The following is a 72089-nucleotide window of genomic DNA, read 5'->3' as shown; positions in this document are numbered from 1 at the left end:
CTTACATGTGGTTGCAAGGCAACAAATGGCACTGCAATGTGACAACCAACAAGGAAGATAGAAGCAAGAGAAGGAGAGCGCCATAAGCTCACGCCGTGTATTTCATTATCCAAAACTTAATAAAAACTTTACAAAGTTGGCTTTTATACCTTAGCCAAGGTTTCTTAGGTCAAAAACTAATCATCTGGGAGCTCTAACTAAGGATTAACTAATATAATTTGGAAGCTTATAGCTCCGACTCATAGATTACAATATCCACTCGTCAAATACGAGTTACAATATTCCCAATTTATCAAAAGAATAAGTGTTTTTACAATGAAGCTCCTGAAAAATGTTACATGGGTTAGCTTACTGCTAACATTCCCCCCTCTCGTCGATAGTGTCGTCCCTTTACACAGTTTCATGGAATGAAGTAGTCTTTGGGTTGACTGTTGAGTGGGCTTCCAAACCTCACTCTTATCTTATTTAGACATAGGGAGAACACGAACATAATTATCAATCCATGGGACGAAGTTGACGCGACTAGTGCATGGAGGCTACAAGAGGGTGTCAATCTCTTGGAAAACAATAGACAACTTCCATCTAACTCAAAGTTACACTCAAATGACCTAAGTCATCAAAAGCTAGTCGCTAATCGGCAAACAAACCATGATCATTACAGCCTCAAGCGACATCCAAATGCTATAAAACTTCTAGAATAAATATATAAGACCTAAGCACACATGCTTATGGTCTCAAATATCACTTTCAATGAGTGGAAAAAAATGTGATTATTAACAATAGTGAGATTTTGACCTAGTCGTTTCTGACCCCGAATGCATCTAAATGCTTAACAATGATGCCCCGATACCCTACCTATACTTACTTTGTGTTTTCCTAGCTTAAATTCTTACTTATGATGAAATTTAGGCCGTGGGTCGGTGACGTCAAATGCTACGATTTATCATGATATGCTTACGTCAATGAGTAGAGCTCTTACCTGTGGTTGCAACGCAATAGACGACACTACAATGTGACAACCAACAAGGGTGATAGAAGCAGGAGAAGGAGAGAGGAGAGCGTTGTAAGCTCACACTGTGTATTTAATTATCCAAAACTTAATAGAAACTTTACAAAGTTGGCTTTTATACCTTAGCCAAGGTTTCTTAGGTAAAAAACTAATCATCTGGGAGCTCTAACCAAGGATTAACTGATACAATCTGGAAGCTTATAACTCCGGCTCATAGATTACAATATCCACTCGTTAAATAGAAGTTCCAGCATTCCCAATTTACCAAAAGAATAAGTGTTTTTACAATGAAGCTCCTGAAAAATGTTACATGGGTTAGCTTGCTCCTAATATCCCCCCCCCCTCTCCCCCTTGACTGTGTCGTCCCTTGACACAGTTTCACGGAATGAAGTAGTCTTTGGGTTGACGGCTGTTGAGGCGGTCTTTAAGTGCTTGAAAAGCTTTTTGATATATCGTATGTGCCTTAAGTGTCAGGGACTTGCAAAAATTGAGTAGTAACTCTATTATGTAGTTCCATGGCTGAATATCCAACGAACCTTGTAGTTAAATTGTTGATCACCAATTCAAAATTTTTTGTACGCCATGTGAAGAGCCCGGTGTAAAAGGATTCTTTGAATGCCAACATATTGCTTGATGGCAAGAACATTCATTTGGCATAGAAGCTGTAAATAACTTTGTCATAAAATCTAATATCTAACCAAACCAAATGATTTTCTCATATTAAACTGATCATTTAATGTGGGAGAATAAACGTGAACAAGGGTTAGGATATAGACATGTGCTTACAGATCTATCTCAACACGGGGCCAATGATAAAGGGGCACAAATGAGAGATGGTCTATCAAAGAGCAAGGCTAACCAATGACGCTTAAGACCTTCGGTTACCTTCATTAAAGACCTCAGTGTTAAAAGCCCTTTGACCTTAGGTAACCTAGGGTTGTGCTTGAGGTGGAAATCCAACCCAAGCTTGAGGTGCTTATCGTGCCTGATGACTGAGATGCTTTAAGTGCTTGATAATTGAGATGCTTGAGGTGTTTGTCATGCTTGAGATGCTAGGGTTGTACTTGAGGTGGGGACCCAGCCCAAGCTTGAGGGGCTTAAGGGCCGAGCTTGTGGTGAGAACTGGGCCGAAGGAGGAGGACTTGAGGTGTCACAAAAGTCAAATCTTATCCCTACAAAGAGGGGGCGAGCCATGCAAGTAGGGGGGGGAGGTTGGTTGACCACTCTCTCTCCCAAAGGGCACCCCTTGGTCAAGAGGCAAGTGGGAAACATGTCAAGCCCCTAGCTAGGTTACCCTCATGGTGTGTCTAAAGCCTATTGGTTGGCCTTCCAAGGGGTCCAATGATAATTTAGTGGATTTAATTGATTGTTTTAGCACTTATCAAGTCCTCTCTCTCAAAGGGAAAATGGGGACACTTGTCCCAAGGCTACCCTTGTTGCTTGATATGCTCCTGCCTATGATTGGCCACAGGCCTGGAGAGGTCCAATGATCTTCAATCATGAGCTACAAGTGGGGGTCGACCAAAACAAGCTAGGGGGTTGCTTGAGGGGTATACTCTCCCACACACACTCTCATTTTGTGAAGTGAAAAGTGCAAGAGCTCCATCTCCTTCTCCAAGAAAGTAGAGAAGCTGAGAGCCTACACCAACACTCTTGGCTATGGAATGCAAATCCAACCAAGAGCCATGCTTCAATGCTTAAGCTTGCCATCTTCCCAACTCGTCTAGATGGCGGTCTAGATGATTGCCAACTTGTCCCAAGAGGAAACATTTAACCCACATTCCTTCTCCTTCTCACTCTAAAAGGGAAGAGAGGAAACAAAGGAAGAAAAGGGCAAGAAAGAGGTCACCCTCTTCTCCTTCTTCTTCACCTTCCTCCTCTTCCGACGAAAGCTATGGCTATTCTCCTAGAGAATACAAGAGAGGTGGACATTGCAAATCATACCTTGCATGGCAAAGGTCTCAAAACCTCAACAAGTTCAAAGAGGGAGGAAAGAGTATCTCTTTTCTCACCTATGATGGCAGCTTTGGTGCCACTGATCATAGAGTATTGGCCTTCATTCAGCAATTTGATGCAGCCTTTGGAGACGAGGGCTTCACAAAGTCCTCCAAGCTATGCAATGTAGCTATGCACTTCCAAAAATCAGCTCGTCAATGGTGGGCTAGCCTTCGTGGCAATAGAGAAGCCCCAAAGACATGGAAAAGTCTTCGAGTTTCCATCATGAAGAAATTCCTTGCAAGCGATGCAAAGGACAAAGTGCTCACCGAATGGTGCAGTTTGAAGCTTCTCTCCCATGAGTCTATTCACAAATATGTGGACAAGTTTTGGGACTTACATCTCAAGGCTACTATCTTCCAAAAGATAGACTTTGTCGAGCAAAGCAATGGTTTTGTGTGGGATTACCTAAAGAGATGGCCGAGTATATCAACTCCCAATGGCCTGGTTCTATTACTGAAGTAATCCACCACACCATGGTTTCTTTGTGCATCAATTTCCAACAAGGGGCTAGAGGAAATGTCAAGCCCATGGAAAATAAAGACAAAAATGATGCAAAGGGGAAAACCAATGCCCAAAATTCTTCCCAAGGAAATTCCAACAACAACAACAACAACAATCGGTCCAAGGAGAAGGGAGTTTACAAAGGCAAAGCCAAACTCTCTCCTGAAGAGCTTGAAGCTTTTTGCAAGGACCATAAGTGTTTTAAGTGTGGGGAGCAAGGGCATGGCTATTGTTCTTGCCCCAAGAAAAAATACTTGAGACTCCTAGGGCTTCCACCATCGAAGCTCCAAAAGAGGATGCTCATTGCAAAGGTGCACCTCTCTCCTATGCTTGGAGAAAGGTAAGGGAGCATGATGCCTTCATCTTGTTTGACCCTAGCTTGACCCTAGCTCTACCACAACTTGATATCAATGAAGTTGGCCACCAAGTTGGGCATTCAAGCTTTCGAGATGGGAGCTGTTGTAACGGTCGACACTGCTTTGAAGGGACAACGAGCCTCCGTTACTCCCTTGATTGGGAAGTTTTTGGAAAGGTCTCTTTGAAAATAAAGGTACCAGATTGAATTTCTCTTTGGCCTATCATCCACAAACGGATGGCCAAAGTGAGATAGCCAATCTTACAATACTTGATCTACTAAAGACTTATGTTACAAAAGTAGATCAATGCTCACCTCTTGTAGAGTATGCCTACAATAATACTGTACATACTTTTACGAAAAAAGCACCTTTTGAAATAATTGAGGGAAGACCTAAAAGTCCTTTGCTACTTAAAGTACATGGAAAGATCTTTGCTGCCGATGAGTATAGCCGTGACCTACAAGAATCATTTCAAAAGATTAAGGAGGCTATATCCATCTCTCAACACAGGAAAAAAGCTACCGTTGACAAGCATAGAAGGGCCTTAAAGTTCAAAGAAAATGATTGGGTCTTACTTAAATTTCCCAAGGCTCGATTGAGGCAAACGACGGGCAAAAATCCTATGGGCCATCAAAAGTATTATGCTAAGTTATCAAAAAGATACTATGGTCCTTTGCAAATTTTGAAGCCCATCAATGAGATGGCTTATCAACTCAAGTTGCCCAACCATTGGCTCATACACAATGCCTTTCATGTGAGCCTACTTAATCCCTACAAAATAGAGCCAACAAGTGAACCAATTATTGAAGACCCTCACAAAATTGAAGACCAAGAAGAGGTGCTACAACCCGAAGCTATCCTTTGGTATGAAGACAAGGTACTACGACATGTTAAGATTATCTGACGATAATCTTATTAAGTTCAAAAATTGTCCTTTTGAAGATGCTAGATGGATGCAAGGAATACAGCTTAAGGATAGTATGAACCTTGTCAATGCTTACAATGCCACATTAGAGCAAGCAAATATACAAATTTATTTTAAATGACCAATGTTTTTGTCTTATAAGACTAGTTCTCTTTTCATTGTGCACATATTTAATAGTATGCATGCTTAGAATCATGTTTGTGATGAAGAAGTCTCTCAAACACCAAGTAGAATTTGTCACTCTACTTGGGAGAATGAAAAGGACTAACGATTAGACATGCTTGCGGTAGCTATTCTCCCAAGCACCAACTAGATTAGTCATCCATCTTGGAAAGATGTCGTAGGGTAAAAAGGGATCCTCTACCCGCTAAGAAAAATTGACTAATGACTAAGGCTTTATCTCTTCTACCTAACAGTCGAGGACGACTATGTTTTCAAGAGAGAGGTAGTGTCATAAAATCTAATATCTAACAAACCCAAAGATTTTCTCATATTAAACTGATCATTTACTGTGGGAGAATAAACGGGAACACGGGTTAGGATATAGAAATGTGCTTATAGATCTATCTCAACACGAGTCCAATGCTAAAGGGGCCCAAATGAGAGATGGTCTGTCAAAGAGCAAGGCTAACCAATGAAGCTTAAAAACCTTAGGGTTAGCTTCATTGAAGACCTCCAATAGCTAGTGTTAAAAGTCCTTTGACCTTAGATAGGCTAGGGCTGTGCTTGAGGTGGGAACCCGGCCCAAGCTTGAGGTGCTTGTTGTGACTAATGACTGAGATGCTTGAAGTGCTTGATGATTGAGATGCTTGAGGTGCTTGTCATGGTGGAGATGTGAGGGTTGTCGTTGAGGTGGGAGCCCCAACCCAAGCTTGAGGGGCTTAAGGGCTGAGCTTGTGGTGAGAACTGGGCCCAAGGAGGAGGGGTTTGAGGTGTCACAAAAGTCAAATATTATCCCTACAAAGATGGGGCAAGCCATGCAAGTAAGGGGGGTGGGTGGTTGACCACTCTCTCTCCCAAAGGGCACCCCTTGGTCAAGAGGCAAGTGGGACACATGTCAAGCCCCTAGCTAGGTTACCCTCATGGTGTGCCTAAAGCCTATTGGTTGGCCTTCCAAGGGATCCAATGATAGTTTATTGGATTTAATTAATTGTTTTAGCATTTATCAAGTCCTCTCTTTTAAAGGGGAAAGGGGGACACTTGTCCCAAGGCTACCCTTGTTGCTTGATATGCCCCTGCATGTGATTGGCTAGGCCTGGAGAGGTCAAATGATCTTCAATCATGAGCTACAAGCGGGGGTCGACCAAAGCAAGCTAGGGGGTTGCTTGAGGGGTATACTCTCCCACACACACTCACACACACTCACACACACTCTCATTGTGTGAAGTGCAAAGTGCAAGAGCTCCATCTCCTTCTCCAAGCAAGTAGAGAAGTTGAGATCCTACACCAACACTCTTGGCTATGGAATGCAAATCCAACCAAGAGCCATGCTTCAATGCTTAAGCTTGCCATCTTCTCCATCTTCATTACTATGCTATTATGTATGCTAGCAAGAAGAGTGATGATAAGTGAGGAACTAATTCTTTCTTCTATGAAATGTTTCTTTTTCCTGTTCCCTCTACCTTCATTCCTTGCTAGCTCTCTCCACCTTCAAAGGTGTTTGAGGTCTTGGGACTGAGGCTTGGGATAGTTAATGATTTCCACAAAATTTACACACGGCAGCTCTCTCTCTCACATAGTAGAATAGGCTATGAGCCAGATGGGAACGAGTTCTTCCATCAAAAGTTCAAGAGAACTGGTTACAGCAGGATGATCAGGTTAGACACATTTAACTCTTGTTTGTTTTTCCATGTTTACACCTTTGCTTGGAAACGACTGTTTTTGTGCAAAGCAAAGTGCTTTGACAGTTTTACACGAAGCAAGGCTTCTCACTTGTGCCAAGGTACTACCATTGACTTCAAATCAAGGGCATTGGTCTATACATTTTGGGAACTGGTACAATACGGATATTTGCTCCCATTTTATGTGTGGCACCATTAAGTTAGGATGTCTCCCTAGCAGTACAGGCAACTGTGCACGACACTTTTGGTTTTGGGCTCTCACGTTTGAGGCCATCTCTCTCAGCGGCAAGGGCTTACAATTCTGCATGCAAGGCATGCTGGTTAGGTGGATTCAATTCTATCGCTTCATGAATTACGCTCCCACTATCACACTAGTAACTCTTTCATGAACAAGATAAATGATGTATTGTTCAACGTGCTTTTTGGTTGCTGTCAACACACACCAACATTAACAGGAACTTAACTTTAGGACATAATTCATAGGAAAAGTACCATATGTAATCTCTCCTTGTCCCCTACAGAGTAAGAGAGTCCTGACTTGATTTCAGTTACCTCTCTCGATGAGAGCGTCATCAAGGTAGATTGTTGCATGCTTATAGGGACGCTAGGTATAAGATGCACACAAGCATGGGCACCAACTATACGCATCATACCAGTTTACGGAAAGTTCCTCAGCCCTACATGCTCTCCTTCTCTCTCTTATTTCTCTCAAGGAATAATGAATATGTTTTGCTTGTGAGTCAGCCTGAGCCAAGGTGCTCTAACTCTTAGCTAGCAAATGGCCAAGACGCCATCCAAATTAGTCTTTGTCGATTGAACACTAATTGACATAAGGGCTATAAGCCACACAGGCTGGCTAAGAGCCATTGTCAGATCTAGGGTAAGCCGAACTGTGGGCATTCCTTGGGTGATTGTTCTCCAACTTGAACAGATCTACCCAGTGGACTCCCCATAGATGTTCATGGCCAAGCAAGAGTCTTGCCATTACATATGTTTTTGGGTATTTTGTAAGCACTCCATGTTTTGGTGCGATGATTGAGTTGATTTTTTGATGAACTTACACTCGCATAGGCTGATATATAACACGACGTATAGATGCAACAAGCATTTTTGATAGCATGGCTATCCATAAGAGCTAGGGGTTCCACCTGCGTGGATCTCCCGTTTTCTCTATAACACTAGGTGTGCATATAGGAGCACAGTTTTGTGGTATGACCACATATCAATATACGTGCATTTTTGGAACACCTTCACACTTTGTTTTTACAAAAACACTATCTGCTAACCTGCAAGCCAATGGGGTTGGTTTTGCAAGTATACCCAGGGGTTTGGATTGCCACGGCACCACCAAGGGTTCCAAGTTCAATTTATTTATCTTCATTAATCTCTAATTCTAGTGATTAGTAGGTCACAAAAATTTTCCTATGGTACGCTTATAGGTTGAGGGCTGTACGTGACTTCTGGGTAAGTATCGGGTAATTCCCACCTCCTGGTTAGTACATGTTTTTTTTTAAATTTTCTTTTCCAACTAAGTTTGTTTGTGTTATGTAACCGGGATGTTTGAGATAGACGGCTTTCATCCAGCTTGCTCTTTAGCCAAGTGACAAGGTCATGGACGAGCATAGCATTTTGAGAAAATATTGTAATTTTCTCTCTTCCCTGTTCCTCAAGATACTGTGATGGGTTTGATTCTTGTTGAAACAGTTACAGACCTACATGGTATGGTTCTGTACAACATGGTCTAGGAACTCAAGGAGTTTGGTTTAGCCAGTGTGGGACAATGATAATGAGGGTCCCTCTCACTCACGTCGCCGAGTGTTTACAGCTACCTCCACACACAAGTACATCTCGTGCTTGATGTATGTCACTTTTTTTGACGTACTTCTTTGAGACATATTCCAGAAGTGGAGAATATGAGTCTTTCGGACTGGCACTGTCGCCTAATTCCTAATGATGTGTCGCGACGAAGTCCCTACACGATGGTCGCATCCGTTTATTAGACCATTTCACTACAAGAGGTTGTGTGCTCTTGTGACGCTGTTAGCGACGGAAATACACTGGGTTTTTATAACCCCCGGCATCGCTAAAACCGTCGCTAATAGCGTCTCTACGAGAGCGTCGCTATATGCGTCACTATATAGCGACGGTTATAGCGATGTTTACACAGAAGTCTATAGCGACGCTCATAGCGACGCTTTAGAGCCATAAATAGCGACGGTTATAGTGACGCCCGAGAGAATTTTTTTTTGGTGACAGGGCATTGAATGCCCTGCCACCCATCAACCATATTGTACTTGATTCACTTTTTAAAAAAAGTGCAAGGGTAGATAATAGACCCAAAATAGTCACCCACAAGACGCATTGTTTGCAAAATTGACAAGCGTAAAATTGACAATTGTACACATCATAGGCAAAATGAATTGATTGGCAAATGTAATGATGACAATTGTACAACATCATAGGCATAAAGAATTGATTGGCAAAATGAACTGCGGTGACAAATGTAATAATATACATGGTTCAAAAAGACGTATAAAATCCGTCTCATGATACATAAGCTATGAGAAACCCTAAACTAATGCTATCTAGCTACGGCTAAATTGACGTCGTCTAGTCAGACGTCTCATCGCGTCTAAGCGGCGTATCTGTCGGATTCTGCAATAAAAGACAATAAGACAGCTTTCAGTAAGTATAAACATATAACGACATTTATAAAACAATACAAAAAATAGAAAAGAGTAAACCCTAATACTAACCATGCCGCCGCGAGAACTGAGAATGTCCATCAGGGCGTTTAACCCCTTCCTGCCTGCATACTCGCGCTCGTACGGTGTGGGATCACGTCCTGTCATCGACCACTGTCAAAACATACAAAGATTTCATTATGTTAGAATTAAAAAACTCATAAACCCTAAACTATCGAACATAAAGAGCAATGCGAAAACACTTACAAAATCGGCCTCAAATGATGCCCATCCACCGCTCCCCAAGTGGTGCGAGCTCCCTGCCTCTACTCGCGCTCTGGCTGCATCCTTTTGTTGCTTCCACTTGTCGGGATTCTCGCGCGCTGCTTTCTTCGCATTCTTCCAATCTTCTTTGGCCAGCCAATCTGGCCTGTTCCACCCATGCTTGATTGCTTTTTGCACTTCGAAACGCTTGTGTTTGCAGTATTCGCGCATTCGAATTTTCAGCAGGTCTTCATTGAAGCGCTGATCCCGTGTTGGAACGGGAAACTCATCATGAAGTATACTGATGACTCTGGCTTTTAAATCACTTGGTACTTCACTCCATTTGTTTAGTATGTAGTGTCTAAACAGCTGAGAGCAAAGACCACGCATGCGCGAGATCACCTTCTTGCCGTCATCATCCATGATGATGCCGCCGATGAAGTCGACGGAGTAAGGCAAGCCCTCTTGGCGGTGACGCGTGAACCTGGGTGTCCCGGCAGGGGTCTCTAGCGGCGTGTCGATGGGGGTACGGACGTCAGGTGTCTCCACCGGCGTCTGGGCCCCGAAGCGAGGAGTGTCAAGTGGGGTGGCTCCTGGCGGAGTAGGTAGAGGTGTGTAGCTGCTAGGAACAGTCAGCCGCGCGAAACCTAGCGTAGATGGTGATGCTGTGGCTGGTGTGGGGGCGGGCAAAGAAGGGGAGGGTAAAGAGCCTCGTTGAACACGAGGCGGTGTGGAGGCATCGGCGGCGGAATCCCCACAACAACCGCCACCGCCACCACTAGAGCGCCGGTGTCTAGACGAGTGTGAAGATCGTCTCGTCGACACCGAAGCTTCGGAGCGCGCGGAATGCTCCGAAAGAGAGGGAGATGCGGATGGAGTAGGAACGCGCGATGATGCGCCAGAGCGATGACGCTCCACGTACCACTGTCTCTGCTGCGGTGACAAAGAAGAAAGAAACTCCTCATCATCCATACCTGCATTAAACACACGAATATTTAAACTTAATATTGAATGAATAGAGTAGACAATGACGCAAAGACCATTAAATACAATGACGTAATGACGCATATAAATACAATGACGCAATGAATTGAGTGATAGAAGAGGCAAGTCGAAAACTCAGAATTTTCAATCAAAAGATGTGAGCGCGAGTAGAAAAGAGCGTTATACACCATGGAAGGTACTTAGAGAGCTAGAGCTTTTACAACACGGAGCAAACTTGTTCAAATACAATATTTGTGGCTTTAAGAGATCTCTCTCTCATCCTCGCATAACTCAGCATAACTTCCTATATCTATATAGAGCTCTCCGTTTAAACACATATCCTCTGTTTCATTTTGTAGCTCCTCTGCATGCACCCCATATAGAGTAGTAGCATCTTGATGCTCGTCTGGCACCACCGCAGCGGCTTCTGATTGAGCATCTTCTCTGATCTCCTCCATTGATGCCGTTGTGATTGGCACATGGAGCCTTTATACGTCCTTGCACTACGAGGGGCTACCTCTATGACGTACCACCAGTTTGATGTAGACTTTGTAGGATGAAATATTACCTGCCAGAGCCACATAACTTACATGAGAGCTTTCAAGCACATAACTTGTAAAAGGGGGATGTTAACTATTTACATACTTACTTGTTCACAATGCTCGGGTAGTACGAAAGTGTCTCTTAGGTCAGTCCATTTCTTAGTAGAATCCACCTCAAGAAAACCAGACTCTCCTCTACGCACAGTAGCGTTGCGACCCTCCATGATTATCTTGAACCATTGCACGTCGAACAAGTCGACAAAAAATCCTCTGTAATCGATCCTCAAAATCTCTTGTAGCGTGCCGAAGTAAGTGAGTTCCGCCACCACAGGATCTGCATCAGAGGAACGTCGTCGACTAGACTGTTCAAATTTTGCCATGATTCCACAATCTTGAGTAAAACGCTTTTTGTCAATCCGTTCCACCCTAAAATGTCGACCTTTACACCATGCTGCTGTGTATGACTTATACTACAACGAACAAAGATTATGAGTGGCCGTTCAAACGTTTAGAAATAAAGTCACTAGCTAGTCGTACATTGCAAACTTACCTTGGTCGCGCAACCCCGAGAGTACTCCCACTCTTCCTCAGTCACTTCGTCACCGCATTGTTGTGCGTTTTTCAATTGGTTGTGCAACCATCTTAAGCTCATGAATGTTGGTAGGCTCTCCAGAACCGTCGGATAGTGCATCGGTGGTCGTCTTCCCCGTCTCCACTCGATTCGTGCCCTTTGTCGCTCTTGCTTTGCATCCTCATATTGTGAAATCCACTTTTGCATCACTGGATTGTGAAGCATGCAAAATCGGTTGATTTTAGCCTCTAGATCTTCCGTCATCTTCTTCTCAACACCGAGATTGCACATGAAAATCCCAGATATGCGCTCATCATCTATGGTTCGCCATAGCGTGTCCCGGGCTTTATCAAATCCGTCTAGCCACTCTCCAATGTACACTAGGGACTCTGTTACCAACCAACCTTCTACCATGCTACCCTCCGGACGTGCCTTTTGACGCACATATCCCTTAAGCGTTTTCATGAAACGTTCTAAGAAGAACATCCATCTGGAATGAACTGTGCCAGCTATTTCCACCTCATCAACTATGTGAACAAGAAGATGCACCTGAATGGTTAGCATGGTAGTAGGAAAATGTTTCTCAAACATGCACACAAGCTCCGCAGCATTTAGTTTGGCGAATGGTATGGAGTCTACGTTGATCTCCTTTTGTGAAATCCATTGCACCAACTTTGCAAGTTTATAGATTGTGTTACGGATGTCGAGAGACAAACATCCCTCAATGGCAACCGGTAAAATAAACTGTAAAGTATGTGCAACAATGATATTAAAGTCCACATTTTATGCAATGATATTAAAGTCCACTATGAACGTACCTGACACATTTTATGCCAATCGTGTGACTTCAAACCGGTAAGCTTTCCTTCTTTAGTAAAACACGTTCGGAGCGAGTGCATTACGCCAGTGGGGGTCCGCAAAGATCGAATGGTCTCTTTTACGCAAAGATCGAATCGTCTCGATCATTTCATCAATCTCGGGCTCAAACATTGCCCGTTGGGAATGTGCTCTGCATGATTATCCCCCGAGCTGTCAGAGGCTACATCTTGTGGCCTCACATATGCTGCTTGACCAAAGCGCCTGCGAACACGTCTATTGGGTTGCAAGATTGCTGCTTGTTGGCCAGCCTCAGAGTCCGACGAGTTATAATTGGCAACAACTCGATCTATAATAGATGGATCGAACTCGCCAAATTCGCGAACGTGCTGCAAAGAAACACGTCTTGTCCGTCGCACAGCATGCTTGCATTGATTACAAGGACATAAGACCCTCGTTGAGAGATAGGTGTTTCGGTTGGACGGTCCCACATCCTCGTCACTACTCATAATGAGGATAAAAATCTTATAACCTGGACAACAAATTTAATATTCTATTGGCATTCTTCGTCTTATCTCTCTCTCTCTCTCTCTCTCTCTCTCTCTCTCTACCTCACATTCTCTAGTCATGTCCAATCCCCGCACACCTCGGTCTAGAGGTGCACGGGGATCAGAACCACCGGGTTATAATCTCGTCTTTATTGGTCAATACCTATATTTGTGGGTACAAGAAATCTACAGACCCACGTCTACACGATACTGCATGTAGTGGACAAAACCCCTTTTCCTCTTCTCTAGTTGTAGCACTTCACAGCATCTTAACATCTTTTCACAGTAGATCTTTTCACTGTTCGTCTAACTCTAAACCCTAAACCGTAAGTAATTCTTGCGTGGACTCGATCTAACGTAAATAAGCGTATATCTAAATAAACGTAAATCTAATTTAACGTAAGTCTACATCTAACCTAATCTTTAACGTCTTTTGGGATAGTTTCCTACGACGTTAAAACTCTCTTCTTCTTGTGTGTGTGTGTGTGTGTGTGTGGGTAAACCTAAATAAACCTAAGTCTAATCTAATATAACATAAATCTAAATCTAACGTAAATTATGTTATATTAAAAACAAAGAACTAAACTAACAGGGATTATAAGAACCTTAAAACTGATTTAACACATAATTTTTCACATAACTAGGCAATAGTTGGCATTCTCATCACTAAAGATGTGAGAGTTAACTTCCGGCGGTGACGCTGCCTCATCTCCATCCACATCTGACGACAGCAATTGGCCCTTTGGACCGTTCTTGCTCTTGTTACTAACTTTGAAGTTGCTGTTGAATGACTATAGGTTGTCTAGATGGTCATTGTCAGGGATGTAGTGACTCTTGCCGCCCTGAAGACATTTCACCAGTACTTTTGGATCGACGGAGCCCACCATGAGTGAAGGCAGCAATACCCTATATTCCATTGAGGGCTTTCTTCACCCGCTTCATGCAAGCATCGCAGTCTATGGAGACCTAAATCTAATATAATATAACGTAAATCTAAATCTAGCATAAATAAACGTAAATCTAACTAAAAATAAACCTAAATCTAATTTAATTTAACTTAAATAAACCTAAATCTAATTTAACGTAAGTCTACATCTAACCTAATCTTTAACGTCTTTTAGGATAGTTTCCTACGACGTTATAACTCTCTTCTTCTTGTGTGTGTGCGCGTGTGTGGATGTGTGTGCCAATAAAAAGAGATAAATGGTATAACCTTTCTATCACCCATGCCAAGTATGATAGATTGGTTATGCCATTTCCCTCTTGAATAATAGGTCTTGAGTTCAACTCCTCGTCGGCTAGATCTTTAGGTCTTTTAATTTTAATTAGTTTCCTACGACGTTAAATTAGTTTCTCTCTCTTTCTCTCTCAATGTGTGTGCATTTTTTTGTTTATGCATGTTTTCTCTCTCTTTTCCTTTCTCAATGTGTGCGTTTTTTGTTTATGCATGTTCTCTCTCTCTTTTCCTCTCTCAATGTGTGCGTTTTTTGTCTATGCATGCTCTCTCTCTCTTTTCCTCTCTCAATGTGTGTGTGCATTCTTTGTTTATGTATGTGTGTGTGCGTTTTTGTTTATGTTTGTACTCTTTCTCTCTCTCTCTCTCTCTCTCTCTCTCTCACACACACACACACACACACACACACACACATAGTGTGTGTGTGTGTGTGTGTGAGAGAGAGAGAGAGAGAGAGAGAGAGAGAGAGAGGGAGAGAGAAAGAGGGGAAGGGAACATGAGAGTGAGGAGAGGGAAGGAGCATACCTGGCTCTCCTTCCTCTCCTCATGTGTGTGTGTGTGTGTGTGTGTGTGTGTGTGTGTGTGTGTGTAGAAGAAAGAGAGAGAGAGAGAGAGAGAGGGAGAGCGTTACCTGCTCCTTGCTTGAGGGCGCCAAAAAACTCAGATCTGAGATCTGAGTTTTTGGGAGCTCTCTGTTATTTTTTTTACCCCAGCCGGCGTCGCTATGAGCGTCGCAAATTTACAAGAAGATTTGCGACGCTCATAGCGACGCCGGGAATTTTTTTTTTTGAGCGTCGCTGTGTGAGCGTCGCTAATATGAATAGCCTCTTGTAGTGTTTGGAGCACACCATATGAGGAACAATTTCAGTGGCCAGAAATTGTTGGGTACTAAGTACAAACTTGTTACAATTACAAGTGCTATGAAACCACCTTAAGGGAGGGTCGTTTCTACATATAGCTAAGTATGCTACGTTCTTGACCCAGTCACACCTAGGTACCAACCATGAGACATTCAAGATACTCACACGAGTTGGAAATCAGGCTTACAACTTCATGGAAAGTTGCGCCAAGGTTTTCTTGCATTTTTCCAGTATCTTTCAGAAAGTCTGAAAACTAGTTATCTTTAGACACCTTTTAGTTGTGGTTACTTATTTAAAGTACTCAAGTGAGTTATAAATTGAGTTATCATTTAGATACAAGTGGTTCCAAAAGGACAACAATGTTGGAAATCAAGATGTTTCTCTTGGTTTCATTGAACCTCCTCACTGCACCAAGTATCATATGGACAATTGGCTCGCATATGGGATGCTGATAAGGAAAAGATCAGTGTTCTTACGAAGATACTACCACTTGTTTTTTTGAGGACGAAAAACGCTTCTTCAAGGGGGGAGTAATGTTAGGCCAACGGCCACCCTGGAGGTCAAGGACCTGGCCAAGGGACGGCTACCCAGTGGAGAAGGGATCCTAGGGCCAGGAGGCTATAAACGAGAGGTTGGGCGGAGGATTCGGACACGACAATTCCCAGGGTTTTACAATAAGGTGTCAGAAAATGGCATTGAGGTTGATCTAGACAAGGTTAAGTCTATTATTCTTCTTCCATCACCTAAGAATACAAAGCAATTGGCAACCTTTATACACAAAGTGAAGTACATGACGCGATTTACTCCATTGTTTTCATAGCTCCTTTATCCATTACAACAAGTGGCAAAGCATGATCCATTGCAATGGAATGACAAGTGTGAAGAAGTGTGACAAGTGTGAAGAAGTGTTTCAAGAGATGAAAGAGGTGTTAGGGGGGTTGTTAGCCATGCAGACTCCTGATTGGGAGCAAGTGTTTTATGCAAATACATTAGTAGAGGATGATGCCATTGGAGCCATGCTATTGCAAAAGGGAAAGGGCAGCCCTTATATGAGGCCAGTGTATTGTGCAAGCCGAGTGAAGTTGGTAGCAAAAAGAAAATTGTTGGAAGTAGAGCTAGTGATGGCCAGTGTAATATTTGCTTGTCGACAATTTTGTCATTACTTGCTACCACAACCTTTTGTTTTCTTAACGAGTTATGCCTTTTTGCCATAATTAATTAATGGCACTAACATGTCAAATGTGGTTAAAAAATGGGTAATTGAGTTTCAAGAGTTTGAGTTCTCTTTTTTAGTGGACAGTACAAGAGCTAACCTAGGTGATTTGTTGACTTACAAGGAGAATACCCTTCTTGTTAAGGAAGAGGTGGTGAGAAGGGTAGTTGAAGAAGTGCCACAGATCAGCAATGCACATGTGTTGTTCTTTGATGGCTCATACAGAAAGAGCCATGATGCAGCTTCAGAGGGTATATCACTTTATGATCCAGAGGGGAAGCTAGTATGCAAGAGAGGGTTCAAATTGGATACTCATAGTAACAATGAGGCTGAATATGCTACTTTGGAATCTGGATTACACATTTGTTTGAAGCATGGGATTAGAAGGTTGAGCATAAAAGGTGATTCTTTGTTAGCTGTGAAGCAAGTGCTGGGTGCGTGGAAGAGCAAGAACACCTCATTGAAGAAAATGTGTTTCAGAATTAAAGGCCTATTAAAAAAGAACAAAGCATGGAGCAGCAGACACATTGAACGTGCTTTAAATGGAGAGGCACATGAAGCAGCTCAAAGCATGATTGGGGAGCTATTTGTGTTAAGGACTAATTTACCTCTTTATCATGGCCGGGAAAGTTTGGCTCAAGAAGAGGACTTTTTGCTAACAGGAATCATTCCAAAGGACATTCAGAAGATTAAGAAGTATGGTTTTGTGCATAGAGCATCAAGTACAAATTGATTGGGGGTGATGTCTTGTACATGAAAGGGGCTGATCTCGTGTTGAGACGTGTACCTTGGCGGGAGGAGCTTTATAGAGTGTTGGAAGAGAATCATGAAGGCGCATGTGGGGGACATTTTTCTCTAAAGATCACCTTGCAAAAGTTCTTGCAAGAGGGGTATGTATGGCCTAGTTTTGCACAAGGATCTTCACCATTGGTGTAGGTCTTGCAATAGATTTCAAGCATTTGGAAAAAGAGTGTTGAAGCTAGAGCTACGAAAAACTATTATGGCATTTGATGTGTTTGAAAAGTGGGGGATTGATGCAATAGGCCCGTTACCTATCACAAGCAGGGGCAAAAGCTATATTTTGAGTGCAGTGGACTATCTCTCTAGATGGGCAGAGGCTACAACAGTAAAACAAATCACTGCAAAGGATGTGGCAAAATTTGTGTACAATGAAATATGTTGCAAGTTTGGGGTGCCACTGGAGCTACTTTTGGATAAGGGGCCAGGATTTAGAGCTAAACTATTAGACTTTTTATGCATGAAGCTAAGGATTAGGCAACAATATAACACTCCTTATTATCCACAATGTAATGGCTTAAATGAAAGATTCAATGGTGAGTTGGTACAAATTCTTTCAAAAGTGATAGAGCACCAAGGAAAGAATTGGTATTTGGAATTGCCTCGTGCATTCTGGGCTTACCTTACTTCGGTGAAGACAGGTACATGGTTTACTCCATTTCATTTGGTATATGGAAAGGAAGCACTATTGCCTGTGGAAGTAGAGTTGACCGCGGTCAAGATGAAGTTGCTTGGGTAGTTCAGTGATGCATTCAAAGAGAGGGTCTTACAATTACAAGAGGTTCAGTTGGATAGGATGAGCGCAATGGAACATTATGGACAGATGCAAGATAAGGCTTTAGCAAAGATAAATGAAAAGGTCAAAAGCAAGGGGATCAAGAAACATGACTTAGTTTTGTGCTACAATAGTAAACTGGACAAGACATTCCAGAAGAAGTCTCAAGTTAAGTGGGAAGGCCCTCTCAAGGTAGTCGAGTGTTTTTCGAATGGTACATATTAGCTGGCTAACCTGGATGGGATTCTACATAAGTCAAGGGTAAATGGATTGCATCTTAAATTATATCATGCTAGATTAGTGATGGTGGAGCAAGATGAATTGTCTGCAGAACAAGTAATGTCTGTGAGGGATGAGGAGACCTGTGACACGGCGAGTCTCATATCTCTTTTTGCTAATGCTGATCATGAACGATCTAGCAGGCTAGGGGATAGGAAAATTATGTTAGGAGTTTTTGGAAGAAGTGATTGCACATATGTAAATACACATGCATGGTGCATCAAATAAAGAATTGCCCATTGTCCAAAGCCAAGTGGTTATGTGGGGCCCACATGTGTACTGGTAGGACAACGTGTACATAGTACATCGATTTTCATTGTTACCAGTATCAGTGCGTTTTTCTATAATATTGAGCAGCTGGTGGAGCGTAAAACTTCTTGAGGAAGCTATCAGTAGGATCATGCCATGAGGTAAGCAGGTGCGTTATATGACATCCAGTGGCGTTAGGAGGTCGAATGGGATCAAGACTTGCACGTGGATAAGTGAGGACACAACGGGAGTGTTTTCTTGTGATGAATTATGTGGAAAGGTCATCATGAGAACTATATTTGACGGCCACTTCACATGATTGTGGGATGCATTATTGGGAAAAGTTGAGTGCCAGGTGTGCGGATGGATGTAGAAAGATAACAAAAACGCACTACATGGCCATTTTTTGGCCGTTTGAGGTCAATCAAAAGGCCAAAGGTGACCAAGGGATAAAGTGAAGTGTGGACACTAAAAAAATTGAGAAAAAAACCAAAAAAACATGGAGAGAAGAGGATGAAGAGTCGCTACCCAGTTTTTGCTGTTTTTGGAGCCTGTTTTGGCCATAAACTGCTCATCCGAGCTCGCATTTGAGCACTTTGATATTGTAGACTGGGGTTTTTGTCTATTATAGAAGCAATGGCGTTGTCCATATTGCCAAATTCCTCACTTTTTGCCTACTGTTTTGGCTGTGTAAGTTTCTCCCGTGAGTAAAGCCTCTGCTCAAATTTGTGATTGTATCTGGCATATTTCATCCATATGGTGTGAGCTATTTGCCCCATTGGTTTTGGCCCAAGCTCAATTGTATCTAAGAATAAAAAATATTCCTCCTTTGAGCTGATGTGTGTATGTGTGTGTCTGTGTTGAGTGGGAAAATGGAAAGTCTCTCTCCTCTAACTCCATTGGTGTGTTCCCTGTCTCGGTCAGGTGGGTTGTGTAAGCTGAGTGGTGCCCATAGTGTGTGTGTATTATCCCAAGAGTGTGTGTCGAGTGATTATAGAGGTGTTGTGTGTATTTCCATCCCACTCACATCGTGATGCATGAAGCTGTTCATCTTCATTGCATCACTAGGTCACAAGGAACGCAAAAGATTGTATTGTACCAAGTCTCTCTTCATGGGAGAAACTATAATACAAATGCCTATCAGAGGGGGGGACCGGGTCCACATAAATATGGTCCTCAACTGTTGTCATGTTCTCTAAATTTTCTCTCTTGAAAAAGTATTGTTCATGCCAAGTTAACTAAATGCTATGTTTATGTTGCTACCATCAATTAAGTTCACCCGCTATGCTCACAAAGTAATTTCACAAAAGTACTTTCTCTAATTTCCTCTACTCTAGTTAATAGGCCATTTCCATTACATAGGCATCAAAGAATTTGGTTTCTCTTTTCTTGCTTAAGAAGAGAGGTCCTTAAGTAGCCTATAAATGGTTGATTTTGTTAATTATATTAGGGTAAGTGGGACTGGGATCTATTTTCGGTTTTGTTGAGCCCACTATGTGAGATATTGTGCACACCTCGGGAGCTTTGGACTTAATAATGGGATCTTTTTAGCCTTGCCTACGGCTTTACCATTATTGAGCCATAAGAATTCCAAAAGGAGCTAGCCCTTGGCAATTCTGCAATATTAGACCCACTCCACTACTCTCTATAATTAACCACTTCGAGCCGTGGGTGTAGATACTTAAGTGCTGATTTTCAAAGGCTAAGAGGAGTAGCAACTAAGGTTTTGAATTTCCAAAGCATAAAAATTTTGTTCACATGGTTGACAATAACCAAGAGAGTAGAATGAACATTGATAACTTTGATTTTGCACATGAAGGTGCTAATGATGATGCCCCCATGTTTGTCAATTATCTTGTTACTAGGTTGCAGCAATAAGATATGGGCAAACCTACCTCGCAAGCCAAATTTACTCAACAAATTTTTACTTATGGGATTACCCTTCCTCTCCAAGAGGAGAAAGAGCTTAGGAGGGCTCTTGGTGAGACCCCCAAAAGAAGACTCTCTCCCATACGAGAGGAGGAATTCAAAGAGCAAGAAAGTAATGAAACTTCAAGTTTCTGTGAAGATGTGGCTCCATAAAGACGACAATCTAGATGATCACCAACTCCTCCCAAGAGGAAACATTCAACCCACAATCCTTCTCCTTGTCACTCTAAAAGGGAAGAGAGGAAACAAAGGAAGAAAAGGGCAAGAAAGAGGTCACCCTCTTCTCCTTCTTCTTCACCTTCCTCCTCTTCTGATGAAAGCTATGGCTATTCTCCTAGAGAATACAAGAGAGGTGGACATCTCAAATCATACCCTGCATGGCAAAGGTCTCAAAACCTCAAGAAGTTCAAAGAGGGAGGAAAGAGTATCTCTTTTCTCACCTATGATGGTAGCTTTGGTGCCACCGATAGAGTATTGGCCTTCATCCCGCAATTTGATGTGGTCTTTAGAGATGAAATCTTCACGGAGTCATCCAAGCTATGCCATGTAGCTATGCACTTCCAAAAATCGGCTTGTCAATGGTGGGCTAGCCTTCATGGCAATAGCTAGAGAAGCCCCAAAGACATGAAAAACTCTACGAGTTTCCATCATGAAGCAATTCCTTGCAAGCGATGCAAAGGAAAAAGTGCTCACCAAATATGGCACATTTTGAATCTTCTCTCCCATGAGTCTATTCACAAATATGTGGACAAGTTTTGGGACTTACATCTCAAGGCTACTGTCTTCCAAAAGATAGACTTTGCCGAGCAAAAGCAACAATTTTGTGTGGGATTACCTGAAGAGATGGCCGAGTATGTCAACTCCGAACGGCCTGTCTATTACTGAAGTAATCCACCACACCATGGTTGCTTTGTGCATCAATTTCCAAGAAGGGGCTAGACGGAATGTCAAGCCCATGGGAAATAAAGACAAAAATGATGCAAAGGGGAAATACCAATGCCCAAAATTCTTCCCAAGGCAATTCCCACAACGACAAGAACAACAATTGGTCCAAGGAGAAGGGAGTTTACAAAGGCAAAAACAAACTCTCTCCTGAAGAGCTTGAAGCTTTTTGCAAGGACCATAAGTGTTTTAAGTGTGGGGAGCAAGGGCATGGCTATCGTTCTTGCCCCAAGAAAAATGCTCGCAATGAGACTCCTATGACTTCCACCATTAAAGCTCCAAAAGAGGATGCTCATTGCAAAGGTGCTTCTCTCTCCTATGCTTGGGGAAAGGTAAGGGAGGATGATGCCTTCATCTTGTTTGACCCTAGCTCTACTCACAACTTCATATCAATGAACTTGGCCACCGAGTTGGGCATTCAAGCTTTTGGGATGGGAGCTGATGTAATGGCTGACACTGCTTTGAAGGGATAGCAAGCCTCCATTACTCCCTTGATTTGAAAGTTGCCAGCTCCATGTCCAAAGCTATGTCGACAAAGAAGACTTTTCATCGGTCCTACCCAACATGAGGATGCTATCCTAGGGGCAACATGATTCAACCGCATGGTTGCCAACATGAACTTCGCTGATAGGAAAATCTACTTCACCTATAGGGGAAAGAACATGTATATAGATGGTAGTGAGTGTGGTCATACTATACCACTTTTAAATCCTCCTGCTTTTGACAAATCAATGAGGAGCTCAGTTTCTGCATACATAATTTTTTTTATCAAAGAGTCCCTAAAAGATCCTAATGTTCCATCAAATGAAAATGGTAGGAATCAAGAAGAGTTGACTTGTCTAATTTTCTAAAAGGATTCCAAAATGTGTTCATCGATGATATCCTTATGGAATTACCTCCAAAACAAGGGGATGATGACCATCACATTGAGCTCTTTCTAGGAAGCTCACTGCCTAACAAGCCTCCTTATCGAGTTCCTCAATATCAACAAGAGGAGATCGTGAGGCAAGTACAATAATTGGTTGACAAAGGGATGGTGAGGCCTAGCTCCTCTCCCTTTTGTTCTCCAATCCTTTTAGTGCAAAAGAAAGATGTCACATACCATATGTGCATGGACTATCGAGCACTAAACCATATCACTATCAAAAACAAATTTCACATGCCTCAGGTAGAAGATCTATTTTATAAGCTACAAGGTTCCACCTACTTTAGTAGGATTGACCTTAAAAGTGGCTATCATCAAATAAGGATAGTGAATAAAGATATCCTAAAGACCGCGTTTCGCACAACGTTTGGTCTTTATGAATATATAGTCATGCTTTTTGGCTTGACTAATGCACTAGTCATGCTCAATCAATTAATGGAGAAAATCTTTAGACCCTACCGCATGAAATTCAGTGGAGTTTTCTTTGATGATATCATCATCTACACCAAGTCCTTGGAGGAACATAAGCAAAATCTCCAAGTGATTTTTCAAGCATCGAGGGAGAACAAGCCTTTTCTCAACCCAAAGAAAAACAGAACTTTCCTCCAAGACATTCAATACTTAGGTCATATTATCTCTCAAGATGGTATCTAGATGGATCCATTAAAGTTAGAGGTAATAAAAGCATGGCCTAATCCAAGGAATCTACATGAGCTAAGAAGCTTTATTGGTATGTGTGCATACTATAGATGCTTCATAGCAAAGTTTTCTCAAATAGGAGGACCATTACATGACCTAACAAAGAAGAACGTTAAGTATTTATGGATTGCTAAGGAGAAAAATGATTTTGACAAGCTCAAAGAGAAGCTTACCCCCCAACCAGTCCTCATGCTTCAAGATCTCTCAAAGCCATTTGAGGTCCAATGTGATGCTTGTGGTGATTGCCTTGGAGCAGTCTTGCTTCAAGAAGGGCATGCCATAGCATATGAGAGCCGAAGGCTCAATAGAGATGAACGAGTCTTAGGCATTTATGAGAAAGAGCTATTAGCTATTCTACATGCCCTAGACACATGGAAGCACTATTTATTGGGGACTCCATTTATTCTATGAACCGACCACCAAAGTCTCAAGTACTTCATGATGCAAACCAAGCTTTCCAACCATAACAAATGAGGTGGGCGGAAAATTTTCTTTTGCAATTTAATTTTCATATTGATCACATTGCTGGTAAGCACAATCAAGTGGCTGATGCACTTTCATGATGACCAAAAGTTAATGCGGTGTCTATAGCAACTCACAATGATCTATCTTCTATGATAGATGAGTATGCTATTGGCCCTGACTTTAGAGACATAATGTCAGCCCTTGCTTTGGGGAAGAAAGAGGAACCATTCACCTTGCAGGATGGTTATCTTCTCCATGGAAATAGGCTACGTGTTACCCAATGCCTTCGTGAGAAAGTTATGTATGAGTCGCATGCTCTTCCTTATGCGGGGCATAGAGGCATTCAACCTAACATACTTCTATTGGCCTACCATGAAAGTGGACATACAAGAGTACATTTTAAAATGTGTAGTATGCCAAAAGACCAAGTATGATAGAGGGAAGCAACCTAGATTACTCCAACCATTGCCTATCCCAAATTCACCATGGGAGAGTATATCCATGGATTTTATCTTTGGATTATCCAAGTTTATCCATGGGAATACGGGAATATGGACACTAATCAATAGGTTTAGCAAGCAAACACACTTTATTCCTGTCAAAAAGACTATTAAGGCACACCAAATGGCAAATCTCTTCATATAACAGATTTTCAAACACCATGGATTACTAATATCCATCGTGTCAGATAGAGATCCTAGAATGACCAGCAATTTCTGGAAAGGTCTCTTTGAAAATCTAGGTACCAAATTGAATTTTTCTTCGGCCTATCGCCCACAAACGGATGGCCAAAGTGAGATAGCCAATCTTATGATACTCGATCTACTAAAGACTTATGTTACAAAAGTAGATCAATGCTCAGAAAGGGAAAAGTACTTACCTCTTGTAGAGTATGCCTACAATAATACTGTACATACTTTTACGAGAAAAGCACATTTTGAAATAATTGAGGGAAGACCTAAAAGTCCTTTGCTACTTAAAGTACATGGAAAGATCTTTGTTGCCGATGAGTATAGCCGTGACCTATAAGAATCTTTTCAAAAGATTAAGGAGGCTATATCCATCTCTCAACAAAGGTAAAAAGCTGCTATAGACAAGCACAAAAGGGCCTTAACGTTCAAAGAAAATAATTGGGTCTTACTTAAAGTTCCCAAGGCTCGATTGAGGCAAACGATGGGCTTAGAATCATGTTTATGATGACGACGTCTCTCAAACACCAAGTAGAATTTGTCACTCTACTTGGGAGAATGAAATGGACTAACGAGCGAGCATGCTTGCGGCAACTATGTCTCCCAAGCACCAAATGGATTAGTCATCCATCTTGGAAAGATGTCGTAGGGTAAAAAGGGATTCTCTACTCGCTAAGAAAAATTGACTAATGACTAAGGCTTTATCCCTTCCACCTCACAGTCAAGGACGGCTATGATTTCAAGAGAGAGGTACTGTCACAAAATCTAATATCTAACCAACCCAAATGATTTTCTTATATTAAACTGATCATTTAATGTGGGAGAATAAACAAGAACAAGGGTTAGGATATAGAAATGTGCTTACATATCTATCTCAACACGGGGCCAATGGTAAAGGCGCCAAATGAGAGATGGTCTGTCAAAGAGCAAGGCTAACCAATGAAGCTTAAGGACCTTAGGGTTAGCTTCATTTAAGACCTCCAATAGCTAGTGCTAAAAGTCTTGACCTTAGATAAGCAAGGGATTTGCTTGAGGTGGGAACTCGGCCCAAGCTTGAGGTGCTTGTCGTGCCTGATGACTGAGATGCTTGAAGTGCTTTATGATTGAGATGCTTGAGGTGCTTGTCATGCTTGAGATGCTAGGGTTGTACTTGAGGTGGGAACCCATCCCAAGCTTGAGGGGCTTAAGGGCTGAGCTTGTGGTGAGAAGTGGGCCCAAGGAGGAGGGGCTTGAGGTGTCACAAAAGTCAAATATTATCCCTACAAAGATGGGGCAAGCCATGAAAGTAAGGGGGGTGGTTGGTTGACCACTCTCTCTCTCCCAAAGGGCACCCCTTGGTCAAGAGGCAAGTGGGACACATGTCAAGCCCCTAGCTAGGTTACCCTCATGGTGTGCCTAAAGCCTATTGGTTGGCCTTCCAAGGGGTCCAATGATATTTTATTGGATTTAATTAATTGCTTTAGCATTTATCAAGTCCTATCTTTTAAAGGGGAAAGGGGGACACTTGTCCCAAGGCTACCCTTGTTGCATGATACGCCACTGCATGTGATTGGCCAGGCCTGGAGAGGTCCAATGATCTTCAATCATGATCTACAAAGGGGGGTCGACCAAAGAAATCTAGGGGGTTGCTTGAGGGGTATAATCTCCCACACACACTCACACACACTCTCATTGTGTGAAGTGCAAAGTGCAAGAGCTCCATCTCCTTCTCCAAGAAAGTAGAGAAGTTGAGAGCCTACACCAACACTCTTGGCTATGGAATGCAAATCCAACCACGAGTCGTGCTTCAATGCTTAAGCTTGCCATCTTCTCCATCTTCATTACTATGATATTATGTATGCTAGCAAGAAGAGTGATGATAAGTGAGGAACTAATTCTTTCTCCTATGAAATGTTTGTTCTTCCTCTTCCCTACCCTCATTCCCTGCTAGCTCTCTCCACCTTCGAAGGTGTTTGAGGTCTTGGGACTGAGGCTTGGGATAGTTAATGCTTTCCAAAAATTTTATGGTATGCTAGTGATGCATGAATCTTTCCATCTTCATTGCATCACCTAGGTCACAAGGAACACAAAAGATTGTATTGTACCAAGTCTCTCTTGATGGGAGAAACTATAATACAAATGCCTATTGAGGTGGGGACCGGCTCCACATAAATCCGGTCCTCAACTGTTGTCATGTTCTTTAAACTCTCTCTCTTGCAAAAGTATTATTCATGCCAAGTTAACTAAATGCTATGTTTATGTTGCTTCCATCAATTAAGTTCACTTGCTATGCTCACAAAGTAATTTCACAAAAGTACTTTCTCTAATTTCCGCTACTCTCAAAGTTAATAGGCCATTTGCATTACATTGGCATTAGAGCATTTGGTTTCTCTTTTCTTGCTTAATTAAGAAGAGAGGTCCTTAAGTAGCCTATAAATGGTTAATTTTGTTAAATATATTAGGGTAAGTGGGATTGAGATCTATTATTGGGTTTGTGGAGCCCACTATGTGGGATATTGTGCACACCTCGAGAGCTTTGGACTTAATAATGGGGTCTTTTTAGACTTGCCTATGGCTTTACCATTATTGAGCCATAAGAAGTCCAAAAGGATCTAGCCCTCGGCAATTTTGCAATATTAGACCCACTCCACTACTCTCTATAATTAACCATTCCTAGTTGTGGGTGTAGATACGTAAGTATCGATTTTCAAAGGCTAAGAGGAGAAGCAACTAAGGTTTTGAATTGCCAAAGCATAAAAATTTTGTTAACATGGCTGAGAATAACCAAGAGAGTAGAACAAACATTGATAACTTTGATTTTGCACATGAAGGTGCTAATGATGATGCCCCCATGATTGTCAATTATCTTGTTACTAGGGTGCAACAAGCTATGGGCAACCCTACCTTGCAAGACAAAGTTACTCAAAAAATTCGCGCTTATGGGATTACCCTTCCTCTCCAAGAGGAGAAAGAGCTTAGGAGGCCTCTTGAGGAGACCCTCAAAAGAAGACTCTCTCCCATACGAGAGGAGGAATCCAAAGAGAAAGAAAGTAATGAAACTTTAAGTTCCTGTGAAGATGTGGCTCCACGAAGACGGTGGTCTAGACGATCGCCAACTCCTCCCAAGAGGAAACATTCAACCCACACTCCTTCTTCTTGTCACTCTAAAAGGGAAGAGAGGAAACAAAGGAAGAAAATGGCAAGAAAGAGGTCACCCTCTTCTCCTTATTCTTCACCTTCCTCCTCTTCCGATGAAAGCTATGGCTATTCTCCTAGAGAATACAAGAAATGTGGACATCACAAATCATACCCTGGTTGGTGAAGGTCTCAAAAGATGAAGAAGTCCAAAGAGGGAGGAAGAATATCTCTTTTCTCACCTATGATGGTAGCTTTGGTGCCATTGACAAAGTATTGGCCTTCATCCAGCAATTTGATGCGGCCGTTGGAGATGAGTGCTTCACGGACTCCTCCAAGCTACACCATGTAGCTATGCACTTCCAAAAATTGGCTCGTCGATGGTGGGCTAGCCTTCGTGGCAATAGAGAATCCCCAAAGACATGGAAAACTCTACGAGTTTCCATCATGAAGCAATTCCTTACAAGCAATGCAAAGGACAAAGTGCTCACTGAATGGTGCAGTTTGAAGCTTCTCTCCCATGAATCTATTCACAAATATGTGGACAAGTTTTGGGACTTACATTTCAAGGCTACCTTCTTCCAAAAGATAGACTTTGCTGAGCAAAAGCAACAATTTTGTGTGGGATTACCTGAAGAGATGGCCGAGTATTTAAACCCCCAACGGCGTGGTTCTATTACCAAAGTAATCCACCACACCATGGTTGATTCGTGCATCAATTTCCAACAAGGGGCTAGATGGAATGTCAAGCCCATGGAAAATAAAGACAAAAATGATGCTATGGGAAAACCAATGCCCAAAATTCTTCCCAAGGCAATTCCAACAACAACAACAACAATCGGTCCAAGGAGAAGGGAGTTTACAAAGTAAGAAGCAAACTCTATTTTGAAAAACTTGAAGCTTTTCGCAAGGACCATAAGTGTTTTAAGTGTAGGAGCAAGGGCATGGCTATCGTTCTTGCCTTTACCTTTGTCTGCAAGATTTGTCATTGATTCTTGTGGCTTTTGCAACTCTGAATCTATCATTAATGGTATCTGTATTTGTTGCTTGCTAACACTTGGGAAAGAGAGTATCAACATTGTATGTTCTCTGTAGGCCTTGTGTTGATCTAACCAGTGATGTCCAAGAATGACATCTACAATCATTTGCTTTGAAGGCTTTATTTGAAACTTTATTTTCTCTTCATGCTTTCGGATGTTAAGAATAGCAACCATGTCTTTTTGACCTATACGCATACCTAGAATTGTTTTGCTATTATGTTTGCATGGAGTGAGCTGGAGGATCCTTTGGATGTTATCTGCACTTCTTTATCCAATAGGGCATTGCATCTGACACTTGCTCCATTTACACTACTGTGGACTATAGCTATTCTCATTGGAGGTGCTCTTGGAGATTTTTGTCCTACTTTTGGCATGGTCTCATCTTGATCTAAATGTGTCTCTATGGAGGGTGTCTTGAGACTCGATTTTTCAATCTGACTTTCATCATCTGATTTAGCTGCAATGTTTGGATCTTTGGACTTCCTATTTCTTCCTAGATGTTTGTAATGTTGATTTTCTTTACTTCTTGTCTTGGTGGCATTCTTTGCTCAATAGCTTTCGTGGTTGCTCTTTGCTCTGTTTGATCTGCACTTCTTGATGCGTGATCTGCGTTAAGCTCTTTTGAGGTTATGTCAAACGGAAATGAATCATATTCAATAAGATTTTCTTTGATACCAGTCTCCATTTTAATTGTGCTTGAGGACTTTGTGATGTCGTCCATGAGTGACCAGTCTTGGTCTTCATTCTTTGTTGTTTGTGATGACTCCGTCATGCTTGAACTCCGTATCTCTAACATCTTCTGAGCCATTGGCAGTCCCACTATGATGTTATCTGTAAGATCTTTTTGCTGTGATCACATGGGAATTGGGCGATGAAAAGTTGTGGACCTACTTGAATGGTGGTGGAGATGATTCCCCAACATTCTGCTTCCAGATATTCTCACGAATTTAGGAGCATCTTCCAGATGTGGTTGGACACATTTTTTCCAACTGCTACAAAAAGACATGAGGTTCTTGTCTATCTGAAGATCTAACTTTACTTCGCTTGAGAGTTTTTATTCATTCTCACCAACAATGTTGCACTTGATCATCTTAGGGTATTTTTTTATATTGAGTGCTTTTGTGGTGGCGGTGTCTGTGGATTGAACATTTTTTACATTGGCTTTGTCTTGATCACCTGTTTCCATTGATGTTTGATCATTTTGTTGTAATACTGCATCTTTTGATTGCAAATGTTTAGAATTGTCCATCTGCATTTGGGTAACCCTTGATCTTGATAGATCCACTATACTTTATGATAGAATATGTCTCTTCAGAGGAGATTTTGGTGGTGCCCTTTGTGTAGCCTTTTGGACTTTAGCTTTCATTGATTTTTACTTTTTTGTCACCTATTATGACAGATTGAGGCTTTGCATCATCTTCAAATAGTCCTGGACTTCAATCGGGCCATCCGTATGGGTTTGTACAAGGTCACAAACTTGCTAATATTCATTGACATCTGCATCTCGATATGCATATGTGAGCTTGGTGACATGCAATTGCTTGAACACTATTGGATTTTTTGGATTTTGACTTTGACTTGTGGAGATCATTTGAAACTTTTGTCCCTGATGATCTTTATAGAAGCATTTGTCTACAGATTCTAAGGGAGTTTGGGTTAATTGGAAACTTCCAACAACCATATGATCTTTCAATGTTTTTTTCTTTGAAGAGGTCTATTGGCTAGATGTTCTAGGGCTTCTAACTGACATTGCGGTTCCTGGTACATGAGCTGATTTTGATGAATTTATAGCTCCCTGCTTCCTAGGGTGATCACTATAGCCTGCTCCATTATGAGAGTTCAAAACTGTTTGGCTCTGGTTTAGTCTCACCTTTTGGGATTGTGAAGGCACTCTTTGGGTAGTACTGTTGATGTTTGGTTTCTCTAAACCTTCTACATAGTTTCCTATGTATCTCCATGAAACACGACAAATTATTCCCCAAGTCAAGCTGTAGATAGCATTATCTTTGCCCTGATTTGTCTATCCCCCCATGGGTCTCCTATGATATGAGCTTCTATGTGGACCCATGGCATCATAGATTTTATACTCTCATCTATATCTACGTCTGTTTTGGTCAAAGTATATGCTCGTTTGGTCACAACGTCAAAGTTTGATTTTCGATGGAGGAGAGTTTGGCTCTGAACAAATTTATGGGTTCACCCGGGTAATATCCTTCAGCTCTAGAGAGGATGGGCTATAATAGATTCTATACTCTAAAATGAGCCATCCTTTCTAATCTATCATTGGACGCACTTCTATGAGCTGGGATGTGGGCCGTTCAAACACTGGTTGATCCTTTTTGTACAGTTTTCCTTTTTGGTCCACATAGTGTGCATATGAATAATGTGTGCCATACAAAGCTAACGTCATTCGCTTTGATGTGCCCCTTAGACTTGTGAATGATTGCACACTTGTGGCAGTGGATGCAAAAGCATTTGCAAACCTTACACTCTTTTTGACCTTCGATGATAAAACAAGATTCACGTTTCTAGTTTGCTCCATGCTTTGCTTGGCAATTGATGTGTCCCTGTTGTCTAGATTTCTTGGACAATATTCATGAAAATGTCCACTTTTTCTTCCACAATCTGAGCAATACACCATGACTGGTGGTATTTCATTTGGTTCCGTCATGTCAAGATCTAGCTGAGAAGTTTCAACTTCTCAGCTCACCAAGTTGTCGGCATCTTCTTTTAAAACACTAAGCATCAAGTTGTAGACTGCTCCATCTTGACCTTTGTACTGTCTTTGACTTGGTCCTCCAATAAGATTGGCTTCAATTGACTGATCTGTTGGATATCCCATTACTGGCTCTCGATCGTAGATTCAACCAATGTAATCCATGTACACCAATCTTGATTGCATATGCATTAAATGGATGCTTTGCGGGCTTGTGCAAGTTTCTGGATAACCACTTGGATCCATCTTTTGCACTTCTATCTGCACCTTGTCTTTGAGCTTGCAATACCTAGCTCCACTAAAGTCTATGAATATCTGGGAGTTCTCTAAATTTGGCTTTACTCTAATCAATAGGATGGTGGATCTTGTGCTGCTTTTGCCACTCATAAGATACCTATGGCCTTCCAAATTTGTATACAAAACCTTATCTCCATTGTAGCCATATAGCTGTAAAATTCGCTCTATTGTAGTTGTGCATGTGTTGCTACTGCTAGTGGTTAGCTTTGGTTCTTGTGCATTTGAACTCTCGGCTCGATTTGACTCCATGTTGTCCTGGTATCTAAGAACTATCTCTTAGCAGATCCTGGTGTTGATTAGCAAAATTACTCCTGCTCGGTTTGATAAGACTGCTTTTGCCAAAGTACTTTTGGTAATTGATTTCTCTTAGACTCACAAGAGTTAATTAACTCTAGCTCGAAAGTGTCAGAATTGATTGAAACCTTTGAAATGATGAAAATTTGGGCTTTGAATAGCCTAATCTACAATCCACCATGATTTGTGTCCCTGTTCGTCCAATTGGAAGCTCAATTTGCAGTGCAATTACTTGCGCTATCCAATTTTTGGTGTGAACAATCACTTCTAGCTTCTTGACTGAATTGTGGCAACACCTTCCAGAACTCGGCTAGAACTGTGATGATCTCGACTCGAGTGATTACCAACTATTTAGTGTTTGCAAACTCAAATTTCTAGAATCTGACTTAGGTCTCACCTTTGTGATCCAAATTTCACACCAAACTTGATATGAGTAGTCTACTTGATGTGCTTAACCCTGTGGTATACTCAATTGTGCAAAAAATCTCAAATCTGAGGTAGATGTAAATTATCGTGATTATTTACTTATGGGACTTTTTAGAATTTTTTTGCCAAGATGATGATACAAACAGTGTCAAACATTACATATGTGTAGCCTTTCATGCACATTTTCTTATAAATGGTAGTTCTTGTAGACAAAGATATATGAGGGCATCATTCAACACTAGCTCTCATCCTACACACTATAGATAAGAACACGATGTATTCTTTACCATCGGTCATCTCATTTCATGAGACAGAGACAAGAAATATTGTCCCTTTTTTATGCATTTTTTCCAAATTTCCTAAATTGGCCTTATAGCAGGTATCTCCCATTGGCAGTCGAGTACACTGCATTTAAGCTCAGTCGTGCAAACAATTGAAAAGCAGTCCTAAGTGATGGTACTTGTGGCCACACTACAGGTAATAAACCCCGATTGGACGTTGGCCCGATAGAACTTGGCCACATGCCACATAGTTCCCTCCAATTATCACAGTATCAACACCCAACACAGTCTTGGATGGTGGGGTAGGTACTAGCAGGGCTCTGCCCTCTCACGTCACAAAGTTGCAGGCCTCCTTCATGAAAGAGGCCTGCCTTTTAAGATCACAATGCACCCTCTCCATTTCCCAAACTGTTGTCTGTACAAAATGAAAAACAGAAGATAATTATGGATTGCATAATCAACCATGAAGCAAACACAATTTCACTTCAGAGCACTTCGAAGTACTTAAAAATGCTTCAAAGCGCATGAAAGTGCTTCAGAGTGCATGGCTACTGATAAAAATCCAAGTAAATCACTTAGATGCTACCATTTTTGAGCACTTCTAAGCACTATACAACTTTTATAAGCACTTGAAGCACCTGTAGGAACTTTTTAGAACTTCTTTGCATTTGAAAGCACTTCTAGGCATTTCCTAAGTGCTTGGAAGTGTTTGCAAGTGCTTGAATATTGATAAGAACCCTTGTAAATCACTTAGATTCTAGCACTTGCAAGCACCTCCAAGCATTTTATGGCATCTTTCAAGACTAATTAAGTGCTTAACAAGGGCACTTTGAAGCACTTTAGAGCAGTTAAAAGTCCTCTCAAGTGCTTAGAAGTCCTTACAAGCTTAAATAATCACTTTGAAGCACTTCTTAGCACTTTGAGGCTTTTTAAGGCACTTCTAAGCACTATGAGGCATTTTAAAGCACTTCTAAGCACTATGAGGCTTTACAAAGTGTTTAGTGTGCTTCAAAGTTCCTCGAAGTGCTTCAAAATGCCCTTGATAAGCACTCAGAAGCACTTTAGAGTAGTTAAGTGTGCCCTCAAGTGCTTAGAAGTGCTTACAAGCTTTGATAAACACTTTGAAGCACTTCTAAGGGCTTGAGGGCACTTTGAAACACTTATTAGAACTTTGAGAGTTCTCAAAGTGTTTAGAAGTGTGCTTCAAAGTGCCCTTGTTAAGAAATTTAGAGCTGTCAAATATCCCTTCAAGTGCATAGAAGTGCTTGCAAGCTTTAATAAGCTCTTTAAAGCACTTCTAAGCACTTTGAGGCACTTTAAAGCACTTCTAAGCACTTTGAGGCTTTTCAAAGTGTTTAGAAGTGGCTTCGAAGTGCTTCAAAGTGATTAGAAGTGCTTCCAAGTGCTTAACTATTGATGAAAATTCATATAATTGGTAATAAGTACTTGCACAATAGTGACTTTCTCCTTCGTATTTTCAGCATTTGATGACACACCACTCAGGCTCATCACCCTTGTGAGTACTCCGATCTCAGATTATTTTTGGAGGACAAGAGTTGCATTCTTTGTTGGTTGCATTCAATGCCTGCGGCTCTACTCTTAGCCACTTCGTCTTCACACTTATTGGAGCAGAAGCACTAGGTTGCCTTCATTACGCAGCCATAAATCACACTTCTCAGCCAAGACAGCCTTAGCGGAGGTGACCTTGTCTTCAACTTTATTGGCTTGGTTGTCAAGGTCATCTGCAATTCGCTCAACCGACTTTGTGTACATGAGCTGGGATAGGACTTCAAAATGCTTCGATGGGAGGTTGGACATAGTAGCTCCATCGGAGTCTACATCAAAATCCCTTTGTCATGGTACTATAGATACACCATAATCAAACTTGAACTTCATCACACTAATGGAACTGGACTATGAACATTGAGAATAGTGGAATTTAACGAATTGTAGAGTGCATTTTTCTGAGAATACTTTGAGAAAATAGAAGAGAACTTGATTAGAGGTAGCAACATAACCACTATACCTAATTAACGTGGCATGAACAATACTTCGCAAGAGAGAGAATAAGAGAGCTTGACAACAGTTGAAGACGTGATTTATGTGGAGCCGGTACCCCCTCCAAAAGGCTTTTGTATTATAGCTTCTCCCATAAAGAAAGACTTGGTACAATACAAGCTTTGTGCTCCTTGAGACCTTGATGGTGCAATGAAGACAGAGAGCTTCATGCACCACAATTATGCCCGTAACTTAGCTAAATGAAAGCATTAACTTGTCCCGGCCTCAGTCCCAAGACCTCAAACACCTTCCAAGGTGGAGAGAGTTAGCAAGGAATGAGGGTAGGGAAGAGGAAGAAGAAGTAGCTTACAATAAATAAGTAGTATCCTCTCATACCATTACTCATAGAGCTTAGCATAGCATAGTTGCATACTAATGGAGATGAAGCCTAGATGGCTAGCATAGCATTGAAGCATGGATCTTGGTTGGATTTGCATTCCATAACCAAGAGTTGTTCGTGTAGGCTCTCAAATTCTCAAGCTTGGAGAAGGAGATGGAGTTCTTCCACAACACACCATGAGAATGAATGTGTGTGTTTGTGTGTGAGAGAGAAAGGGTATATGGTCAAGATACCCCCCGTCTTGCTTGGATCGACCCCTCTTCCTAGCTCAAGCTTGAAGTTGAATGGACCTCCTCTAGACTAGCCAATCACAAGCATTAAACATATCAAGCAATGATGGTAGCATTTGGCCCAGGTGTCCTCCTTTCCTCTTTGAGAGAGAGGGCTTAAACAATTATTTAAATAAACTAAATTCTCATTGGATTCCTTTAGAGGTCAACCAATAGGCTTTAGGCACCTTATGAGGGCAACATGGGGAGGAGCTTGACATGTGTCATTGTTGCCTCTTTGGAATTGGCTTGCCTTGAGTGAGTGGGTGTGTGTTCTCTCTCTTGCCCCTACTTGTAGGGCTCACCTCCCCTCGTGTAGGGATCCGTGTTGACTTTGGAACACCTCACCCCTCAAGCACCTTAGTCATGAAGCCCCAAACACCTTATTCATAAAACATGACAAGCACCTCAAGCACCTTAATCATCAAGCATGACAAGCACCTCAAGAACCTTAGTCAGCAAGCACGACAAGCACCTCAAGCACCTTAGTCAGAAAGCATGACAAGCACCTCAAGCTTTGGGCCGAGTTCCCAACTCAAGCTCAGTCCTAGCTTGCCTAAGGTCCTAGGTCTAAAGACTTTTAACACTAACCTTTGGAGGTCTTTAATGAAGTCTTTAATGAAGCTAACCCTAAGGTCTTTCAAGCTCCATTAGCTAGGATTTCTCTTTGACATACCATCTCCCATTGGACCCATTGACTTTGGTACCATGCTAAGATAGATCCATAAGCACATGTCTATATTCTAACTCTTGTTCCCATTCATTCTCCCACATTAAATGATCCGTTTAATATGAGAAAATCATTTGGGTTAGTTAGATATTAGATTTTATGACATCACCTTTCTATTCAGGCCCCCCCTTTTGCAACTTCACATTCTCCAATATCATTCCGCCGACAACTACCCATGCAATCCTGTGGCCTTTAGCAGCTTCTTTGGCAAAAGCATAGTTTTTGTAGGCAAACCCCCTAGCAAACTTTGTCATGAGTTCACTATTGGAGGGGGCGGTCTGGTACACTTTCTGGTAGAGGAGGCGACATTCGTCATAGAGATGGTCATGAACCATGTTGTGGAAGACCTTCATCTTCTTCCTCTCAGGGACCTTGAACACAATCAACCACTGGTCAGGTGGCAAGTCCACTTCAATGAGATCCTTGGGCAGCTTGCACTCAAGGCTCAGGCCATACTCCTCATGCAGCTCCAATGCTGAGAAGCAAAAACATAACAATGTCGGGTACTGTGAAGATGCTGCCAATAAGAGCTGGACAAAGTTAGGTTTGTTGCACCAAAACTGACCTGCATGTGCATAGACATGACTCCAACATGCATTTCATATGAGGTAGCATAGCACCTTTTCAAGTACTTAGCTGTAAGGGGGCCACTTTTAGAGAGAGATTCATAATCTGTAGGTGTAGATTTTGGCACGTGGGAAGGAATCATTTGAATAGAGCACGATCATCGAACAATATCTTGGACCTCTGAGAGGGTGTTGTCCTTTTGGAGGGAGTGCTCATTTCTACGTGAAATGAAGATCAAATGACAGGGAGATTGTGATAAGAACACAAATGTGAAGTAGCGAAGGGCAGGGTCTGATGCAAGAATGTGAGTCTGAAAGCAATGCAAGAAGAGTCTCAAAGCTTAGCATTAGTTGTGCATAGGACAATGCTAATGAGGAGATTGGCGGGGCTCACAAAATTACATTAATAGACTTTTAAAATTATTGGAGGCCACGCGTGTGGGCTGTAATCATCCGAATATATTAGCTAGATACGCATGTACAACTTGCATGCTTTTATAATAACTTAATACCATTAAAAACATATTTTCACTATCTCTCCATTTTTAAATTTGAAAAACACTCAAGTTGCCTCCTCCTATGGGCTATTAGTAGGGGGCTATTGGTGGTACCACCAAAAGGTACCAAAAGTGGTACCTCCTATACATGCCATCACCCTTGGGTCTTCCTTCAATTAATGTGAAGGGTTCCATTAGGAAGAGAATGGGGTCTAGGAGGTCCTCTTTATTTGGCATTTTAAGGAAGTCAAACCTTTAGTATTAAGGAAGTAATCAAAGGACAGCTTTTGAATTCAAACAAAAAAAACGGCTAGTTTATTTGAATTCAAAGTTTCCCCCCAAAATGGAATTCAAAGCCTAGCCAGTAAAACCATATCATGTAGCATATCTATGGAAAGATCTAGATGCATAGATTGTAGATCTATGATCTCCGCTCAAATTGGAGATCATATGTGGAAGTTATGGAAGGCCAAAAATAATAAAATTATCCACTTCCTTTTTGGGGGGGAAAAGTGCATCCTTTGATCACTCTTACACATCTCTTTCATACCCACCATTCTTGCATACATGGCATACACCTATTTGTCAAAATGTTAATCACCTCCATAAGCTCATGGCAAATAAAGAGGCCCTCCTACACCCCATCCTCTTCCTAATGCCTTTCCTGTAGAATTATGGACAATGTTATTGTACGCATATTCTACTAAGGGTAAATACTTTTTCCATTGATCTCTTTGATCTACTTCTGTAACATAGGCTTTAAGTAGATCAATGATAGTCGAATTTGCTATCTCACTTTGGTCATCCGTTTGTGGGTGATAGGTCGAAGAGAAAAGAGGCCCTTCCAAAAATTACCGGTCATTCTTGGATCTCTATCGGATACTATAGATGTTGGTAAGCCATGGTAATTAAATACTTGTGAGATAAAGAGGGTTGCCATGTGATGTGCTTTAATAGTCTTTTTGACCGGTATAAAATGCGTTTGTTTGCTAAATCGGTCTACTATTGTCCATATTCTTGTGTTCCCATGTATGGAATTGGGTAATCCAAAGATAAAATCCATAAATATACTCACATGGAGATCAGGTAGGCAATGGTTGAAGTAACACAGTCTACTTCCCTCTATCATACTGTGTGATCGTTTGACATGCAATGCATTGGGCAACATAGTCTGGTATGTCTGCCTTCATTTGGCCAATAGAAGTACATCTCTACTCCCTTGAGGGTAGCTTGAATCCCTCTATGTCCCGCATAAGGTGGAACATGAGATTCAGACATAACCTTTTCACGTAGATTATGTGTAATGCATAGCCTATTTCCATAGAGAAGAAAACCATCTTGCACATTGTATGGCTCCTCTTTCTTCCCTAGTGCAATATCTGACATTACATCTTTGAATTCTAGATCCGTAGCATGCTCATCTATCATAGAGGATAGATCATTGTGAGTATCTATTGATATTGCATTCACTCATGGTCTTTGTGCAAGTGCATCGACCACTTGGTTGTGCTTACCAGCTATGTGAGTAATATGAAAATTAAACTGTGAGAGAGTGTTTGCCCATCTCATTTTCTTATCACTCAATTTAGTTTGCGGCAAAAAGTATTTAAGACTTTGATGGTCTATGCACAAAACAAATGGAGTACCTAGGAGATAATGCCTCCAAGCATCTAGGGCATGTAAGATAGCTAGAATCTCTTTTTTCCATGTGCCTAGATTCTTCACTTTCATATGCTATGACATCATGCCCTTCTTGAATCAAAACAGCTCCAAGGCATTGCCCATAAGCATCACACAGAACCTCAGGCTTTGAAAGGTTTGATAATATTGGAATGGGTTGAGAGATAAGCTTTGACTTTAAATTTTCAAAAGCTTCATTCTCTTTTATATTCCATTCAAATCCAAGGGGATTCACTACTAATAATGGGGGGATGTCACCTGCGTGCATCCAAACTAGAGAAACCCCCCTATGTACGGTATCTTACATGCTAACCTACCCCCCTACATACGGAAAATAAATGGACATTCTCGCAATGAGCCATCCTCCCTCATACGGATTTCATATAGAATGTAATGACCCACTATTTTAAGTATACTAGTAACGTGACAATTTTAGAAGCACATGCTTTTGCAAAAATACATGTTGAATTGCAAATGAACAGAAGTGTAGATTTTGTAGTGCTAAAAAATTCTTACCCTTCTTGTAAGAAGGGCAAAATTTGAGTTCACCTTTCATTTTCCATATTAGAAATTAAGCACTCTTTTTAGTGCGATTCTTGAAGATTTATCACTTTTCATGATCTCGCCATGAATTTTGTACCACCATGAAGCTAAATATAACTACAAGTTATGATTATCTTCTAAATTGTTGACAAAGGGATATAGTGGCTAGCCATTAGCGAGTAACATAAATAAATATACTTATCTAAAAATATTATTTTTGATTAATTTTTTAAATTACTGCTCAACTTAGGAGCTAATTTGGAATGGTAAAAAGATTCAAAACTCAATAAACTAAAATAGAGAACATTTTTAAAGCTTTAGTTAAACATGCACAACTTACACTAGGATTAAGAGCTATTTAAATCTTTAAAGCTGCAATGTTTCCATGAACAAGGTTTATGTAAAAAAATATAAATGCCTCAAAACAAATCTATTCACTAATAACAAAACTCAAAGAAATTACAACTTGGTACATTAAAAAAAGCTGGTTCTACCTACCTTTTTTTGTTGTCTATGTTGTACTACGAATTGAAACAATGGACTTAATGCCCCAATAACATAAAAGGCAAGAAAACGAGGCTCTAATCCAAAGACAAACCCAAGTGATAAAATCATGAGGCCTGCCAAAAGTGTTACATAATCAATTCAGAGTGCATACAAAGTGTTACATAATTACTCCAAAGTCCAGTCCAAAAAGGATGAAGAAAAATTATGAGAGGCACGGGACAAGAACGACTATACTAGTAGAATTATGGCAATCACAGTGCGGATTTTGTAGTGGAAGCTAGCCATGTACATAATTAAAAGTAGGTTGCATTGTGGAGCTATGCAATGAAACTAGTTTTTGCTAGCTGTAATCGAGTTGTTTAGAGCTATGCAATGAAACTAGTTTTTGCTATCTATAACTGAGATAAAACTGGCAGAATCCAAGAATCTATATTATAGATAAGATTAAAGAGAGCAATTATGGAGAGAGAGCAAGGGATGCACACAAGAATTTGCCCTAAAAAATAGAGCTCTTATAGGTGTGCGAGAAAGGAAAAGGCATGCAAGGATGGACATTAAAGTCGTTAAACATCTATGAGTAAATTTTGCTAAGTGATAACATTCCTTGCTTGTTCTCTCTCCTCTCTCTAGTAGCCACGTCCCATAAAAGTGTATTTTCTTGAGAGAAGGGGGGGGGAGGGAGAGAGAGACTAGAGGTCGTAATCATTAAAAGAAAGCTAGAAAGAGAGAGTTTCACTACTTTTGAAGGAGGGGGAAAAGAGGACGTGAGCCAAAGAGAGAGACAAACATTCTACAAAATGCACATCTACTAGAGAGGCTCAAAGAATCCAATGAGGCTAAAGTGGGGAGAGGACCAAGATTTAGATCTTCAAGGTTAACCATCTATCTTGAATGCACTGAGAAAAAAGGTTTGTCAAGTCCACCATGAGACATACAATCAAAGGATTTGCATTAATAAAAAGGATTTTTTCTTTCTCAAAGATAATGCATATACCCCCCCCCCCCCAACAATTTCCCAAACCCACAACCATTAAAAAAAGCCCATAAGTGTACTCTTGTTTGGAGCATCCCCCAAAGAGTATCACCCAAGAATTTGTTTAGATAGTGCCCCATAGATTGGCCACAATCCGTACAAAATTATCGGACACAACTACTATTCATCATCGCAAAGTATTTCAAGCGACAATCCCCAAAGCAACGTACACCGGAGAACAGGAGCTAAGGTCCATCATTGGTAGCACCTCACCGCAACCAAAACAAAATTGCTGATAGCAACGTTTTCAAGCCACTCGCAACCCAAGGATAGCTTTGAGTCTCCCAATGCAAACCAAATACAACTTGTGAGACTCAACTATTCCCAATCGGATCATAGTGTCTTTTTGTAGTTCGGCCAAAGCAAGCTCAACACGTCATTGCAAGATCGGAGAAAATTTTAAGACAAGGTCAATATTATCTTCAAACTTGCAAACATAGCAATCACAATCACTTTTTAAACAAAAATCCAAGCTAAATCTCTATACAATGCTCCTTCATCAAGCTGGTGCTTTCTCTCTCACATAAAGAGAATGTTGCTTATTTGTGATTTTTGGTGCCATCAAAGGCCAAATAGGTTATGCATTCATGTTGAAAAGAGCCACAATCATCTCAGAGAAAGGTAACATAGCTCACTGTGTTGCCTAGCTGTGAGTGCAAATAGAGGCCTCACATGAGGATGAGTTACTGCTCCTACTAATGAAACCAGCCAGCTTATTCCATGACAAAGAACTATAAAATCTAAAAACACTTCTATGCTATGGTGGTGACAAAAGGACTACCTTATATTGTTCATGCTGAGGACCTTCACAAGCAGGGCCACAAGAACTCTCATATGGTGCAAATTAGTCCTCTTGAAGCTCCATCGGTGTGTTCGCCATGATAGAGCCAGGATGAGGGTGTGATACATCCTACAAATAAGGCCTCTTGAAGCTTCATCATTGTGTTTGCCACAATAGGACCAGAATGAGGGTGCCATGCATCTTGCAAACAGGTGAAGGCCTACCTTATATTGTTCATCCTCATCGTGTTCACCAGGGATGGTAGTCTCTTCCATCATACAAATCAGGCCTCTTGAAGCTTCCTAGTCACCATGTTCACCAATAGAGGGTCTCAGACATTCTGCAAACATGTGAACATCTCGTTAGAAATGTCGAACACAAACCAGAGCCTTTAACCTCAGCGTGCTCACAACGGGCCCACGGACAAGAGAACACCTTGAAAAACTCAACAATGTTTTCTAAGAACCCTGTGTTGGAAATAAGGTATAGAAACCAGATTAGCGCAATCAAATTTCCAGATTTCAAGCTTCTAGAAGCACTACAACAAATGAAAATTTATACAAATCATGTTTTTGCAATACTCATTGTTGGCAATAGTGTGTAGGGACTACCCGAATGCAATCACTTTTGCATTCATTATTGCGCGCTCATCTAGGCAAGATGTCTTTCACATTCAACAATACACTCATTCTTGCACATTTATAAAAATCTCTTGGACATTTAGGAGAACCCTCAGTTTTGTGCATTCATGCCTCAACAATCTCTCTCTCTCTCTCTCTCTCTCTCTCTCTCTCTCTCTCTCTCTCTCTCTCTCTCTCTCTCTCTCTCTCTCTCTCTCTCTCTCTCTCTCTCTCTCTCTCTCTCTCTCTCTCTCTCTCTCTCTCTCTCTCTCAATAGCCTATCATTGGTAGGGGGTAAATGCTTAGGTCAAATAAGGGGTGTGGCATTATTCCTCAATACCCTATTATCAACAAGTGAGTGCACACAGAGAGGGCTAAAGCGTACATGTCAACCACGATGACCTCTCCTCTTCTTGCTTGGAGATGAATCCCCACAGTGTGCTTTGTTTGGAGGTCCCCTTTGTAGGTCAAAGAGAGATGCAAATGGTGAGTTCGCTCTCTCTCTCTCTCTCTCTCTCTCTCTCTCTCTCTCTCTCTCTCTCTCTCTCTCTCTCTCTCTCTCTCTCTCTCTCTCTCTCTCTCTCTCTCTCTCTCTCTCTCTCTCTCTCTCTCTCTCTCTCTCTCTCTCTCTCTCTCTCTCTCTCTCTCTCTCTCTCTCGATGCCTCTCGGTAGGAGCATACGTTGAGGAAACCTGGAGAGGGTATACGTCGGCACTAGACATGGCTAGTCCGCCATGGTTGCTTCAGTGTTCAAACTGTGCAGGATATATCCCTACCCATCGGCTTTGCTTTTCCACCTTTCCGCCTCTCGGCCAGGTAAGGACGTGGCAAGCAGGAACTTTCCAGTTGGCGTAAATTGTCCACGTTGGCCGACCCACGTTGCCATGCCTTCAGAATTCAGCGCCGGATTCAGCCTGCCCCGTCGTGCGAGCGTCACGCTGAGGAGTGAACTTGCTGAGCCGCTGCAAGATCTCTGGAGGCTTTCCCAGACCAACCATAGTCGCCTTTCGGCGCTTGTAGAGTCGCTCTGGCCACGTCGTTATTCTCTCTCTCCCCTCTTCTCTCCAATCAAACATTAATGCCATTTAAGGGCTAAGGTTAAGAAGCTTTATTTCAGACGCCCCTTGAACTCGACTTATGAAATGTCAATATATTTAGCCTAAAATTTATCATCTTGAACTCAAAACAAAGACACACACAGTGTTTCTCTCCCTCTCATATGAGCCTATATAGTCTCTCTTTTCCCAATCTCTCTCTCTCTCTCTCTCTCTCTCTCTCTCTCTCTCTCTCTCTCTCTCTCTCTCTCTCTCTCTCTCTCTCTCTCTCTCTCTCTCTCTCTCTCTCTCTCTCTCTCTCTCTCAAGCAAACACCCTTACACACACACACACACACACACACACACACACACACAATGTTGATAAGTTAGGAGGGTTTGTTCGAGCATGATTCTTGAGGGCCAACTAAATCATGACGTAATTGGTTAATCTCTAATCTCTCTCTCTCTCTCTCTCTCTCTCTCTCTCTCTCTCTCTCTCTCTCTCTCTCTCTCTCTCTCTCTCTCTCTCTCTCACACACACACACACACACACACACACACACACACACAAGGCAAGGATGAATTTGCAAATCCCCATGTCTGGTGCTTTTAATGCTAGCATTTTGCAATGGACACTCGTGCATGACGAACGCTCAAAGTACAAGGTTATGCGGCAGGCAATTATCCCATGGTCACGAGTTGATGACTTCATGCACAGCGAAGGTAAAATTGATGGCTATGATACTGTGTTCAACAAGTATACTCACCATCGTCATCTTCCGGATCAAAAAAAGAGGTTGCTCGACGATATATGGATTGAAAAAATTGTGTGAGTGCAAAACGATTATCTGTTGCCTCTTAATCTTTTCAATAGTTAGGTGTTTTCGAGCATTGGTCTAACAATTCAACTTCTGACTTGTAGGTTTTGGTGTGCATATGGTCCACATGACGAGCGACATGCCTCTACCCCTCATTCTAGCAATGCACTTGATGCATCATTGCAAATTGAGCATGGCACAAGCAAGAAAACTAGAAGGCGACGCAATAAAAGTCTCATCAAAAGAGGATGTCAATGCCATTTCAATATTAGCCGGCTACAACGTGATCAAAGCCTTGGGTTGATCTCATATGTTCATCCCTATCATACCGATAAGGATGATTTGGTTTGTCATGGTGAGGGTTCTGAAATTATGTTCTCTCCATGGTTGTCCAAGGAGAAGAAATTATGGGTGTATAATCTACTTCGGCGAGGGTTCACTCCTCAACAGGTATTGGATGGACATATCAAGGCTTTGCACAATCAACTTACATTGGATCCCCTACGTTCTACCACGAGAGATGATTTTCTCTCAATACGTGACATTCTCAACATAGCACGAAAGATAGCGGTTGAGACAATTCAACTGCACGAGGACGATGCCGAGAGCACTAGGCGGTGGTGTCTTGAGAATGAAGCTATGGTTTTCATCTACCAAGAGCAAGACCTCGCACATGGCAAGGATTTCATTCTTGGCATTCAATCGGCATGGCAACAAGAGATGTGCAAAATGTATGGTGATAACAACCTTATTGCAATGGATGCCACATTTGGAACAAACAAATACAAGGTATGTACTTCAATTCTTGATCTGCATGTCTTTTATTGCTGGCATAATGAAATGATTGCCTTTGTTGATTATAGTTCCACTTGTATACTATCTTGGTTTTCGATGCCCATCGCAATGGCGTGCCCGTAGCTTGGGTTTTGACTTCAAGTGCCACGTTCGAGGTGACTTCCACATGGCTATCACAATTTAGAGATTCTATGCTTGATTACCATAAATGTTGGGAACCTTCTGCTTTCATGGTAGATGATGCAGAAACAGAAATTTCTGCAATTAGGTATTCACCTCCCTCTATCTTGTACATAAATGTAGAATGTTGATTCTCTTTGATTTCTCATTGATTTCAATGTGCGACCAGACATGTCTTCAATGTTCCAATCTACTTGTGCTTGTGGCATGTGCGTCGATGTTGGCTCAAGCATCTTGTTAGGAAGGTACGAGGATGGACAACCAGGGCTTCCATGTTTCATAGCCTTGGAGTCATCATGCACATGTGAGGGCCTTCAAGCACGTCAGAGGTAGAAACACGGGAACGTATTCAAGGCATGCTAGATTCCTTCTTCCTCGAATATCATGCAGAGGAGGCCTTCATTGAGTACTTTAAAACATATTGGCACCCAAAAATTGGTACGTATGGTGGCTTTAGGTCATGTTGAAACACTTCATTTTCTTTTCTAGGCTTGATTGCATATTTGCATTTGTTTGTAGACATGTGGGTGCGTGCAGCAAGGACACTCCCACATTCAGGTCAAGATACAAATGGGGCCATTGAAGCCTACCATGGTGTGTTGAAGTCTAAATTTCTTGGGAGCTCAAGGAAGATGGCTGGCCGAAGAGTTGATTGGCTGCTACACAAATTAACCGCCACGGCTCTTTCTTATTATTGGTACGTTCAAATGATGAAGGACAAAGGGTTTGTTCGTAACAATGCAATTGAGAATTTGGTGGAAAATTCTTTTGAGAGGGCAATCAAAATTCCCGATGAGCATGTGTCTATAATAGCTGTGGAGGATCGCTCCCATGCACTAGTACAAAGTGCATCAAACCTGGAGATAGTGCACACTGTATACAACCCCGAGAGCATATGGGCATGTTGCACATGTGCTTGGTCTAAAGAGGGAAACATTTGCAAACACCAAATAAAGGTGATGCTTCTATTAGGTGTATCTCCTTTGTCTTTAAAGGATATGTGCTTGAAGATGTATGGAAGATAGGTAGAAGATCTCCATGCTAGGCCATCACTCCCTATCAGAACACATGATGAGGAGGATGCCCCGAAAAGTGCTACAATGAGAGAGCAGATTGGCTTTGATAGTGAGGAGGCAAACTTTCAAGAGGAGCAGCCTATTGTTGACAGTGTGAAGGGATTAAGGGAGCTTGATAATCTCTTTCAAGAGCTTGTATCAACTGTTCATGACGACAATGGCTTGATAGAGGAAGCTTGTTCAATCGTAAAGAAGGGCATTGCTTAATTGAATGCATTAAAAGCACGAAAAGAGGATGCCTATCAACAAACTCCAGGTTTCATTGCCACCCAAGATGCTTTTGGTAATACTTTGAAGAGAGCACAGCCTTTTATTGAGAAGAGGGTTGGGAGAAGGCGACCATCACAAAGCAACAAGGAAGATGTAGTTAATCCATTCACATCCTCTATGGGAAAAAAGAGACGTTCCATGCAACAAAAGCTTGATGATCGTGCGGCGAAAGAAGACAAGGCGCCTTACTCATTGGATGCAGAATCCTAAGTACTCAATCATGAAATTGTATTTTTCCCTTATTTTGACGAAATCTCACATTATCTAAATTTGTGATTCTACCGTCTTAAGTGTGTGTGTGTGTGTGTGTATGTGTGTGTGTGTGTGTGTGTGTGTGTGTGTGTGTGTGTGTGTGTGAGAGAGAGAGAGAGAGAGAGAGAGAGAGAGAGAGAGAGAGAGAGGGCTCAGATGTGGCATTGAATTGGTGTTAATGTAACTAGTGAGAGAGGGACTCTAAAATTTTCATTGAGAAATGGTATAGCCATACTTAGTGTGAGTAGATCGAGTCACACCGAAGATTTAGAGAGGGGGAGAGAGGAGAGGGATTTACAAAAAAGGGGGGGGGGGGTGGGAACCAAAATTTAGCATTCATTGTGTTAATCTTAGTGTGTGTGAGACAAGAGCAAGGTTGCATAATATAATGAAGACCCAATTAAAGGTTGAGAAAAGAGGGATCGTCACATAAATAACCAATAGCCAATGAAGACCTTGCTTTGTTAACAAGTTGAAGTGTTACAACAAGGATTGCATACAATAAAACTACTGAACACAATACTACAAAAGAGGGCTCTAAAACAAAATGGAATATTCTTTGATCTTTGCCCTCAACCTCTCGGAACGCCTTGGGATAGCAATAGAAGATGCATCATTGTCCTTCCACTTTTTAGTTATAAGGCGAGCGGAACGCCTAAGGGTCTTTGGGCTCCTTGATGCGATCACCTATCAAAATGAAATCATGATGAAGCCAAAATTATAATTTTAATCCAACTATTGAAGTTAATTTACAGCAAGAATTACCTTTCTTGTTTGGAGACTACCAATAGTACCTCCTTGTGCCGGTGAGACTCGTTCAATGCCATCATTGTTAGATCCGGAGACAATGATCTTCCCATTGCTTATGAGCATTGACTTTGTCATCCTTGAATCTCCCGGTATAATGTGTGGCTTCGCAGTGGTTGGTGTGCAAAGATCAATTGGTTGTTCATGGCTTCCGAAGGCCGGTGGTGTACACAAGTCAATGGGGGCGTTGCGGGAACCCCCAATGGAATCCTGTCCGATGGAACCACAACAAGGGTATCAAGACATGGCACACTGAGCACCTTGCAATATCCAACTAAACTCAAATTGACAAACAACAATTGCAAAGTCCCAATCTCAAGTAGGCTTCATTTTAAAATCGTAAGATAAAGTAAAGAAAAAATCATTGATGCACTCCTAATTCTGTTGCCGAGCCTTCATTTTGAAACCATAAGATTAATCAAATGTTGATTAATATAGAATGCCTAATTCTGTTGCTCAGACACAATCGTTCTCTGGTGTGCCAAAGCTGCCTTGCTTCCACTCCACTGTCTCATGCAGCTCTGGGCGACCGTGGGAAATGACCCCCTCTTGGCATGTACTGAAATACATGCCTCCACGAGAGAGAGAGAGAGAGAGAGAGAGAGAGAGAGAGAGAGAGAGAGAGAGAGAGAGAGAGAGAGAGAGAGAGAGAGAGAGAGAGAGAGACTCGAGTCGGCCTGCAGCTCCCCGCCACTCCAGCTCTATATACACGCCTATGCACAGAGAGAGAGAGAGAGAGAGAGAGAGAGAGAGAGAGTCGTTACCAGGTGGCCGTGGTTGCGCGTGTCGACAACCAATGCTCCTCGCCCTCGTCAAACGGATTTGGTTGCCTGCAGACTGCAATGCTTGGCGAAGCCTGCTTAGCGCAAAGCCTTGGAGTAAGCGATAGTAAGGCCGGCCCGTCGGGACTTTGCACTAAGCAAACGAGAGAGAGAGAGAGAGAGAGAGAGAGAGAGAGAGAGAGAGAGAGAGAGAGAGAGAGAGAGAGAACGCTGCCTGGCACCTGCAAGAGGAGATTATGGACCTGAGCGGGCACTCGCCGGGAAACACTGTGGGGCACTCGGCGTGAAACAGGCTAGCGTGGACAGTTGACGCCACGGGGGCAAGGTCGCCAACTTGCCACGTTGGCAAGCTGGCCGATAATTAACCAAAGCCGCCTTGGGCACACTCACTCCCGCCAGACCTCGCCGAGTCAAAAGAATCATAAGGTCTTTTCCCACATTCAAGCAACAGAACGGCAATGAATTATCAAATTTCTCATCTAAAAACGTAGAGAGAGAGAGAGAGAGAGAGAGAGAGAGAGAGAGAGAGAAAATAAGGGAGGAACAATACTTTAGATGTTATGTTCCATTGTTAAAACTTACATTACAAAAGGTTAGTGAAAGGCAGTAGTTACACGTTGTCGTCACCCGATTGGTTTTCATCAGAGCCTATTTTGAAAACACTACAAGAACCTCCCTCCATATCATCACAAAATATAAGTTGTACTTGTTGGCGTTTAGACATTCCACAAGTCCATGTCGCATCTTTTTAAGATAATGTGAAAGCGGGCCTTTTACATTCCAAATGCCCTTTGCATGGGCATCTTGGTATTCCCAATTGAAGGCAAGTGTGGCAAGATGCTTCGAGAGCTAGCGGGCCATATCCACCAAGCAAATGTTCATGGCTCTCTTGCCCAACAATTGCGAGCGAGAGAGAGAGAGAGAGAGAGAGAGAGAGAGAGAGAGAGAGAGAGAGAGAGAGAGAGAGAGAGAGAGAGAGAGAGAGAGAGAGAGAGAGAGAGAGAGAGAGAGAGAGAGAGAGAGAGAGAGAGAGAGAGAGAGAGAGAGAGAGAAGCCCTCACTAATGGAAAAAGACCCAAGTTTAGTACCATTTTCATTCAACTGAATTTAACTGAATTTAACTCAATATATCTCAATGGCTACAAGGCATTGATTTACTTTAACTCAAATTTCTCAATTTTTAAAACCAATGGTGATGATTTTTTATGTCTGTTTTGCGTGTACCTACATGTCTTGATTTTTCTTTGTGGACGGAACCTTGCGCCTTGCAAATCGCATATGAAGATTGAACTTCTGAAGCCGTAGCTATAGGCTTGGAGCGCAGGGGAGAGTCGAGTACTATCAAGAGTCGAGTCTCGAGACTCTTACTCTAAAGACTGAGTCCTAAGTTTGCTACAAGACCCAGGTCCTTGAGTCTTTTTGTGCTCACTTAAGTTTGAGGCTTCAAGTTTCAACCTTTTATTAAAGTTTAGTGGCAGAGCAGCCTGCAATACATACATAAACTTGAAGGATATTGTTAAGGGCACCCTTCATGCACAAAAGGAGATTTCGAAAATTGACCTTCACTTGAAAGGGATTATTTTAAAAAACCATCTCTGAAGGGTTACAAAGCCTCCAAAGGGCACCAAAGCCTTGAAATATGAGCCTTGAGACTCTCTCTCTCTCTCTCTCTCTCTCTCTCTCTCTCTCTCTCTCTCTCTCTCTCTCTCTCTCTCTCTCTCTCTCTCTCTCTCTCTCTCTCTCTCTCTCTCTCTCTCTCTCTCTCTTTGTTAAAGAGAGTAGGAGTTGAAGTGAAAATATGTTCTTCTAGAAGGAATAGGAGTTGATGCTCTCCCCCCCCCCCTCAATGCCCCCTCCCTAATGTATATGATATGAATATGAAATCATGAGGGGCTACCCCTATTGTATACGCTTATGTACAAAATCCAAAAAACCCCCTCTTGTACACTCACGTGGTACCGTATGGAAAAACACCATGAATCTCCCGAGATTCAAATTTAACATTCTTTTTAGTCAAATTTTACAATGGGCCTACTACTATAAATGAGAATTTTTTAATGAAGGGTCTACAGTATGCACACATTTCTAAAAATATTGTTAATTTCTATAGATTAGTTGGTATAGGCCATTCTTTTATTACCTCCAACTTTGTAGGGTCCATTTGGATTCTTGCTTGAGAGATAGTATGACCTAAATATTGAATCTCTTTTAAGGAAAAATTGCTTTTCTTTTGATTAATGTAAAGCTATTGTCTCTCAAAACTTAAAATATTACCTAAAGATGTTGCTTATGTTCCTCAATAGTCTTCAAGTAGATGATAATGTCGTTGAAGAACACCCCCGTGAAGCTTTGATGAGGTCTGAAGAGTCTTTCCATCATTTGATTAAAGATAGCTAGTGCATTGGTAAGTCCAAATGGAAGTACCATATGGGGTCAAAAGTTGTCCAAAAGGTTGTCTTATGAATATCTTTAGGCAATATCCTTATTTAGTGATGACCACTTTTGAGATCTATTCTACTAAAGTAGGTAGACCCTTGTAGCTTAGAAAATAGATCTTCTATATTCTTGAAAACATGAAATCTATTCTTTATGGTTATCCGATTAAGTGCCTAATAGTCCACACACATTCTATAAGTACTATCTTTCTTTTGTACTAGTAGAATGGGTGAACAAAATGGAGATGAAGTAGGCCTGACCATCCTTTCCTCCACAAGCTCATTTACTTGCCTCATAATCTCCTCTTGCTGAGCTGGTGAGACTTGATAAGGAGGCTTATTAGGAGGTGAGCTACCGAGTAGAAGTTCTATGTAATGATCATTTTGTCCCTTTTGGGAGGTAGCTCCCTAGGAATGTCATCCATGAACACATCTTGAAACTCATTTAGAAAATTAAAAATTTATGACTCCTCTTTAGTTTCATTTTTAACTTCATTACGAACACATGCATCTTTCTTAGACTCCTTGACCAAAATCATGTAACAAGAAAGAGAGATTTTCACTACTATGTCTAAATTTTGAGTCTCTACAAGAGGTATAGTGTTGTCCGCACTATTAACATCAAGTGCAACATCCTTGCCTCGATAGGAAAAGAGGACTTTTCTCTCTTGAAACGTCATAGGGGAAGCCATGCCTGTCATGGGCAACTCTGACACAAACGGTGATGAAGCCAGGTACTGTGGGACTATTGAAAGGATACTAATTAAGCTCGATTTTATAACCTTTCATACCTTTATCTTTGAGTGCAAGTGGTTTGTAAATGTATCTAGACGACATGACAATGGGCTCTACATGGTGGACTCTAGTGTATATGACACAAGAAGGTATACCAACTTAGTTTTTCCATGCAATTGTGAGCAGGTGAGTGTAAACCTTTTACCCTTATTTGCTTACATAACATAATATCAATGTCACTCATTTCTCTTGTCTTTTCTATAGGTCATCTATATCCCATCAATCCATCGACCAAAACTTTGGTTCGTAGTTCCTGTAACACCTCTAGGAAGAACCATTTTTGCCACTAATGAAGTGGAGATTGTTTTCGACCATCTTCCACCTACTACTTTGGATGAGGGTGAGACAGGGACAGAGACATCGATGATTCAAGTCCTAATTCTGCCAATCTCTACGAGGATGATTGTCCTCATGAGGATGATGAAATGGAAGATGACAAGCTCGAGGATGGTGAAGCCAACGGACCCACAAACGAAAATTCAATTTCTCTCTTTAATACTTAGCAGCCATGGGTTTAGATTTAGATCAAGCTACTTGTAGAGATCGTTTGGAAGATGATTCATAAATATTTTGTAAATTCTATTCTATGAAAAGTGTTTGTGTGGCGTCCATTCATGGATCTCTCTCTCTCTCTCTCTCTCTCTCTCTCTCTCTCTCTCTCTCTCTCTCTCTCTCTCTCTCTCTCTCTCTCTCTCTCTCTCTCTCTCTCTCTCTCTCTCTCTCTCTCTCTCTCTCTCTCTCTCTCTCTCTCTCTCTCTCTCTCTCTCTCTCTCTCTCTCTCTCTCTCTCTCTCTAATTTTGTCAAGCATGCCTTCGCCCATTTGCAAGAGAATGAGGAAGGTTCTTGAAAAAGTGCAGGCCACTTGCACATTGTTGCAAAATAGAGCTTGAAGAAACTAACATAGGTGCTACCATCTGGTAAAATGTGGGCACACTTTACTAAATCATGGTGAAAATTGAAAAATGTGGCTCCAAAGGGACACTGAGCAAACAATGCCAGGATTACCTTCAAGGGGAGGATGCTTTGTCGAACGAGGGGATTTCTGGTTCATCACAAAAGTAGGCCATCCTAAAGCTTGGAGGGTGTAGGCGGAAGAGCGGGATTCCACTTGTAAAACATGCTTGTATAAGTTTATCTATAACGGGATGAATCAAATGCCCCAGTTTATGAGAGCCAATCCAAAACATGATGGATGGATATTGAGGAGGTTGCTTCTATGGGAATATGCGAAGTTCGAGAAAGTAATGCCCATGCCTCGGCAGAAGATGTCGTCCGTGTTTGGCTTCTCATCTTTGACGGTGCTTGCTTTACATGGAGACGCATGCATAACTCTAGGATGGAGCTTCCTCTTCGTAGTTTCATGTTTATGCACATAGCCATTGTGTCATATTTTAATATCACTTTTTAAATTTTTTTGAAATTTAAATAATATTCTTTAATTATTGTTCATAAGCAAAACAAAGAGAAATACCAAAATTTGAATGTTTAAGCGCTAAAGTGGGATTTGGTAATATGAGCGACAATTTTGGTGGCAACAGTCGTGGCAATATATGCAATAATAAACGCGGTAATATTTAAAACATAAAAAAAGTCCTCCCATCCCTCTCTCTCTCTTCTTTGGCCAGCCCATTTTGGCCTTTTCCTCTATAAAATGCAATAAAAGATCGCAATAAACATGTTGAGATTTTCATAGTGTTTCCAAATTAGGGACTTCGATGTCTACGCCAAGAGATGCACTGCAAAAAGTTGCTCTACATGCTGATTTGCATGAGAGTCTTGCTGCTGCTTGCACATGCACATGCTTGCCTTCGATACATGCATGTGAACGTGGCCTTCATTTTTTGTGTGTGAGGGATCCCCTATGTTTGCGATGATACCATGTAGTAGTAACACACATAGATGAGAGAGAAGACGACACAGAGAGAAATAGGTTGAGAGATGTGTAGCTCAATTGTGTCGTTTCAATTCAGCTAGACATAGCCTTTTTATACATTTGTTTGATACATTTTCTTGTTATTAATATATTACAAAGTTAATATAATTATTATCACGACAGTTCCTGTAGCTACTAATTAGGATAAGGTTGAGATCCATAGGCTTCCATCTTCTATTGCTAATATTTGGATTTAGGTATATAAGACTTGTTAAAGACCTCAGGAAGCTGTGGCTATTTAGAAGCTAGGGGTTTGGATCTTAAAGGGCACCTTGAGGTGAAGACTATCTCATGGTTTCTAGCAGGCAAGAATTGAAGGTTTTACTCAACCTTGGAGAAGCATTAACCGTATTCATCTACAATATATATGTTAAATTTGCATGTCTTTTGAAGTTAAGAGTGATTATTGCTCCAAGATGGCAACGATAAATACTTGTTCATTTAAACAGTTTCATGAGCAAGTGGGACTTGTAGCCGCTTGAGGATGACACGAATATCTTTCAACATGCAAGATTGTTTTCATGATATTCTTGTCTTTGGAATGCCATTTGCATGAGAGTGTAGGAGGTTAGTAGCTTTTTAATAGTGGGACATGCCTATTATAGCTTTGTTTTGTAGTAGCAGTGCCAATATATGCACATATTCTAGCACATCATTAAATCTTTTTGTTTGTTTAATAAGTTTTTGCTAGAGAGTCCATATGAAAAACATTTTCTTATGTAAGGTATTTGACAACTAGAGTATCTTTCACAGTCTACGCACAAGCGTGCATGTGCGTGTGCACATGCACGTACACACACACACACACACAAAACATATATATGTTTTGTGTGTGCGTGAAAATATGTGCACTGCTACTATTAAACAAGTTATATTTGGCATGTCCCACTGGTTTAAGCTACGAACCTCCTAAACTCTCATGCAATCGACATTTGAGAGAGAGAGAGAGAGAGAGAGAGAGAGAGAGAGAGAGAGAGAGAGAGAGAGAGAGAGAGAGAGAGATTATCTCTCTATAAGACAATTGAAAAAGAAAAATCCCTCACAATTGTGTATACGATTATAAGGATGTACTTGAATTTGAAATACCATCGAACGATAACACTGTACAATTTGAAAAATAATAAACTAAAGTAATAATTGATGTGGTTATTAGTAAATATATAGTAAAGGCTATGTAGACATAGTTCAAAACATATTATTTCAAGGGACCTAAGCAGTCTAGGCTTAGATTGTCGAGGGACAATGACTATGACCAAAGTTAGAGCTAGAGGCACACATGTGACACACATCAGGTCTACTATGGTCATGTAAGCCCTCATAAGTAACAAGGAAGGTTTTGGATTGGTTGGTACACCTTTCCACTTGTTTCTTCACTTGGCACTTTCCACTTGTACATTTGTAGTAACACCTGTTATGATTCAACATATATTTTTTGTTATGAGTGGATTAATAAAGAGACCAATATAACAAGAGTGGAGACTAAATTCTAGATCATGTGCTCATGTGAGATGATGTGCAAGACCGCATGGATGATTTATAAAAAAACTAATTCATTCATTACAATGATGTGCGTGGACCATGCTGATAGAGCTGAAACAAGCATAATGAAAAGAGTGAACTATATTCATATCCTAGATCATTGTCATGGATATATATGAAAACGAGTGAAGAACCAAGTGCTTGAAGTGGAATAGAAGGCAGGTAGAGATGGGCTTGATGAAAGGGCCTTTAGAATCCTTATTCTCATGGCAAGTTATAAATCCATACAGGTGTTATGGAAATAAATTATTGAGTAATAAAAGTAGTTTATAAGGTTAAAAAATAATAGTTTAATAAGAATATCTAATATAAGGTATTCCTAGGTTTCAAAAAACAAAAACACTACCTACATAATGCAAGGACACTTTAAAGAAAAGAGAAAGCTAAAAGAAAAGTAAAGGAGAAATAAAACACAAATGTACCAATGTGAAGTCCAGTACCTCTTTATATGGACACAATTTTTTTTAAACCTTTATAGGTCTTTTCATTTCCTAAACAAGATGTTTTCAAAGACCGTCTATTTTTCAGAGAATGGGGAGACCTAATAGTTTGTATGAAAGACAACGTGTTTTATTTACAAAAGACTTATGACAAAGGGTTCCTAAATACTCAATAGCGAATTAATGCATGTGATGAGAAGCACCTTGGGGGAAAAGAAGCCTAGTTATGTGCCTTTCATAATTTTGCTGTGGAGATAACTTATGGAGTTAAGGTGGTTGCAGGTAGTATGATCGAAGATAGGGATATGTATCTTGGGGTGATTGGATGGAAATAAGCTAGGTATTGTACATTAATGACTTATTGATAACTGCCTTTAGAAAAGTTCACACCATTAGCAACACTATGTAGGGGATGCATGGAGAAATTATATTTTATTAGTTTATAAGTGAGTCCATTATGATTGGGGGGTGAGGTGGACGGATATGTAGCTAGTCTCTAGGCCTTGTTCATCATGCTACTTTTTTCTTTTGATAGTTTGTTTTGAAGACGAGGCCTTAGATTGTGCACGACATTATTAAAATGGTGGAGGTAGCAATACGTTGTGAGAGGTGATGTTGGAGATATGACATGCACACAAGGGAGGTTATGAGGGGTGGGCCACGTTGTTAGCTTTATAAGGTATAACTTATAAGATAAGAATAACTTATTATGAGAAGGGCATGGAATAGCTGGAAGGCAGAAGAGGAGGACAAATTGACAATGCGAGGCATGAGGCCTCAATAAATTATTAAGAAATGAAGGGGGGACAGACAGTAAGTTATCAAGAATAGTGTCCCTACCGCAACCAATCAGGCAAGTAGGCAACACTGACGTACTCCTGCTGCAGCACATACGCACGCACAATACTGCACGATTCTTCCAAGCTCTATAATTATTAATATACATAATACATAATACATATAGAGATATAGATATGTATATGCAGCATGTGCATCTACATTGCAAAGGGGTGATGATCAGCAGCTGTGCGTAAACGCTCCTACCTCACATGTTACACAAATATAAATAAGTAAATAAATATGTATATATATATCTATTTATTATGGTAGTAGCTAGATAGCCGAGAGCGGCCCGAGGAGCTGGCCGAGCTACAAGAAAACTTTTATAGAGGCGCTGCAACGTTGAATTAACCCCAGGCTCCAGCTGCTAGTGTACTGGCGCATGCATATAAAACATAACTTACATGTCTAGAAACCGACAGATTATACGTTCTAAAGCAAGCAAAATTGCAGGCAATATGGATCAGTGCAGTACATGCATGATGAGGTAGGGGGAGGAAGCCTGGGTGGGTGGGGGCAGTACAGTGCAGCTAGGGTGGGTGTACATGTACTTAATAAGATGGTTACCTTGGGAAGGGGCTGTTTTTGATGGTTTTTTGGCCATACTTGCGCCATCTGTAGCCGTCCCTGGCAGCTTCCTCCTCGCTGCTCACCCGCACTCGGTAGCTGGGGCCTGCCCTCCCCCCGGCCCTCTTCTGCAGTCTCCATGAATCCACCCTGCACACCACAACAATAATCTGTATATTGAGCAGTAATCATGCAAATATAAAAACCATACACTCGCGCAACCAAATATACCCAATTAAAGCGCTCTCCTGAACTTCTCCCTGTTAACAAAATCTAAACTTCATGGTACAGCACTAACTGCAAACCATAATTTCATTCCACGCCCAGCTAATAACTCCAATGACAAAATCCCTCCTAAAGCAAATATCTACGTATAATTACAATAATAACAATAGATTATCTTGATGACTATCACTAGCTGGTAAATACGTACGAAGAATATCTATATAATCTCATAACATGTCGACGTACTTCATGAGGAATGACAATAGATTAATGTAATGGAATAGTCTTACAGCTCATGAGCTTGCTCAACTTCATCTTTGCATAGCAAAGCAACCTCATCAGTGAGGAAGGATGTCTTGTCTCCTTGGTTATTGTCAACTGAGGCGGCGCCTGGTTGCCCCTGAATATCATCTGCAAGCTGCTGACCAACTGCATTATGATGATCAAGATGGGGATTGCTTATGACTGCAGACGAATAAGAGGAATTAGAATTGCTGGTACTTGACTCAGTAGTAGTCATAACTGATCCACCGCCGAGGCCGAGATTGCCATTGCCAGAGCACCCAATCGTATGAGACTTCCTCTGCAATGCTTTATGGACATCCATGAGGGTAGGGCCAATCCATGCTGCTTTGCGGCTATTTGCTGTTGTGGACGTCTTGCTACTCATGACACAACTCTTCATATTCGTGTCATTTGTTGGAAGTTCCATACCCGAGGGCTGCTGCCCCAGTAATTGATCTGCACGAAACGTGCTGGCTGTCTTAGCCAAAACCTCATGACTATTGGTATTATCGCCTTGCTGGCAGATAACCCTAATTTTTTTGATAGCAACCTCGGTCTTTTGCTGACAGCTTGTCCTGGTTGCATCTTCGACAACAATATCATAATCATTCCTTTGGTGCTCACTACAGTGCCAGCTAGCCCGTCCGTCCTGATCTTGAGTAGATGCCGGCATTGGCAGGTCCCAAAAAGCCCTAACTGTATGCTCTCTGTCATTGTCCTGCCAGATTGATGCTGTTGTATATTCTTGTCCTTGGCTGTGCAATATATTAATTTGGCCAATATTTTTGGGATCATCGGTTTTTCTTATAATCCAGCTAGCTTCTGTTGCTGCATCATCCTTAGTGCAGCTATTAGAAGCAATTAAAGATTGGGCACGTCCCACAAAAGAACTCTCATCACATGAAGCGGATGCTGCTGCTCTCTGGCCACTAGAAGGTACACACGAGGCCGTATCACTACTGGCGACAACATTAATGGCCAGGTCATATTGATTCATTAAGTAGCTGGGGCGATGAGGTGCTGAACAGCTAGCTGCAGACTCAACTTGTTCCAGAAGAATGTCAAGCACTTCTTCTAGATCACTAGTGCATCCCTGTAGATTCGTGACACAGCGAGCATCACTTGCACTGGCGCCTGCTGCTATTAAAATTGAACTACTCGTGATTGTGCAGTGGCTGGCCCCCTCACTTAAAATATATGAATGATCACCTGAAGGTGTACACGTATTACCCTCAGCTTGATGATGGCCGCCACCCTCAAATTGGGGATGGGGTCGAAGATCACCATTAGCAGCACCATGTAGTTGTGTACTGCAGCATGGGCGTGGCGGCTGTGGCCGCGGTATTCCAGCTGTTTCGGGAGAGGATGGTCGACCATACAAACTATGACTGCAATTAGTGCTGCCTGCCATATTATTATTGGCCGGGAGAAGCTGCTGCAGCCGATCATCATCCAAATAATTAGTACCATGATCATCATGAGTATCGATAGACTTAGCGGAGCGTCCTATATTAAGGCCTGCTGCCGACGCCCCATGTACAAGTTGATCCACAATATTATCATTTTCGCAGGATGCACTTAGAAAAGAAATATCATCAACATTCTGGACCTGGTCCTCGCGATGGCATCCCATATGACGCTCATCTTCAGCAGACGCGACAATCTGATCAGAAGCCGCTGGGATGTTAAGGTGGAAATTGTTGTGAAGCAATGTAAGATCATCATCAATATGTGGCAGCGCCTTGCTAATGAAATGGTGAAGATGGGCAATATCTGCACTAGAATATGCACGATCATCGGAGCTGCAACAGCTATAATAGTACTGATCATTTAAGTATGAATTGGACGCATGGTCTATATTATGATTAAGCGCTGAATCAGCTGGTAGAACTAATGTACTGGGTAGATGATTAATAATAATGTTGTGAGCTTCAATTTCAGGAGAGCATTGATAGTCAGCTGCAGCGCTGGGACTAATTCCAATATATAAATTATCACATCCATCGCTATTAGCTGAATGAGATGGGTGATCTGATGAGAACGATGGCAAGGTATGATCAGGATATTCATGAGACGAGATATGATTGAGGTTGCGCCTGTTGCAGCTCATGATAAGAGGAGGAGGAGGGGAAGCTGCAAGCTCACTACTAGCGCAAAAAGGAGAAACGAGGAAAAGGTTGCAGCAGCAGTACTAGGAGAGAACAAGATATGACAAAATGAAGAGGATGATGTGGGCTGGCAGTCACATGAATCTTCAGGTGCCGCGACGCCCACCTTACAATTATGCAAAGAGAATGTGCGTTTTTATAGATAGACAGATCTCACTCTTTGCCCTTAGGTCAACGTTCTCCCTTTTTATTCGTTCTAACTAAAACTGTGCATTATTGCTCAATTCGTTCTTTTTAATATGTCCTCTCGTGTCTCCATATATTCAGCCACAATATACAAATTTAGAGGTCCGAATTTTCTTTAGAATTGCGTGTAGATCATGAGTTCTCTCTCTCTCTCTCTCTCTCTCTCTCTCTCTCTCTCTCTCTCTCACACACACACACACACACACACACTCACACTAGGGCTCGGGAAACATTTTTTGTGGACCCGACTTTGGAACTTTTTCACACGCATATGAGCAGGCTAACTCTAAATTTGAGAGGGATATTCACACTAAAAATCTCATATTATAACTAAAAATTCCATAATTTGAACTGGCTTGAGAACCTTCTTGCTCAAACTTGAGCCGGCCATTTTTCATTTTGAAGAGACTTTGGATAAAGCGAACCTATCTTTTCTCGAGCCCTGAGACACACGCGCATGCTTGTATCTTTGCTCAAGAAGAAGTCTTGGTGGGACTAAGGTTAATAAAATTTGGAGACTACGTATTCTCCTCATAACTCAAAATCGGTAATCCTACCGTAACTACTCTTTATGATAACGGGCTAGTGGGAATAAGATCCCCCCTACCTCATATATAGACAAGGCCGCTCAAGTCAAAAGCAGTTTTGATCCCTCAATGACCTTACTTCCCTCAATTGGTTATGATCCCTCAATGGCATTACTTTCCTGATCACCCCGGCTCAAATTTGGCATTAATCTTTGAGAGGGATTGAGAAAGCTTTGTTCATTGTAGAAGACCTCGTTAGGATGGTGGAACTAAAAAAAAATTTATCATCCACTCTGGTTCAATTGTCAGGATGACTATAAAAGAGGTGAGACACTTGTGTTCTATCTCACTAGTTAGCCTTTCTTCCTCTTTCTCCCACTTTCTTTCTTTCTAAATTCTTGCTTATGTCTTGTTGAAGTAGTTTTGTCATGGAGTTTCCTCTTGTGGATGTGTCCTCTCCATCGATGGGATAAAGGGGATATGGCTCAGTACCTCGGGGCTAGACATAGTGTTCGATGGATTTGGAGTTGATCTCTTTGGACAACTGATTCCGGTGTTAGAAGTTTTACAACTACTGGTGGTGTGTTAGTTCAAACAGTAGACTGGACAAGGAAACAGAAGCTGAACTGGAATATATCTACTGGAATGAGAATCAGACTGAAGTACTGAGAATGATATTCAGATTCAAATTCAGATTCAGAGAGAATAAGGACAAAGTATGTGTGACTAGAATATACTGCTCTGCTATGTTTAGGATTATAGATGAAAGATTACAATGAGGATGATGTAGCTCAAGAACAACTTAGGGCTAAGGATTATGAATCAAATGCTTAACAGAAGTACAACCAACAAATGACTCTATTCATGTCCGTAACTTATACCAACCCGATTACAATGTAATGGATCCTATTTATATGCTTTGGGAATTATTGTAGTAACTGTCATGGTGATTACTGACTGCTCCACTGTGCGTCACTCAGGAGCCGGTCCCCACACAATGAGACTGTCTCAGCCATCTACGTCCTTCCCTCCTTTCTTGAATTTTGGCAAGATTCCAAACTTTTTGAAAAAAAATCCACCGTCTGATTCTGATTCCAAGAACGGGAATTGACCAATGATAGAGTGGCCATACAAAGATTGCGAGAAGCAGCGGAAAAGGCCAATGTAGAGCTCTCATCATCTACACAGACAGATATCAACCTTCCAGTTGAGAAGGAAAACAAATCTTTGACCGAATTCTGAGATGGAACTACCCAGTATCCTTCCACTGAACCCGCTTCCTTTTACCCTTTGGCCTGGATGGCGTCTGAGAAGTCCCAGTACCAGCATTCTCCTTCTGAATGAGTCTGAAAATGGCCTCCTGCTCAAGATGATCCCGCCTTTCTGTGGTCATCTCCATATCATAAGGCGTGAGAGGATGATAGGTTTTGGTGTCAGGATCATAGAGTGTGCGTTTGCCGTTGGTGATCCTAGTTCTGGCCAGCTTGTGACAATGCGAGGCTGTATGGATCCATCCTTCTGGGAGGGGCTGATTGGTTTTGATCCGAGCCTCAAAAAGAATCTCAACTATCTCTCTATACTGAGGTCCCAGACTTGATTTAGCCGTAATTTCTTTTTCAGGCAATTTAGAGGACTCCACCGAGAGTTGCAGCAGTTGGTTGGTGATCTTAGTGAGGCCTCTGATCTGAATTTTCCACTGGCCCATACATAGTATGATCCTCTGCACCTCCTCTTTCAGTTCCCGAATATCATTCAGTTGGAGAGCATCATTGAAGAGTGTTTGTCAAGTTTTCTATTCCACAGTCGATCGCTCATACCAATCTTGAAGTTCATCAGTAATTTTGAAGTATGTGAGCCGATCGCCTGGTTCTAGATGTTGAGGGTAAAGTGCTAGAAAAAATCTTGGCAACTCTGCCTCTCTTGCTGGTAAAGCATACAAGAGAACTGGAGAATCAAGTACGAATGCTAAGAAGTTAAGAACAGCCTGGTTCTCTTGCTGCATCATTTTCCTGGCTACTCTAACCAGCTGAAACAGTTGCCGGAGAGCAGTTGCCTGTTCTCCCACTAACATTCTAGTTCGAGATCCCTTGTTGCTGGTGGCAGTCTGGTCTTCAAGAATGGTCCGTACCCTTTGATCCAGAACTCCCCTAGCAATCTGCATTTGCACTAAAACCTCTTTCAATTGATTCCTGACATCCTTCATGCATCTATATGTCGGCTTGTTTCCCAGTAAAAGCTCTAATTCTATAGCCAAATATCAAAAATTTGCAGTAGACTGTCGTTTGCCAATGTCGATTGGTTACTCTCTCTTCAGCTGTTAGGATCCATTCAGGCACCCTTTCCAACAGCTGGATTGTGCTGGGATGCGTAGGTAATTGGCAGGCCTCTTGATCATGGAAAGCAACTGATTTCCAATGCTCCACCATTTCCCTAGCTCCGACATACAGTCGCTGAAAGCGTTCTAGATCAGATATGAGATCATCATCCTCCAAATACCGCCTGGTAATAGGAGCCTGCTGATGTCTCAATCTCTTGTTCAACGTAATGAGCTGTAATGAATGTTGCTCATCACCTGCTGGTCCCTCAGTCACAGCTTTGCCTTTCCCTTTCTCTTCTCTGCCGTGTTGTGACTGGTTTACCGGTGGATTCTCAGTGTTGTTGGGTTGTTGCTCTTCAGACTGCTGATTGCTCGACCTCTGCCCTTTATGCTGATCTGGCTAGTCTAGTTGGTCTGCCTTTGACTGATTTCCTCCAGTTAGCCCTGTGCCACCATTACCAGATCCTGGAGGTGGAGATGGAGGAGAGTCATCATCATCATCATCATTATGCCCTTTGTCTAGTTCATCCTCCTCCTTCTCTGCTTCTTCTTCCTTATCTTCATCTCTTCAATGGCAATCTGCTGTTCAATGTAATCTAGGATAGCTTGATTTGTCAGAGTACTATTATATTCAGTAACTTTATCCTACAAAACACTCTGCATTGTTTCTATAAGAGACTGCAAGTTATCCATATCAAAAACAGCATTGCCTAATGGATTCAAAATCTCCGCCAGATTATTATAGACGTATCTTTCTGTTAAGGAGGTCTTCAGAGCATTGTGGCGAATCAGTAAAGAGTTGAATTCAACTCTCTTCATTCTTAACCGGATTTCAAACCTATCAACAGCTCGTTGTGCTTCAGCCTTTTCTTCCCGCATGGTCTGTATCTCAGATTCTACCTTGGCTAACTTACTTTGTAACAGCTGAATGGACCTGTCTGAGTGAGCTTCAAGGAGACTGTGGTGCAGGTTCTGGGATGCTCTTGCTTGCTCCAATTTTTCAATCTGTTCCTCAGCCTCCCTTAATTCAGCTTTGACCTTAATTAGTTCATCTTGTGACCCTGCAGCCTCTAGCATCTGTCCCATACAGTTGACAATAGTATTCCATGATGACTGGATGAGCACTGAGCACCCATCATTAACTGTTGCTAGGTGAGAATCAGTTGGCTCATAGACTATCACAAGAGCCATGTAAGGTACGGCAACATAATCAGATTTCTGCAACACAAGGCATCCCTTGAGTGGATGAGTTTGCAGCTGCTGTAACCTGTCTTTCTTGGTCAATTGTAGGGCTTCTTCATTATCTGGAATGGAGACTCGGCCCAGTGGATTTGGAGATGATGGGCCTTTGCCCTTATCAACCTGGTCTGCTGATTTCTCAGGACTAGGCCTTTCTGTCTGGTCTTGGCCAGTACTGGGAGTCACTAAAATCTGGCATGTAGACTGGTTGATGCCACCAGTGGCCTGGTCAGTTTGTTGTGCAGTCTGGCTAACTGGAGTCTTGTCAGTAGACACTGTCTTAACTTGGCTTTCGAGCTGCTTCAGGACATTGCTCTTGGTCAGTGTTGTCCTTGGCTTCTTTGAACTGCCAGGTTCATCTTGTTTAGCCTTCCTCTTCAGTCCAGTAGGAGTGGACTGCCTTTTTGTTTCTTCTTCATCCGATGACAAGTCAATATTTTTGGATACTGGAAATGGCTTCTGACTCCAAGCCATTCTCACCTAATCATGGGAATCTGGAGCAGTTGCCCAGTACAGAAAGCGCCAAACGTACCAAGCTTTGAACACACTTTGAGATTTCAGCTTGGCAGTCTGTTGAAGCACATTGTGCGACAATATCTAGTAGAGGTTGATAGAAACTTTGGAATCCAGCCTTTTTGCTAACAGCATGGCAAAAAGCTTCTCTAACACATATGTCGGGTTATTTTTCAGACTTACAGCCTCAGTGACAAACCGATAAGCAGCAGGAGCCTCCAGTCCAACTGGAATCCCTTGTGCACTGGCTTTCCTTTTTCTCATGGCAGCATCATCCTCTTTCAAAGCAGCACTTATGTGCTCCGCAGTCGCCATAGATGGCTTAGGCTCGTTTGGCATACAGAATGCAAAAGCGATGCTTTCTGGTGTTACAGACACTTTCTGGCCATAAATCATAACACTGTCATCCTCAACATTGAAGGAGTCCAAGACTTGCCTGATGATAGCTGTATCAAACTTAATCCTTGTGGCTTGCAGAACCACACACAAGTCCCACAGTTGGAGTAGAGCCATAGTTTTCTCAGTAAACACATAACACTGAATTTTGATGTATGGAATGAGTGGAAGAGTTGCCTTTGTGGCAGTGATAAGAGCTTGGGTTTCATCGACAGTGTCCTGCATCTTTTCTGATAGTTTCCTCCTACCCATACACTGTGAAGATGATGAAGCAGGTGAAGAAGAAGAAGACTTATTTGATTCTTCGAAACCGCACCCAAGTGTGGCTGGCAAGGTTAGATGACAATCCACTGTCTCCTCAGAAGATTAAGTTTGCGGCTGCAATGAAGATACTTCCGAGGTTGGCAATGGCGAGTGAACAACTAGAGGTAATCATCGTGCAGGAGACTTGCGAGGAAAAATGCCTACACGCCTCACCGTTATATGCGTTCGCGCCATAAACACTCCACCACTTATCGTTCCTAGACTTCTGTGCACCGCAACTGACGTGGCTGACATGCATTGGACAAGACTTTCGCCCGTCATTGAAATGATTACCACTGATATTCCATCTGACCGTTGCCCGCTTAAAAACTGATAATTGTGTCCCCACTATTCTGGTCCTGGTATCAGCCTAGCTTGGTTTTGCTGGTACTGGTCTGAAACTGGTTCTGAAATTGGTTCTGAAACTGGAACTGGCTGCACATGAAAAAGCCCCAAGATAGTTGATTCTGGAATTTCTTGATCTTCAGCACCCAGATCCTCAGTACCCGGTTTCTGGCAAGGCTCTCTAGCTTCTGAATAGTAGAGCTTGATTTTAGCTCCATTATACACCCCTGGCAGCAGTAATCCAGATAGGTCTTTCAGTCTTACCGTACCATTGGAGAAAACACAGTCCACTTCAAATGGTCCTGCCCAGGCTATCTTTAGATTCGGCTTCCTAGGACCCATTCTGGACTAATATAAGAGTACCAGATTCCCTTTATGAAACTCCCGTACCTAAATTCTTCAGTCACCCCAGTGCTTCCTTCTTTGCTGAACAATCTCCTGTTCTAGCATAGCCCGTTGCCTGAGTTCATCTAACTGGGTAAGCTCCTGATCTAGTCGCTTCTTAAGATTGTGATTAAAATCTAACCCATATTTTACAGCCATTCTGAGACTTGGAATAACAAACTCCTTAGGGACAACAGCGTCAGTACCATATACCATTCTAAATGTGTCAATCCTGTAGTGACCTTATAAGCAGTCCTGTATGCCCATAAAGCAGTCTGAAGCTTCAAATCCCACTAGTCTGGCTTTTTCTGCACAATCTTAGTAAGAATAGTCTTAATGGTTTTGTTATTGCTTTCGGCCTGTCCATTGCATCTAGGATAATAAGGTGTGGATTTTCGATGCTTGACTGAAAGCATATCCAGAAGAATCTCCATAGTGTCATTGATGAAGTGTGTCCCTTGGTCCGACACAATCTCCACATGACAGCCATAGCGACAGACAATATTCTCAAATAAAAATCTTGCAGTGGATTTGGCTGTGTTGTCAGGAAGAGCCTTATCTTCCACCCACTTAGTTACATAGCAGGTGGCCATCACTATATACCTATTCTTCCTGGGAGTAACCTTCTTAAAAGGTACCATAAAATCCAAACCCCATTTCATAAAAACACCCAGTGGTTGTACTGGTGTTAAGGGAGTCATGTCTGCAGCTGTTGGTATGCCCATTCTTTGGCATATGTCACAAGTTTTGCAAAAACTTCTTACATCAGATATCAATGTTTGCCACCATAAACCAGCCTACAGAATCTTTTTGTAAGTAATATCAGTAGAAAAGTGTCCACCAGATTTCCCATTATGTGCCTTTGAGATGACTTGCATTCTCCCTTTCATAGACACACATCGGTGAAGAATACCATCAACACCTAATCGGTAGAGTGAACCCCCAATGATGGTGAACTTTAAGCTTTTGATGACCAAAGCCTTCTTCTGGTTTTGCTTCCAGTCATCTGGAAAAGCGCCCTGAGAAAGAAACTGATATACTTCATATAATTCAAGATCAACTAATTCTGCTGCTTCCAACTGATATAATTCAGCATCCACCACTAGTTCGTCCCTTAAAGATACTTCAGAATAGCCTTCCGTACTCCTAGAGAGAAAATCAACACCACAGTGGTTCTTGCCAGGTTTATGGAAAATCCGGAATTCAAATTCCATAAGGAACATCATCCACCGTATTAGCCTGCCTTGAATAATGACTTTATTAATCAAGAATAGGAGAGCCTTATGATCCACATAGAAATAAAACAGTTTGCCTAGCAGATAATGCCTGAATTTTGTAGCACTGAAAACCATCCCTAGAGCTTCTCGTTTAGTGGTTGTATAACCTTGTTCAGCATGACTGAATCTGCGACTAGCAAAATAGACAGGATAGTCAGTCCTTCCATCTGGCTGGGCTAGTATCACTCACATCGCCAATCCCAAAGCATCCACATGCACATGGAAAATAACATCCCAATTTGGTTGCCGAAGGACTGGTTTACTGATAATGGCATTTTTTAAGTTCTAGAAACTTTCCTCACACTCAGCAGCCCAATTGAACTTGCTGGTTTTCTTTGTGAGCTCATACAGTGGTAAAGCTTGGGAGGCAAATTTATGCACAAACCTTCTATAGAAGAATATATATTCAAGAAAGAACTTAACTTAGATGCATTCCTGGGTGCCTTGGCCTGCTAAACACACTGGATTTTGTCGTTGGCCATTTTAATTCAATTGTGGGATACTACATGTCCCAGTAGCTCTCCTTTCCAGACTAGGAAAACAGATTTAAATGGATTTAGACAAATCCTCTTCTCCTGACAGCGCTTGAAAACCATTTCCAGGAATAGTAAATGATGTTCTTCACCTAAATAGACAGTGAAATCATCCATGAATATGGCGAGGAACTGATGAAGAAACTCATTGAATATCTCCATCATACACCGCTAAAAAGTAGCTGGTGCATTGCACAGGCCAAATGGCATTACCAAATACATAAATGCTCCCCACTCTGTAATGAAAGAGGTTTTCCCCCGGTCCTCAGGAGAAATTTTTAATTGGTTGTAGCCATTATATCCATCCATAAAGCTATACATCTCATACCCTGCAATCTCATCAAGCAACATATCTGTGAAAGGCAATGGAAATGGATCCTTGATGGTTTGAGCATTAAGTTTCCTATAATCTACACATACTCTCAACTTCCCATTCTTTTTGGGAACAACCACAATAAGAAACAACCAATCACTATTGGCCACTTCGGTGATGAACCCAGCTTTGAGAAGGTTGTCAATCTCTTCCTTAACCTTCTTAGCATAATTGGGATTCATTCGGTACCTCTGCAGTCTTACTGGCCTGGCATCTGGTTTCAGTGGTATCCTGTGCTGGCAGACTTTTGGATCCACCCCTTTCAGATCTGTGTGTTCCCAGGCAAAAAAATCTTTGTAATGCTGGAACATTTTGCGTGCTTTCTTCTTCATTGTTGGGTTGAGATGTTTGTTGACTTTGATCATCCTTGAGTTGTCTTCAGAGCCTAGATTCCATTCCTCGATTTCTTGGTCATCTGGGAGTAACCAGTTAGGACCGCCACCTTTTCTCTTGGTTGATTCTTCAGCGTAATCCCAAGACGGCCCTTTGAATTCCAAATCACTGTTCGGATTTGCCGTGTGCTCCCCAGAATGTGTTGGCTCATCTGGCGTACTAGATTCAACTGATCCTTCCAGCCTTCCAGTTAACTGAACTGATCATTCTCCTAAATTAAGTCCAGTAAACTGGTCTGGAAATTGCTTCTTCTGTTTGTCAGCTTGCTCCTTGTTGATCAATAGAACTGCATTGAGATCAATCTCTACTAAGGAAAAAATATTTAGAGCTGCTAACATCCTTTCAATCTTCTTGATCTTGTACTTCTGGCATAATTCCTTAGGTCTCAGCTCCTTTCTCCAGCTTCTAGTATTGTTTATCCGAATTTGGATTCTGCCACTGGCCCCTTGTAGAGTCTGATTTTGATAAGCATAGTTGTGAACAACTTGTGACGTTCTCAACCATGGGCGGCCCAGTAACATTCCATATGCCCCTTGTACATCAAGAAGTAGAAAACTAGTCTTGAACTTCTCCTTGCCCACTCGTATCGGCAGATTTTTTATCATACCAGTAGCTGCTGGCTTCAAATTGGTAATGCCCATCCTCTGCCGAAGATGTTCTCCCATGATATTTACTCCTGCTCCTCCATCCAAGATGACACTCGAAAGTGGTTCCCACTATTTCCGAACTTTGTAATCTATTTGAATTAGCGACACTTCATCATCTCTGACAGTCGTCAAGTCCACTGTCCTGGCCTCCGCCTCAGCCTTCCTTCACTGTCTGATGAAATTCGTTGCTTCGGGCAAAGTTCTTCTGATGTCTTCCAATTCCACAACGAGCTTTTGTATTCTATCACATATTTTAACATGAATTTCCTCTTTTTCCTGGTTAGACTGGTTGTCGGAGCTTGAAGAACTGGTGATGTCTTCACAATGCCATTCCTTCATTGTAGTGCTTCCAGCTCCTCTATCAACTCCCAATTCTTCTATCATCCCTTGTACTGCAGCCAGCATGGTCTCAGGTATGCCGGGTTTTGACTAATCTCTCTCAGTAGATTGGGTTGGTATCTTTTGAATGACTTGTGCTTCAGAATTTTCTGGCTACTCTGCCAGCTTCATGGCTAAATCTTTCGTGATTTTCGCCACTAGTTCCCTTTGCTGCTGCCATTCATCAACCACCTTCTCTTTATCCTTGGCCTACCATACCTCTCTCTATTGAGCCCATTTGCTGCTTTCAGCAGTGACTGGTTTTTCTGGAATTTCTAGGATTTTCTTAATCACTGCTCCTTTGCTTCGTGTAACTGCCCGTACTGGAACTGGCTCTGGTGCCTTCTCCCCAGTAGCCGCAGTCCCAGGTGTGTCTGGACATTGAGCCGCAAAATGCCCATACTTTCCACAAGTATAGCAATTCAGACTTCGGCTCTGGAAGCTACCACGCCCCCGGCCCCGGCCAGTACCCGCTTGGTATCTACCGCGCCCTGGACCAGCACCACTGGTACCTGGTTTCTCCTCCTGAGAAGCGTTGGCAATTTCCACTTTTACTGGTTCAGCATTGGTATATGCCACTATTGACAAGTCTTTGCCCTTTTTGAAATGATGAATCCTAATGCCACAATTATTCCATAAATGGCCATCGGCTTTACAATAAGTACACTGTGGGCACTCATTGGAAACATGGTCCTTAGATTTACATTTTGAACACCAAGTCTCCATCCTTCTCACTGGTTGTTTGGTCTGGCTAATCTCAGCAATTTGCCGAGCCATCTCTTCAATCTTCTTAGCCCAAGACCCCTTTTTTGGCTTGTCCTTGGTCTTCTCATCAGAGCTGCTCTCAGAACTGCTGGAAACTTCGCTTGAATCAGAGTTATCCGTAGAAGAACAACTACTACTGGACCTCCTCTTTTTATGACCTTTTTCCTTCTTAGCATGTTGTTATAGCTTCAGGGCTCACTGCACTAGATCATTGAATTTCTTGTCGGTGATGACACCTCCTGCTCCCTGAGCTTCTTGTTGTGAAAGCCATTCAGGAACCATGCTCGCAGTCGCTTGTCTTTTGGTGGTTCATGTAGCTGCCTTGTCAGCTCCTTGATTTTCTCAACATAGCTTCAAACTAATAATTTCCTCTGCTTAATCTTATCCAGCTCACAGATAATATCCTCATCACCTCTGTTGTCGGAATATTCCAGTCTGAAGGCTTCCAGTAGTTTATTATAGGATCTAAGCTGACAAGCCGGGTAATGGTAGTACCACTTTCGCACTGCCTCCTTCACTGTTTGGGGAAAGTATTCACGCAGTCATCGTCATCAATACTTTTGAGCTCTGCATACTGCGTAAAAGCCCGGATGTGAACATCCGGATCATGCCTCTTGCCTCTTTTGAATACTGGAAAAGATATTTTCAGCAAGGATGTGTAATCATGCCGATCACCCTTGGTCCTTCTAGTTCTCATCTTACAGTCTGAACGCCGCTTTGGAGTTTTCTTACAGTTGTCAGTATCTGCATCCCAATTGATATCTGCTTCTGTCTCGATTTTGGTGTCCTCCCTGGCCTGTCTACTGGAAGTATGGCGATTGCTTTTACTACCTTTGGTGTCCTAGTCCCCCTGCCTGGACCGAGAAATTTTTGCCTTACGTACTGCTTCCCTTTCTTCCCATCTGCGTCTAGACTGACTGGAATGCTGTGAGTCATGTGCCTCATCAGCCTGACTGTGCTCCTCCTGAGCCTCAGTGTCAATCACCAGCTCATGCTTGGGGTCAGAGTCTCTTTCTGACTCTTCAGGAATAGGATCAACATGGTAGGTTGGTTTCCGGCCATGACTGGTTTTGGGTGCTATTACTGTAGCTGAGAACTTCCAACTGGGAGATGAGTTTGCTAGTCAACAAGAAATAACTCTAGCCACCGTGATCGCCAAAATGGAATTGGAGTTGATCTCTTTGGACAGTTGATTCCAATGTTAGAAGTTTTACAACTACTAATGGTGTGTTAGTTCAAACAGTAGACTAGACAAGGAAACATAAGCTGAACTGGAATATATCTAACGGAATGAGAATCAGACTGAAGTATTAAGAATGATATTCAGATTCAGATTCAGAGAGAATAAGTACAAAGTATGTGTGACTAGAATATACTGCTCTACTGTATTTGGGATCATAGATGAAAGATTACAATGAGGATGATGTAGCTCAAGAACAACTTAGGGCTAAGGATTATGAATCAAAAGTTTAACAGAGTACAGCTGACAAATGACTCAATTCATGCCCTAACTTATGCCAACCCGATTACAATGTAATGGGTCCTATTTATATGCTTTGGAAATTACTGTGGTAACTGTCGTGGTGATTACTAACTTCTCCACTGTGCGTCACTCAGGAGCCGGTTCCCACACAATGAGACTGTCTGAGCCATCTACATTTGACTCCTCACTTATCTCATATCTTGTTCATTAGAGATATATAAGAATAAGTGTGAGGTTGGATCCACCCATCTCTATGTATTATCTCTTTCACTGCACACACACACACACACCCTTTTTTTGTAGTGACACACACACACACACACACACACACACACACATGATCGAGTACTTAATTAGCTAGCATGTAACCCAAAAAAAAAAGACTTTTCTCTGGGATACCTATTAAACTTAATCAAACCACCTAGGCTTACTCTAACCACCATATGGCTCAGATTAAAAAAAACGATAACCCTCCTTCTTTTTTCCCATGGGTACCCACCCTTAATACAATGCTTAAAGATCATGGCATTCATACCCCTTGATATTTACCCTACCCTTCATGCTCTCTCTCTCTCTCTCTCTCTCTCTCTCTCTCTCTCTCTCTCTCTCTCTCCCCCCCCCCCCTTGTCCTTATTGCAGCTCACCGTGTACGTAGGGAAACCTGGTGCTAATTCTTACACTCTCTCTCCCTCTCAACCCCCACTATACGAGCAAGGGTGGCCTTAGCTGCAAACCTATACCTACTGAGTACTGAGATCGTGGGGCTTTTACCACCTTGGGCAAGCTGGAGGAACCGAACCCTATAAAAGGTGAGGGTGCTTTGGCCCCTCACTTAGTCTGTGGTGTATTTCTCTTTGCATGTGTTTTTGAAAGAGAGGAGGGAGGGCTTAAGTCATGG

General features: G+C 41.8%; 1 protein-coding gene across 1 annotated transcript; it reads right to left on the bottom strand.

Moving 5' to 3' along the window:
- Window positions 1-54226: 54226 nt before the first annotated feature.
- LOC147445265 (uncharacterized) lies at window positions 54227-59089 on the bottom strand. The gene is made up of 3 exons (XM_086525987.1): window positions 56970-59089; window positions 56455-56604; window positions 54227-54476 (listed from the first exon to the last, which is right to left on the bottom strand). The coding sequence occupies exons 1-3, from the start codon at window positions 59072-59074 to the stop codon at window positions 54293-54295; spliced, it is 2439 nt and encodes an 812-aa protein (XP_086382113.1). The 5' UTR covers window positions 59075-59089; the 3' UTR covers window positions 54227-54292.
- Between the last annotated feature and the right edge of the window lie 13000 nt (window positions 59090-72089).

The sequence above is a fragment of the Adiantum capillus-veneris genome, chromosome 12 (assembly GCF_014529385.1).
Source record: "Adiantum capillus-veneris isolate H3 chromosome 12, ASM1452938v2, whole genome shotgun sequence".
Lineage (NCBI taxonomy): Eukaryota > Viridiplantae > Streptophyta > Polypodiopsida > Polypodiales > Pteridaceae > Adiantum > Adiantum capillus-veneris.
The sequence above is the reverse complement of the archived record's forward strand: the minus strand, read 5'-3'. Positions and strand labels throughout refer to the sequence as shown.

Excerpts from the sequence above, each read along its gene's own strand:
- LOC147445265 (XM_086525987.1), bottom strand. The coding sequence starts at position 59,074 with ATGAGCTGCAACAGGCGCAACCTCAATCATATCTCGTCTCATGAATAT. Across the intron at positions 56,605-56,969 it reads GTTGAGCAAGCTCATGAGCT|GGTGGATTCATGGAGACTGC; the intron begins GTAAGACTATTC and ends TGTGGTGTGCAG. Across the intron at positions 54,477-56,454 it reads AAAAACAGCCCCTTCCCAAG|GTGTTACTACAAATGTACAA; the intron begins GTAACCATCTTA and ends GAATCATAACAG.